The sequence below is a fragment of the Centrocercus urophasianus genome, unplaced genomic scaffold, assembly GCF_019232065.1.
Source record: "Centrocercus urophasianus isolate 14NV4802_14NV808 unplaced genomic scaffold, USGS_Curo_1.0 seq_10, whole genome shotgun sequence".
Classification (NCBI taxonomy): domain Eukaryota; kingdom Metazoa; phylum Chordata; class Aves; order Galliformes; family Phasianidae; genus Centrocercus; species Centrocercus urophasianus.
In genome coordinates, this window is record NW_024884142.1 from 96,922,931 (window position 1) to 96,995,019 (window position 72,089).

Genomic DNA, 72,089 nt, shown 5'->3' on the forward strand with positions numbered 1-72,089 from the left:
CTTAAAACCAGACTACCTGCTTTGAAGTATCTGTATGTAGGCTTAAGTACCTAATTTGGAGTGCCCAGGTTTTGAAAAACATCAGCCTTAAACCCCTTGCCATTTCTCATGCATATCCAAGTAAATTCCACAAAGAACTTAGGCATCACCATCGCATCTACAATGAAATCTTTGTAATTTCTTTCACCTCGGGAGTTCAGTGGCACAGACCCTGCATTTTGCTACTAGCATCATTCTCCACAGACATCTAGTTGCTATTATTTATTCACCGTGGTATTCTCAACTATCCCAATTCCCTAATGAACAATTGAAATGGATTGCAATAAGGATGCGACACACAGGAATAAGAAGCAGAAATGTATTTCCCAGCTTCAACCTCCTAACCTGAGGGAAGGTTATGATGGTTGACATGGCTGGGGTCAACAGCAATTGGTTCTACTAGTTACTGTCACGTAGATACTATGAATACTTCTCATGGCATTTCAGAGCAATCCTAGCAGTTGATAAATCAAATGCAGAAGAACCTTAACTCCAAATGTGTTATAAATAATCTCAAAATGGAAGAAAAAAAAACGCAATAGCAAAACTATATTTCAAAGCAAGAGCGTGAAAAAATAACAACATGCAACTCCAGTCAATACAATCAATCCTGATAACAAGAGCAGTCAATGCAATTACATTTTATAAAATCAATGTATCCTCCTAATACAAAAACCAGGCAAGGAAGGAAATGAACCAACATCCCCCTCTCCATCAGCATGTGACAATTACAGTTTCACCAAACACAGCTGAACAAGGAGCAGAGCAAGTGTAAGATCCTGAAACCTTGGCAAAGAAGCCAGCACCACATAAAATCTTCAGTCTAGAGGACAAGATTTTGCCTAGCTGTTCTTCTGATTCTCTATGCATAAATCCATTTTCATCCACTGATATCACAACCGAATTCATCCAATAACATTATTTTTCTGAATGTAGGCTGCTGGGCTTCATTTTTGTCTTTCCATGTGTTAGAATTACAAATGCAAAGTATGACATTAAGCCAAGCCATATGATTTCTACTGCTCAGGTAGAACAACTTGTGGACTATCATCTCAACTTTCCTCATGAATTTAGAGCACAAAAAGCCTGGATGAAACAAGTTGGCCTGATTTGGCTATTTAAGAACTGTTTTCAGTTGACCAAAAGTGAATTCAAGGGGATCACAAAAACCTATTAATATCTCCATTTATTTGGTATTAAGAAAATTAAAATGTTCAACTTTCTGTCCTGTCCCCTTCCACATAAGGAACCACTACTGCAGTCAGCACAAGCGCTGCCTATGGAAAGCTTGCAGGATGAGGCTCTCTGTACTGCAAATTCCTGGGTGGTAATTTCAGATTTTACATCATTTAAGTTAGGGATGATCTGAGCCCTGAGAGACAGAGAGGCTGAATTAAGAGAGACAGAGCTGTCCCTAATTAAGAAGCAAGTTTCAGGTTTGAGAGCATCTGATGCACTGGAATGCAGCATGGCAAGGATAATGGTCACGGAGGGTGAGGTGAGAGAAGAGCCACACCATCTAACCCTGGGTATTTAACATGGGATTAAGCCCTTCTCCTCTCTCCAGGGAGACATTTTTCTCCAGAAACAATACAAGAAGTTTGACTCCTAGACAGGGCACCTGAGATAGATGCCCACTAGCCCTTCAAGTGGTCGTAGAGACTGAGAGAAAAACTATCAGGTTCTGGGTAGTAATGCCTGCCATCAGGCTCTGTACACACTTACCCCCATCACCTTCTTCCCAGCATCTGTTTGGGCAACTGTCCAAAATGAAGACGTCATTGATGTTATTCATGCAGGACTGCAAATTGGCTCTAGCCACAGCATCCTTATGCAACAGTTGGTTGATCATTGTTGTTTGTAAACGATGAAAAGAGTCTCAGAAAACTAAAACAGAACGTATTACTTTGGTCTGTAATGTCATAACTAAAAATACAGTAAACACACTTCAAGTGAGCCATCTATTTTCCATCTGACTAATACAAAAGAATTGCAGATATAAACAATTATTGCTGTTTCATTATGCACTTGCACGCGTGAGAGCTGGTACATACTTCTGCATTTTTCTTTTTCCTATTATGGCAAACATCCAGTCTTAACACCCTTTCTCTTGGAAGAGAAAGCTGCTGCTATTATTTCCTGATATTTCCAGCTACGTACTCCATCTGCACTTTTTTCATCACCAGTGTTTTACATGTGTATGACCAGCCTCAAGTAGTCACACGATGACAAAAGTATTTGTGACTCCCTGATTTGTTACCTGCATACTTCTCTGTAGCATTTTCTCACCAGTTTTAGGATGTGCTCAGGAAATCCCCATGGGATTCTGTGGATCAGATAACATGAAAGGGTCTGTAACACTGACACATGTTGAATTGTGGACTACTACAAACAAAATAGTAATCTCTAGGCATCTTCTAAACCATCTATAAAGCTGCATGCTTTGTATTGGAGACTGTTATGGCATGATCTAATGTAATACACTGAGAAAGAAACAAAATAATAAAGATTGAAGAGAAGGAAACAAAGTTGAAGAATACTTTGCCACTCTATTACTTAATATTTACCTCAGCTATATTGAGGATCTAGCCTTTACCTAAGGAGGGAGTATAAGAAAGAAGGGAACAGACTTGTTAGCAGAGTCTGCTGTGATAGGACAAGGGGAATTGGGGGGAAAAAAAATGTGGGAAAAATTAGATTGGATATAAGGAAGAAGTTTTTTACAATAAGGGCCGTGAGGCACTGGAAGAGGTTGCCCAGAGAAGTGGTGGTGCCCCATCCCTGGAGACATTCAGGGTCAGGCTGTAGGGGCTCTGAGCACTGTTGGAGCTGTCGGTGTCCCTGTTCAGTGCAGGAGAGTTGAACGAGATGGTCTTTAAGGGTTCCTTTCAACTCAAATGATTCTATGATTCTAATAAATTAGTTCTTGGAGGGGTGACATCTTTACTTTTGACATAGTTTAATGAGTTTAATTCTGAAACTCATTGAACTGGAGCAAAAGAGATTTTCTAAATAAGAATATCCAAGTTCTTCAGCTTTCCTGGTAATGCTTGGGTGGGTGTGCAAGGGAGCTGATGAGAAGCAGTGCAGCACCACATGATCTGTGTAACCCACACCATGTGGTGGGCAAGCAGCAAACACCAACCAGCTCTAGCATCCTACTGCCACAGTGCGTCACCTCTGCTATTGCTCTACTAGGTGAGGCTGACCTCAGGGAGACCTGGAATCAGCATATCCCATCTGATTTCAGTGTGCCCTGTTAAAACCCTCGGCCACCACAGACATCGACTTAAGATTAAATGTTTATTACTTACAAAAGAACCCAGGACCGTTCAGCTGCATCAGAAGAAGCTGAAGGTACTCATCTCCAACCAGGTAATGCGCCGCTGTAAAATATGGGCTGTGGTCTAGGTCACAACCATGGCCTGCCTCTGAGCCAGCACAGCTTTACTAAACCAGGTGATAAACCAAACAGCCACTGGGACATACCCAATAGCCATATCTTCCAGCAGCAATTTGTACAGGCTGAAGTCCCAGCGACTTTTGGCAATTCAAGTCTATCGTGATTGCTACAGCTGGGTTCAGCTTCATGGTCTCAGCAAGACCTTCAAAAACGACGAGGGTTTGAGATTGAGCCAAGCTTCTTGTCAGCGCTTCATACTTCAAGGCATTTGTATTTATAATTCCTGTTACTTAACACAACAGATCCTGGCATGACAAATCCTAGAAACTGTTATGCTGGGATCTTCGTTTTCAGGCTCTGCACCAGAGCTTAACTAAATTAGAAAGTATTTGTATGGCATCTCTGTTTGAGCTGCTGGTTGATGTTTTATGTTTTAATGTTTTAAGTAAAGTTTATTATGACAAGTCAGTGAAAGTGCTTTTAGTAGGTCAATAAATCATGGACCTATCATATCACTGGGTGACAGCTATGCAAAGCATAGAAGGAAATTTGATATTATTCCAACAAAATAGCAACTACGGCTACTTCCAGCTTAGCTGCAAATCCACATCAGTCTGTTGATTGTGAATTGAATAGGTAAATAATTATATTTCGGGGAAGGGAAACAAGGTCTTTGTAGATTTTTATCTGTTTGGCAATTCTAAAACTCCCTTGTGGGGAAAAAAAAAAAAGATTTATTTAATCTAAAATGATCCTCTGGATGCCCACCATGGAGTCTGTTCTATAATTACCTAATGTGGAGGAGTGGGGAAGGGGCTGGAGAGTAACACAAAGCAGATGAAAAAAGAGGATAAAAAGATTTCTGAGAAGTTGAATTCAGTTTTGGCATCTCTCCAACCATATGGAAATTGAAGGGATGTTAAAAAAAATCTAAGGCAGGATGCACAGGACAAGAGTAGGAAGTTTCCCTTGTCATTACTGTCAGGAGGAAAAAAACACAACACCTTCTTATATACAACACAGCAGAACACCTGTCTGATCAATCAGGAAGTGTGACCAATTTTCAGTAGGAAAGCAACAGTGATCCAACCATACTTCAAAATTTTTTTCACCTGATGGATGCACATAAAATGTCTCACTTGGATGAAGCACAATTTGAAGGAAATTTTGCAGGGAGAAACTGCTCTTACTCTCTTCCATCCCACACTGCTTTCAATTGCCCACTACACCTTTTGACAGCAAGTGCAGCTGCCAATTGCCTGGTATGGCCATTGATGTACGTCTAGCCACAGGTCTGGACTCCATGGCTGCAGCATAACAGCTATTACATCACAGGAAAACTCACGGCTGGAAGGCATCAGGAGAGACTCATGTTGAAACCAAGCGTCTAGTTAAAATTAGACTGCAGAATCTACTGTCACGTTGCCTTCAAATGTGAAGGGTAAAACATGTGGGTTTATTCTGGATGCCATTTCTTTTCTGATTATGAATTAAGGGACTTAACAAATACTAAGCTCTCTGCAAGGGGACTGCAGCACTTAAAACTTGCAAAAATTGCCGTGGATTTCCCTGATTCATGGGCTAGCTATTGGGTCTGCTGGGCACCGCATATGTTGCATAAGACCTGTAAAATCAGAGAAAATTTGGGGAATGTGTTTTAGTTGCTTTTTGCCTTATCTCAGGATCCAAGCCACTCAATTACTTGCTACATGTGCTTTCTTCTAAGGAGGGGAAATGCACTCCCAGTTTTAGAAGCGAATCAGAGGAGAAGGTACGATGAGTCTGTGAAGGCAGGTACAAGACAACTGTATCAAATCGACATCTTCAGAGATACCAGTACTTCATCTATTATAGCAACCTTCTTGCTCTGTGAATGAGATCCACCTGAAGTCATAGAAGCTAATGTACAAGCAGGTTCAACTGGTAGAGCAAGACTTTCTAGGAGCAAGCTCAAAATGACATCTACAAAGGTCTGTCACCAGGATTTTGTATGGGATGCTCCAATGCTCTTCCTGTGAAGGCTCAGCAGAAAGGCAACATTGGTCTTGGGGAATATGTGCAAACACACACAGTCTAGGTAAAATTGTGCAAGTTGGCCAGTGGCATTGGCTTATCTTATAGAGTGAAAATGGCAGGCTTGATTGAGAAGAGGATTCGAAAGCTGGCAGCAGGGTTTGCTCTTCCACTGCCCAGTTCAAAAGGCTGAACCACTGAGCTTGTCTGCGCAGACCTACAGCGTAGTGCCACGTCTGCTCAGCCTTGGGCAGATCACTTTCTCCTCTCCTTGCTCCAATGAATACCTTGTCCTTTTTAAAGGGATCATATGGTGCCAATTATCATATGTACTCTATTTTAAAGCTACTGGCTACCTTACATGGAGAGCAAGCCTGTGGTAGCAAGTCCTTGACAACTTTTTGCACTCCAGTTGCATTTTCACGCTTCCCCGGGGAGTCAGAGTCCTACTATTCTAGGCTCTGCATAGTGGGGAAAGGGCATTTTCTAGCCTTAAAAAGACTTTCTTGGTGTCTGAAACACAGATGAAGATAATACGATATCGCACACTTTGCATGTTAGGGCACTGCTCAAATGACTTGCAGACTCAGGCCTGAATGGGAAGGCTCCTAAGCAGCAGTATCTGTAATGCCATGAGGCTTACAGTTAATAACTAAGCAAAAAAAAAACCAAAAAACAACTATGCCTGCAAAACTTCAGAAAATCATAGACAAAATATCTCACATTTTGCTTGACTGAAAGGCAGAAGAAAGAAAGAGGAGTAGACAGTAAAAGATGAATCTGCACTCTTATTCTTAAATAAGCACCTTTTTCAGCACTAGTGTACTTGCAATGTATCACATGATTGGATGAGATTAATTATAATTACAAAATGAACATAATTCTGGATAAAATATGGAGTCCAGCGGTGGATAGTAAATATCAGAGGGTAGAGTTGGTGCTAAACACAATAACAAAGGCCAAAATGAGGAATTAAACAGAGAAAGATCTCAGCAGGGGTTAAGATAAATATGACATTTTTTAAGCACATACGGAAGGAGAGCGCTGTGAAGGAGGCAGAAGGGCCTATTAAAAATGGCAAGGGTAATTTATTGACACAAGTAGTAAGGGCATTGTTTAAGAAAAAAGAATGAAACGAATTCTTTGCCTGTGTGCGCAGAGAGGATAGGGGACAGATGCCAGAAAGAGACATAAGTTTCCCACAGGAGAAAGAAAAATGTTTAAGGAAATCAACATCATGCCAGTGGCAGTGATCAAGAATGTTGGGAAACTGAACCCCCCCACAAAAAAAAAAAAAAAAACAGCAGGAACAAACGTGATGTATCCCAAAATCTGAGGAAGAGGGGAAGAAATACTGTGGAGATGCTGAGAACCTGGAAAGCACTTGGCGGGAAGCTGTATGCGCCGGCAGAAACCTGACACTGCGCTACCATATGGTTAAAGCTAAATTCAGGTTATGGATGCCACCCAGCAAGCTGGTATTTTTGCTTCAAAGACCTTTTGGCAGCAAAGGAAATTTTACTAGCAATAAAAAGGCCAGTCGTCTTTGCTTCCTTCTTGCTTGCCCAGTTTCCCTTCCACCACCTGCTTTGTGCAAAGTTATGACAAAAAAAAAAAGGGTGCCTGATGGAGAATATTCCCAAGAAGCTGTGTGGCCACTCTGCTTCCCACCAGCATCTCTCAGATCCCCCATGGTGGCTACAGGACTTTGTAGCACTCCTGATGTGCTTTTCTGCCTTTAAGTTGTGGTCTTTAACAATTCTAGAAAACAGAAGACATACCAAAGATGCAGAGAATTTACATCAAATTGCAAAAATCTGTGAACTTGGTCCATGAAAGCTACGGACCCTAAAGGACTTGGCTTGAAGTACATAGAATCCAACAGAATTTCCCACAAACAAACATTTGAGTACATATGCTACTGACAAAATGAAGATGCAGCAATTAAATTGGGCCTACAGCATGTGTACCATATAGATGGGAACAGCAAACAGAGCAGTAAAAGTACTAGCATTTGAGGGAGATGGTGTCAAAGACGTGCACTTAAGCAAAGACAGAGTCAGGCCTTAAAAGAATTTCTGGGGAATTTTGTCATACTAAGAATAGACAGTACTTGGAGCAGCCATGGGGCAGCTGCTATTCGTAGAACTTTAGAATGGCTGTTCTAAACTTAGTGTGCAAGTAGTCAAAGGTGGTAAATACTGAAGGATATGCACAGATGCTACCAGGAAAAAAAAAAAAAGCTGACTGAAGAGCACGGCCAGTCGAGGTGCTGAGTGCCAGTTCCTCAAAGGAGCTATGCTGATCTACACTGGCTGAAATGCAGCCCCTCTGTGCTTCCCTTCCTAGCAGTGAGAGTCAGCAGCTCTGCATCACGCAGGAGCATTTGTCATGGTGCAGGGTTAGATGCACAGGGGCTAATCCTACTAGCAGCCAGGGCAGACTTTTAAACAAGCCCAAGGGTTGGGACTGGACTTCAGATGAGGGTTTCTAGTCCAGTTAACCAGCATTACTCCTCTGAGGAAAGCTTTAATAGCACTCCCAATCAGCACAAACCGAAGCTGTAAAAGTAAAATGGGTTGTTGCCAAGCGCAATCGGATGCATTGGACATACGTAGTGCAGGTGTGGGGAGGACAATGGGGAGAATTCAGAGAGCCAGTGTGAAACCTCAGTGATCAGTGGCTAGGGGCTCTGCTCTTTGGGTGAAACTCTGCCCAGCAATCACTCAGCAACCTTTGCAGACGATAATGACATGCCTAAAATAAATAGAAGCGCAGCTGAGAAATTTAGGACAAGACAGAAATAAGAGCAGAAGCTGTAACTCTTTGGAAGATTTATAATTTATGATCGCTCCATGGCATGAGTTCAACTGTGACCTCTCAGCTGGCAGCTGTCTTTATGCTGCTTTCTCCTTCCACCTGCCTAGTGAGAAAACAGCCACCGTCTCTGTGAGCATGGATAAATCTGTCATCCTGACTTACACAATGAACTCTCTGGAGGGAGACTGAAGTAGTCCAGAGAATAAATCTAGCCCTGAGAAACAGTAGCAAGGTTGTCTAAGTTTACAGCATCTCCTTTTAACCTCTTTGGTGTGGACCTTATTGGCTATAATTATAGCTGGCACTGTCTGACATGCTGAAGCCGGGAATCTTCGGCAACATGATGGATGTTGTGCTCGAGACAAGTCAGAGCCGGACACAAAAAGCATCCGGGATAGGCCAGTGATGCAACACACAGCTCTCATTTGACATGGCAGCCCTGGGCTTTAAAGCCTTTCCCAAGGACATCCAGGTGGGAAAAGTGATTTTACAAGAGAAAAACATTTTTGTTGAAGGGCTCATTTCACACGGATAAAGTACTGAGATACATTATCAGATTTTAAGGCCAAAAAGGCATCTTTAGTTTAGATGGATTAACAGGCTCCTTCCACTCCTACCAACCTTCTGATGGAAAGGTGGTAAACATCAACTCAGTTTTGAACCTAACCCAGGCCATAACCACATCATTCTCTGATAAAATCCCTCGAAGGCAAAGCATCCTGGCATGCTACAGCAAAGTATGTCGGACATACCGAATGGTTGGCTGTAAATGGAACTTTGTTGATAAAAAAATAAAAATAAAAAAATGATGTTGTTTGTTTTTTTAAACTTCATTTTAAAATAACTTTCACCCATGGTTCCTATTAAGAAACCGTATCTGAATAGCTTAGAGGAGCTTAGGACTGTAATTCAACTGTGTTGTGATAGACTGTAACAGATAGCGAATTGCACACCAACGTGGCCACTTATCTTGAACACACCTCCTCTTCAAGGCAGCTGTGCTCAGCTGCCTTGAGGACACCTTTCAGACATATTTACAACATGTCTATATCATCTGTTGAGCTGCATAAAAATGGGACCTTAATACAGAGGCAAGGAAACTGCAGTATCATACAGTGTTACTGCTAGGACTGATGCCAACACCACAAAACCTCCACTGGGAAAGCCCTTTATTCTCACTAGGCTTTAGATTTATTCATGCAATTTCCTTCTCTTGTAACTCTAGTTTGCACCCAAGCTTGACATAGTCTCATGAGTGAAGAATGTCATCACATGACACCTGCAAAGACATGTTCAACTCCACCACATTGTGGCTCTGCTATGGAGGCAGCAACAAATGGTAGAATGAGTGGGGAAGGAAAGGCTCCTAGATCTCTATCAGCACTAACAAACACCTCTCCATCACCTCTTATCCACACTCTTGCTCTGTATACAAAATCTGGAAAGAACAGGGAGGCCTTAGATGAGATGCAAGAGCCCCGACCTAAAAAGGGGCTCACTTTTCTGAGAGGGTTTCATAATAAAATTTAATGCAACAAACAGGTGCTTGGAAGGAGTCATCTTCCAACTATTTTGATAAGCATTTTTGCCATTGATGTAGTCTACATGAAAGAAACTGTGAACTTTCAGTGTGCTTTTCTAAGGATCAAAAGCAAGCTGTCGCTTCTGTACAAATGTCCCCATCACTGGCATCAAGTACTCTCAACTTCCCATTACCTGAACAGGCGCAGGAGGTACGTGGACACATCCAGCATCACGCAGAACAGGGCAGTGAGTAAAACCACACTAACTCATCAGCTTTGCATACAGTTTGCTTTTTAAACATGCATTTCCATATTGCTTAATAATCTGATTTTGAAAGCATTTCGCTAGAAGCTGTGCAAAGCACATTCCAGTAATGGAGATGTACTGTGGTTTCCAAGATTTATTTCATAAAAGCATTGTGGTAAACTTAATATCCCAGAGACCGTTGACAGCATGGCAGTGCAATGTAGTGTAACTGCCTGGTGTTTAAGGTAATGACTAGGTGGCATGTGACAGAGGAAAAGAAGGGAGAGTGAGACAGAACTAGTGGCCAGTGGAGGTAAATTGCCACACCTCGTTGTTCTCCTGGCAGAGCTTTCATCCTCAGGCTTTTCACTCCACACACTTGCACATTTCAGATGCTATTCTTCTCTTTCCTTGCCTCCCCTCTCACGACAGGACTTGTATCCTCACTTTTCAGCCAAGGGTTTATTCCACGGCCCAGGATTACATCAGTCCAAACTGATAAACTACACATAACACGGGATGGGAGGAAAGCAGGTGAGATGATGACTTTCCCAATATTTTCATCAGAACAGCAGCAGCAACTGTCAAGGCAGGTCAGAGCCCATTAAGTCCCTCAGGACCACATCCACGCTGACTCCTTCAAAATAACTCCTCCAAGAAACTACCCTTAAAGATTAATTTGTTTATTTAAATGCACGCAGTTTTTAGAGGTTAAATTCTAACCTGAACCACAACATATTATATTCACTGTGATATCTACTATGGATCTTCATACATTTGATGGCATTACACAACATGCTGGCATTACCAGCAAGGCTCCCTTCAGTACACTGCTCACTGCCCACTCAGAGTGCCAGTGCCTGGAGTGATAGATGGAGAGGGCACAGAGGCACAGACTGTGGTGTTACAATTGCAGCAAGCCATTTTTGTCTTCCTTGTCATTTATGTCCGAAAATGGGATATTATTGCTGGGCCTGGATACAGAAACTAGAAAGAAGTCTGGGGAATAGCAATAAGGAATGTTGTTTGCTCAGCAAGATTCAGGAAGAAAGGAAATGATCTATTTTGTGAATTGAAATTATCCCCTTAATGAATTTGGCTCACTATTTCTAGTATAAAAAAAGAATTTACCCATGCTTTATTTTTGTAAAAAATGTCAGCTGTCCAAAAATACTGAACAGCTGTCCTGAAATAGCAGATTTTCCTGTATGTTTTCTTTATGATTCAGTCCATTCCATAATTTTGCAATGAGAACTGCAGACAGTTCTATTTTGCTTGCAAGAAATATGCACAATATGGCATGTGCCTCATAATCTTCTGTGATTAATGTATAAAAACACAGTCAGAACATATTTATATGAAGGCTTGTAGAATTATAGAGATTGATCTTGGTTTCACTCACGGCCAATGGCTAAGGAGTACTTTAATCTGCTACAGGTGAAAAGGTAATGCAAACACTCTTGTGTTTACTTAGGACAGCGATTGGGAATATTTCATGCCATATTTCAAATACAAACACTCTTTGGCTGTCTCTGAGTCAAGGAAATATAAAGTCATTAGTGTATGGTTTTCTACAATCTATTGTAAATATTAAAATTACACAGGTCATTTGACCCAAATTGAGATTTCTGCCTAGTTTCTTCACAACCTTGTCTTCCAGGGGACTGTGAGAGGAAGCAGTCTCCGCCATGGCATCACAGTGCCCTAAAGCCCACTCCATTAATGAAGTGGGAATGGTGTTTCAGGATATTACTGGCAGAGGCTTCAAGCCACCTAAAGACTGAGAGCAAGAGCCTGATGCAATTTGAGCCAATGAACAAGTCCCCCTTGACTTCTAAGATCAGTCTTGAACATCCTGAATCTGTCATATTTGACACACAGTTTAAGATCAACAACTGTCACCTGGATTACTGGATTGACGTTCACATGAGATGCTTTCCCAAGCAGTCTCCAAGGAAAAACCTGCACATGCCAGCCATGATTGGTGTTCAGCATCTTATTTGAAAGCATTCTTTCATGTAGGCTTGGACTTATTTTCAGAGCAACAAAGGAAACCTCCTAGAAGGACATAAGACATGTGGAGGTCATGCAAATCTGCTCCTTGCGAAGAGCTCTTCTTCAGGAAGATCACAATTTATTTCATGTGTTTCCTCACAGGAGGCTTGAGGTTCTGCTGCAATCTGAGCTTCCAAGCCTACAGCTACGCTGTGTACTGCTTGTGCTGAGCATGCTAAAGAATGACTCTCCCTCCTAATCCACTCAGATGAAAATTATGTCAGTTTTATTCATAAGAAACAAATGATGGGGGAAAACCCCAGCAGCATCAATGTCCCCATGCATCAAGAAGCATTCAGATCCCTAACAGACACTTTCTCCTTCTTCTTTTTCCCCCCATCCAAACTTCACCATCCTTCCAAAATCCCCATATCTGCTTAATCTCTTTTTTTCCTGAGCGCCTGGGAGGCCTCAGATTTAGCAGTTTTTTACAGCTCTGCTCTGTAAAACCACAGAGAGAGACTGGAAAAAAATGGAAACAAAATGAAATGAAACAGATCAAAACAATCACAAACACGTTCTGGGTCAAACTGACATTTGATACAAGGGCTGTATCTTCACTGTCAGGTTTTCACAACCTAGGCTCCTCAAGGTAAATCTGGCTCACAACAAGGTCTGAATTAAGATTATTATCTGAAGCCTAGAGTATTTTATCTCAGTCTTGCAGTGATGAGTAAACTTTGTACAACTTATACTTCTTGTTCACTTTAAAAACCCAAGTGACTCAAGTAGTCAGTCAGTCATGAAGAGCTACGTATGAAACTTCAGGCATTTTTTAGTCCAGCGGACTGAAAATGTAGGACAAAGTTTCCATCCAGTAGCAGAAGGTTACTCTGAAACTGGAACTCCAGCAATTCATACAGGTAACTACTCACTTCAACCTAGGGTAAGTTGGATGAGAGTGGCCGGATACTAACGTACTGTAACTCAGGAGATCTGTGTGAGGTACCTGGCTTTAACAAGGAATCAAATTGACCATCTGATTAACTCGAGGTACCTAAGTTAGGAGCTGAGATCAACTCATGCTCAACGAGACAGGCAGGACTCCTGAGGGAGTCACAGAATCACAGAATTGTAGGGGTTGGAAGGGACACTGGAGATCAGTCCAACCCTGTCTGCTAAAGCACGTTCACTACAGGAGGTTACACAGCCAAGACGATCCTTCAGCAAAAAGCCACTTCTCTCTTTGTTCATAATGCTGAAGGAGAAGCGTAATCCAACTATGGCACAGATTTCTCTTGTCCACCTTGCAACTCTTCGGAACACAGAAAGATACGAGCGTTTGTTTGTATCATCTGACAGGGGACGTGAATTTTCATGTGAACACTGACATACGTCATTACACTGCATGCTGATTTAAGTAGAAAAAAAAACTTAGCAAAATGTGGGTTCAGCAAATAATAAATGTGGCACAGGTTTGCATGGTCACTTTACTCAGTCCAGCCTACATCGTCAGTGATTTAAAAACTTTTATAACTGCTGTTTGCTGGGAAATCTTAATCTCCTCCAAGCAGCTAAAAATAATGCCAGGCAGAGCTAACTGGAACGGCCTCACTTCATGCAACACAGGGCACTCTTTGCAGAGGGGCAAAGATGGGGATATCCTTAAGACTCTTCTCACTCACTGAAACATGAAACATACCCCTATTCCAAGAATTTACGGAGGACTGGAAAGGCGGCACATGGCAGCTGAGAGAAGGAGTCACCACCTCCGAAAATAATCTCCAAACCCTTAAGCCTTTAAAAAAATAAATGAATAAATAAATATATAATATGCATACAAAATAAATGCCTTTTTAATACTGTTTCACACGAGTGTCGTCACACAGGCTTCCATAGCACTACCCCACTTGGCCCTGGAATTGCACACTTGTAGGCATTCAGACACGGCGTTACTATGCAGGGAGGTTAGAGAACAAAGTCAGATCAAAATATCATTTCATCCCTTGGGTCCACGAGCTATTGGCTGTGAACGTAAAGGAATTATCACACGTGAGCTTACTTCTACAGGCAGCCTGGCAGGAAAGCATTTCAATTCAGTTAAAGATCCTTCACAGGGAGCAATAGAAATGTTCTTTTCTTCCAATATCTTCCCATTCCTTTTCAAGCATTTATACAAGTATTCAGGGGCTTAACCAGAAATGAAAGAAATTCATTTTAGGTTATGTGTATTAAGAGGCTCTGGGACTCCTCTACCTGTCTGACTGTGCTAAAGATTTTGTTAGCTAAGTTTTAGGTTTTTTTTAAACCTCTGGTAACTATCAGTAAATCCCAGGGCTGAACCATTCTGCTCACCTGATAGAAACTCTCTTTTCACACTGAGAAGCATTCAAAGCATTTTGAGATGTATGGAATTCAATTCCACATATTTACTCAAGACTTTAGTCGTAAGCGCTCATAAACATCAGTTGCATCTCAGCTCAGTAAGTGTAAATAATAGAAATACAATGGCATCAGCGTGTTGGATGTCATCTCTTGGAAAGGAAAAATTGAGTTACATTTCTCTTACCCAGCACTTGATAGCTTAAAAAAAAAAAAAAAAAAAAAGTACAACGTAGTGCTTGGGGAAGTGGAGTTGATTAATGGGCTGGTCTGTTAAACCATCTGCTCCTGAGGACCCAGTAGGAATCCCAGTGCCCCTAGCTGGGTCAGCACTTTTTCTGGTGCTGAGAAGTGACATTAACTCCGCTGGCCTTCGCTTTTAGGAAGGAAGAAATAGCCCATGGAATTTCATTTGCCTTGGAAAAACAGAAACGCCTTCCCCGATTATGAGCACCAATGTCAGCAAAGTTCAATAAAAGGAAGTACTGGATCAGCACTGCCTAGAAAAAAAAGAGATAATGCTACAACTCAAGAGGATTGAGTTCAAAATATCTTTCTATGAGAGGAGAATAACCCCATCGTCCTCAGAGTGGAGTATCATAAAATTAAAAGGAGAAAAAAAGGGACCTGGGGCTTCTCTGTGGCACACCGAATAAATGTACTTCCTGACGTTGTCTTTGATAGTTCGTATCAGCTTGTCACTTGGGCAAAAGGTAATGCTGGCTTAGCAATAAATGCTGTAATAATGTTCAAACCCTTTGAACTAGATATCACAAAAGCTGGGGGCAGTCAAAATGCCAAATAAAGTTAACTAAGCACTAGAGTGGAGGCTAGAGACAGATGCTGCGAGCTGAATGTCAGATCAAGGGATGAGATCAACAAGGTGCTTTAAGGAGGCATTTCCTGGTGAACTCAAGAATCCCCAGCAACCTTTGTAGTCTTTCATCCAAGCCATATTAAAAGAACAGAGCATGGGTTTTATGAGGGACACAGCGATGCAAATGCACGTCCATTTGAACTCATCATATTTAACTGAAATTGGTTTGGCTAGCTGCTCGCTCCAGTTCCATATTTCAGTTAAAGTTATCATCAATAGGACACTGTGAAATCAGAGGGTTCAGCTTTGAAAAATTGACTTAACATTTAGTTTCTTGTCTTCAGTGTCAAGTGTTTTACTACATAAACATTATTAACAACCACCTTTTTGCTCCCTACAGAACTTACTAACAATCTTTTCATCAGGAGGAACAATTAATTGGTAGTTTACTGCTATTTTGCATATGAAAAGTGCAGGGAGAATGAATGACAATCATACAAAATAGGGTTCACTGCCATCTAGAAATCAACTTCACAGTTAAATACGGTCTGCATGATAACAGTGGCAAATCCAAGCTACAACAACGAAAATGCAGCAGCTCTAGGCAGCAGAGGAACAACAGCTGTCCAGGGTGCACAGCATCTTAAGCACTGGCACGGGACATGAAAGACTTGAGGAAGCCATGGAGGTGAGATTGCTTGCCCCTAAATCCTCAGCTCAGCAAGGAATCTCCTGTGGCTTCCACTGCCAACATACTACTGTAAACACCTGAGTACAGTCACCAGTGACATCCTACCATTATCCAGTACAGTTCTTTGGCTGGCTTCCCAGTATTTTGCAAAGGGGTACAAAATAAAATAAAATTAAATTAAATTAAAAAAAAAAAAAAAGGTCATAACTTTTGTGTAAAGCATTATTCTGAAATTCCAGGAGGTCAGAATTCAGATGAGGGCCTTCCTGTCACCTTTTCAGGCTCAGTGTTTCTGGGCTGCGCTAAGTCCATTACTGCAGCTCCATCACAACTGCTTCAGTGTGCAGGCTGCAGAGGGAGCCAGGATCTGGCAAGCTGGAAGATCAAGCAATCTGAATGCTTTTTTCTTTTCAGAGGCATAAATATTACGTGTTTGTATGTAAACACACTGATTTTTCATACTTGCTATTGTCACGCTGCCATGCTGTACAATAGAGACAGCAGAATAATGTAGATATTTCATTATATGTAGGCAGATATATGTACATGTTTGTGTTAACATGGTACATATGTCAGACAAATCTTATGAAACAGGCAGCATTCTCCCAGATGGGAAACACCAGAAGTGGCAGCTTTTTTTCCAACTTGAATGCAGTCATCATAGTCTTGCCGTGCCTTTCACAACACTGACAGCATCGGGATGCAGTGTTTTCAGATTGGAATGATTAGCCATATGTGTTTCACCAAACACACTGAGCCAGATACCACCTCCAGTGCCCACTGAAATCCATACTGCATCAGAACGAAAGAAGAGAAGACTCTGCCTCTGTTTACTGAGATAGATGCTGCCGTGTTCTTAAAGTGATGGTTTGTGCTGTTGGGAGTACAACATCTAAATCTCTTTTATGGCACATCTCCCCCTCGTAATTCCTCTACTCTTGAAAACAGCATGAGACGTAAGAAGAGAGAAGCAACAAAACCGTGCTGTTCTCACCTCTCCTCTTTCATGTGCCTACACATGCTGTTGCTGCCTCTTGCATGCACTGGTCCCTGTTCCTGCAGTTTTAAGTGAGTTATAAGGAAAATCTCAGCCCCATTGTGCTGGGTTCTGTAGAAATGGCACTTAAAGAAACAGTCCCAAGTAACGAGTGATTCTAACAGTTGACATAAAAAATAGTGGAAAGGAGAAAGAAGAAGTACAGATGGGGCCAAGTAATAAATGCCAGAATTAGAGGAAAGGAGCCCAATTCATCCCACACAGTGCATTAATCTGAGGGCACTGTGCATGCCTCCATTTATCTTTTGAAACCAGGGCAGAAGATAAGCTTGAGCAGCATTTTTTTTCACTTTGAATGGACAGGAAAGGTTAGAAACAAGCATTAATGTGTGGCATCTGACTGAAGTAGTCTTGATATACTGAACAACGTAGAACATTAAAGTAACGTCAATATTTATTATACAGATGTGTATTGATTGTGCAGTAAAATGATCCAAAGTAATATATGCTATAATAATAATTGAACTCCATTCAGAAAAAGAGCACTGACATGCAGAGAAGGAAAAAGAAATTGCAAAAGGGTATATCAGTGTATTAAATTGGTTCACGTGGGCATCTGATTACTGAACAAATAGATGTAACTATACTGCACTAGAAATCATGCATGAGCAGAACAGAAAGAAACTGGGCCAAGTTTTTAAAATGCTCTATTGCAGCTCATTGGGTTTTACCAGTTTAGAGCAGCTGAGAAATTGGCTGTGGCACTCAACAGTTCAAGCTCTGTAAGGATCCCCATATCCATTTGCACCCATTTACCTTTCTTTATGAATGACTAACAAATTTAGTTGTTCCACGCAACATATCAATGTAAAGACAGTGCTGTGGGATAAGGCCAAGCAGCTTGCTTTGGGATTTTCATTGTCTCTGGTGAAACTGGATCCATTTAACTAAACTGGATGTATGTTGAAGTCTCTAAGCTCACAATTTATCTGCACAGTCTTCCCAGGCATCATTTCGCCTTGCTGCTGGTAACAGTTCCATCCATAGGACTGCTTAGATAGCATATTTCCCACTGCTTTAGCAGATGACTGATTCTTTCTTTCTCTTTACTTTTCACAGAGGAATGATAATGTTCCGTATTGAATTAGCAATGAACTCCCAATTAAAGACTGTGAAACCGTTTGCACTTGCAAACATTTTTATGAGTACTTGGGTACGTGGTGTTGGACAAAGCCAACCAGCAGCAAAGAACTAAATTCAGCCTCTTACAGACCTGTCTGCAAATCTGACTCTGTCGGTTCTTGTAATCCTTTGCTATGCTAGTAACCATTTTCTGCCTCACAGGAAAAGCTATGCTAGTAACCATTTTCTGCCTCACAGGAAAAGCAGCAGCGATGTGCCATAGGAAGGGCCCCAGTGCTGAGCCAGTTGGAGCCAGGAAGCAGCCGTCTTGTCCTGATAAATGTTTACAGGCTGACTGTAAACTAAAAAAACATCTTTTTGTAAGCTCCAAAAAAGAATTTAGCACTTTGCAGAGCTTCCCACCACTATTCTGTAGGCACGAGTTCTGTAACACCCACACCTCCAGCCATGTCCTCCAGGCATGTCCGACCTGCAGAAAGAGCAGCCATGCAGCAGTGCCTGACAGCAGCAGCCCCATACAGACAGCTGCATGCTGAGCAGACAATCAGCAGCTGAAACGAAGGGTCAAAAGGCATAGAATCAACCTTGGTGGCGTGGCTCTGAAACCGGCAAGCATACAACCCAATTCAACTAATCTTTAACTTTGCCTATATCCAGAGACTATACTTCTATAGCGACAGTACTGAAGGGCACAGTTTGAAGGGCCTGTGCTCAGAGCTGGCTAGGACATATCAGATGCTGCACAGAGGAACATTTAAACACCTTGCTTCTCCACACAGAGTGCCTCTTGTCACCCATCATGATGCACAGGTACAAAACAAATCTGACCTGGGCCATTTGCATATATTCTATATTTCTTGAATTAACAAGAATTCCAACACGTCTGCCCAAGTTGCTTCTACCAGTTAACAAAAAGCACATTCCCAAAGCAGGTAAAAATTTATCAGGAGTAAGATCGTAGTCCATTTGCCTTTGCATGAAGTTGAAGGCAAGAGTCAGCATCAAACAGAAGTAGCTCCCCCAGCTTCATTGTCCTTCTTTGTCTTTGTCTGATTTTCATGTCTTATCCTTCAGGCAGAGAAGGAATTAGGCTCTGAGACAGCAGCAATAATAATAGCCCCAACACAGCCCTCCTGTCTCCAAAAAGGACAACTTATCATTGGTATCTCTCCACCAGGGGAAAATGTTGGACTCCAAGGCTAAAAGGAAGGGGATGAAAGGTTATTAAAATAAAAAAAAACGAACATCTGGTTTTGTAAAGGCTTAGCTATTGTCATAGAATCATAGAACTGTAGAATGACCTGGGTTGAAAAGGACCACAATGATCATCTAGTTTCAACTCCCCTGCCATGTGAAGGGTCTTTAACCACCAGACCAGGCTGCCCAGAGCCACATCCAGCCCAGAAAGCTTGTCCCATTATTTTTGTTGCATTTTCTCATATGACAAAACGATAGACAGCTAATGATTATTTTTTTTTTCCCAAAATCTAAAATAGATGATGGTCTTCATGTTCAAAATGCTTGCTTTCATTCTACTTTTTATTACCCACTGGTAGCTCCAAGCTGGATTTAAACTTCAGACCCCAGAATATTTTTCCCAGCAAGAGTAAGACAGCAATCTCCACAAACATCACTAGCAAGAGTCTGCTGGTGAAGCTGACCTAACACAGAAGTTCCTCTTTGCTTTATGCATTTGAGGGAAATGCCATTTTCAGGGAATTTTTTCCTTTAAGTAACCGCTCCAGCAATCATTCCTAGAAACATTTGTGCCCAAGGTCTGCTTGCTTAGGTGCCTTCACAGTGAGGGCAAGCCATGAGGTGCAGGAAGGAAGGAACAGTGCTCACCCAGCAGCCATACACCTTGTGCCCATCCAAACAGCACCAATGGATGGAGAAGCCTCATATGGCCCTGCGAGGAAGAGATGCTCCATGGCACTTCCTGGCGGCTCCGCTGCATTTCACAAGTGTCCCAGTAGGATGCTCTAGCCCCTACCATACTTTGAGCTGGAGCTTAAACACAACTTGGTATTTTAAGATGTCGCCAAATGTAACAAAAGGAAAAGAAGAAAAGAGAGGGCGGGAGAAAAGCAGGATCTAGACAGAGGAAGGGTGCACGGTCTGTTTTGGCTTTCTTTTGAAAGGTTGTTGGGTTTTTTTCCTCCCCTGAGCCGATACTACTGGCATTAGCTTGCAGCCCTGTTTGTATGGTGCAGATACACTAATGATTAATGATGTGCCAAGTGGTTCAGAGAAATTCATTTCAGGTCCACAGATACTTGTCAGTCCCTAAGGAATGAGAGCATTTTTGAAAACTGACCCACTAATTACCCATGAAAAGATTCAGGTAGTAGAGCACACTTGACCCTCATCTCAATGGCAGCAGCAGGTCTGATTTCAGGGAGTTTCTTATACTTCTTTGATTTTCCTGGATCAGAACTTGAAAGGCCACAGTCTAAGATCAGCTTCTGCTCCTCAGTAGTTTCCTAAATTTTCCAGATGATATTTTGCACAATGACGTGTCATTTCATGTTGTATCAATCACATTACAGTATGTCACTTAATATAGCATAAGGCAATATGATTGACACAATCTGAGATGACTTGTCACAACACAACACATCAACTGGGACATTTGTATGTTTGGGGTTTATGTACATATACGCACTACCATCAGAGATGGGGGGGTGGAGGGTAGGCAGTCTCCCTTCTTTAAAAGTTTTCACAACACTTTCGTTGCAGGGATAATACACATCTGCTACATACACCGAAGTTTATTCAGTTCTCTCTCTATGCTACCACTAATAATAAACTGCCAGAGCTTGAGTTCATTCCAGCCCCTACTCATACTACACACCTTCTCCTGACACAAAGTGCCCTGTTCCCAAGAACAGCCTTATTGTTAGGGAGTGGTGTAACACAAAGGCTCGTTACAATTAACCACTTGTCCCTCGGTGGCATCTGACGCTAATTCAGCTCCCAAACAATTAATTTAAAGTAACCTCACAAAGCAATCCCTAAGCAACAGTAATTGGCTAATTCCCCTCTACTTATGGTTATGCTCATTATATTACAGACAACTTTAAATCAGGCTGTCATCGCTAGCCCTGGCTGTCACTGAGGCAATTCAGAGGGATGAATTACTACACCCAGGATCACTTGTAATCCGTCTGCATAAGGACGCTCCATCCAGGAGCACTGGGAAGGTGGGAAATCCCAGGCTACATCCTGCAGAAGTTTGACGCAGGACTGCAATTCCTAACAGAGAATCTTTTCTCAACGCAACATTTAGGAAGCATGTTTGCCCTAAGATCTCTGGGCAGCAGGAATTGGAATGGTCTGCCAGAGAAGCCCTTAGCTGGCCACTGTGATTTGAGCCATGTTTCTGTGTTTTCTGTGCTCTTAAAACGTGGCTATACAGCATGGCACAGACAGCTGCCAGCTATCCAGACCATGAACAAAGTTCAGTCGTGTCTGCACCTACCTCCACATATTGTGCTGTTGCCCCATGCCTCAAGTCTCCATTTAGCACTGTACTTCATAGGGGTGTTTTGAAGATAAAACACACAAATGGCCAGAAGATGCACTGAGGTTGTTGAAAAGCAGAGTACAGCAGGATTTCACGAGGTTGTTAAAGTAAATAGGATCCTTCTTGGACTGCTGCCACTTTTTGCATCTGGGGAAATAACTTAAGAGTGGCAACTGTGCAGCCAGATGTTACAGAACTAGTATTTTAAGTTCTTTTCTGTGGCACATTGTGGTGCTGCATAGAGATATCAGAACGTTTGCTAAACATGCCTGCTCACGTACCTGCAATGTCTGTTCTGATCAAGAGAATTCTGTCTTCAGTCAAAAGATGTAGCAAAAGCTCTGTGATTGGCTTAACATCTCCTGCACAGAGATGAGATGACTCTACCCTGGCATATGGTGTACCCTGACCTGACAAGCAGCTGTAGGGCAATCAGAAGTGCAGGTATCTGCAGATATGCCATCTCAGATCACATCTGAACTGTGTTGCCTGGCCAGAAATGCGATATCCTGCACTTGTTCTGAGACTGCAGAACTACATGGAGTGAAGAAGGAAACAGTGGCATAAAAAAGGGGGGAAAACTCTGTATAGCTGAGACTGAGTGGACCTCACAGCTTTCTGTAGTATTCCTAACCTGAGGAATCACAGACCTCAGAAACACAGACCATAAAATGGGAGAAGAGATCACATCCTTGGATTGTATGTGTTGTCACAACTCTCGTAACATACAGCTCAGCATACTTAGCATATCATAGACACCAAATACAAAAAACATATGGAGCAGTAAGACAAGCTTTCTTTTTCCTAGCTGAAGAATAATCAAAAGTTCAAAGGCAGAGATATCAACACTAAGAACTTCCTGACTTCTCCCCCAAAGAACTCATCATCAGTCCTTTCTGTGGGGCAATGCTCACTGCTCTCACTCTCTCTCTACCCCACTCTGCCAAGCCCTTGGCTCAAGTAAGCTCTGTGCCACCCAGACAGAGAAATGGAATGGGACGTCAAGACAGCTGCTGCTTTCACGAGGAAATACTCATCATCTTCCACAGCTCCTCATTTTATGCAGTCCCTGCGTGTTGCTTTGCATATTAGGGAGAGGAAAATAATCTTTGGCTGAATTGCAGAAACACAAGGGAAAGAAACAAGAGGAAAAGGGATTCTGTGTACTCTGTGAACAACAAGTTAACAGCTTTATAAAGGCCACGGCACCAACAACTAAAGCCACACTGCTCTCCCTCCACACCTCCAACCCTACTGCAGGTATATCGAGTCCTTTCTCCCATAACCTGGAGACTCACAACAAGTTCTCCTGCTTATAAAGTGAGGTGTAAAGGAATTGTGGGTTCCTCTCCTGCCTGCCCAGCTGCATCAGTTTCCTGAGCCAGTTCAGAAAGAAGCACTGGCTGAGGGTAGACATGAGCAGCATTGAGCAGAGACAATCCAGCATCTTTGGGAACACATCTACATCTCTCAACATGCAATCACAGATTTCCCTGGGCTAGGTGCACGTTACATCCCTTTTGGTGCAGGGACTGGACATTCAGTGAGCTCTAGCAGCAGCCTTGGTCTGAGATAACAGATTCCTTCACGGCTCTTACAGAGCTGGCCAAGGAATTTAGCATGTTAAAAATAAAGATGCGAACAGAAACAACAGTAACTCCCCACCCCTAGCACTTGTGTTAAATATAATCTAAACTGTTATTGCTACCAGGAAAACACTGTAGATCGTCACTGTCAGGGACAGCCAAAATCTCTGGGAACTGCCAGCCAGGTGTGACCTGAAGGTTTCATCATGACAGGCACTAAGAAGCATCACTTTCCCCTCCTGTCATGTGAATTGAGTCCACACAGAGTGCAGCTACAGAAAGAAACACCACCAACTCTCACTGCTACAAATAACCTGCATCCAAATACATGCAAATATATATGGCACACAAAAGAACCCAATGCTGTGTTGTCCGTGACGCAGTTCCCATTTATCTCAAAGGAGAACGTGGCCAAGTTTGGTCTTTTCAAATGCAATCCCAGCCACTGTGCAGCTAGCACCAAGCACAAAGCCAAGTTTCTGCAGAAGCCCCCAAAATCAGCTTATACAACACATTAAACCAGTGCTGGAACAAATTTGCTCAGTAGGTTGTTCCAAGCCAAGTGGTTTCCCACCCACAGGTTCACCTCACTGGGCTGAGCAGCCACTTACTCCTCCAGGGACATGAAAGTTCTGGATATGAAAAATCTCAGAGCCAGAAAGTACACGGCAGAGCCAAACTCCAGACCCAACACAACAAACATGTGAAACTTGATTTGAACTTGGTGTGAAGGCTTCCTTCCATCCACATGGATTTCCAACCCTTGAGTTTCTATTTTGCAGTTCTCATCAGAACAAGCCCCAGCTCTCCAAGCAATCTTTGGTCAGAATAGTCAAGTTTCACACCAGTTTCTCATTAAACTGTCACACAGAATTCCTAATTTGGGGTGACTGTAATGCTTGCAGTTACTTGAAATCGATCTCATGCACATCAAAAGTGGGTCAAAGCTCCTTCGGCAGAAGAGTATTTAGGAAAGCAGCAGTAATGCCACAGCTTTTGCTTAAGCATTGGTTCATTTTTGAGTTGTTAATAAGAATCTTTGCAAGTGCTCCCAGGTTTGACTGCCAGCATCCTGCAGGGTTTTAGCTGAACTTAAGCGTGGCTCATTATTATATCCATAAGTGTAGCACATGGTCACAGGCTCTGCAGTGACCTCAGTAAAATTACAAATCAAGATTCAGCCTTCCATGAATTTTTCTACTTGTCCGTATTAAAATGCTAGCATCACTTCAAGGTCCTTCATATAGTTTAATTATACACCTTCAGCCTGGCATAGATAATGAGTAAACGTATTGCTATTGATGAGCGAGAATTATCACTAATATTTCATTTATACAATTTGATGGGATAATGGAACAATAAATTCTTCTCTCAGTAAACGCAATAAGGGACAGCTCTTGATGTTGCTCTCAAGAAAGGAAAAGACTGTTCTGCCAGCAGGAGCAGAATCTGCTCCACAGACAGCTTGCTGGCATGAAAAACTGACTTGAATTAAAACAGTTAACTGGAGTGATCAAAGTCACTCAAAGGGGAGCTGGCTGGAACGATTTTTAGCAAAATATTTTTTTGATCAAAATATGCTGTTTTTGTCAAAGCGGGAACATTTCACAGAGATATCTGCTTCAGCAAAGGTTTCAAAAGGAAGATCTCTGAGGTCTGGGCTACACTGCTCCATCACTGGGAAGGAAAGAAATCATAAATGCTATCTCTTTCATAAAATTCTCTCCTGTGAAATGCTCAGCAGCCCTCACCTCTGTTCTAATGTTGGAGAAAAACATTTTAAAACCTCCAAAGCTGTTGCAAATGCTGTCGCTCTCTGGCTGGCCCCACACTGAAAGCACTTGCTGACTCTGTCTGCTAGCACCGAGTATTGCAAAACTTGCGGTCTGTAAGGCAAGACCACCCAATGATGTGAAATCTGTATCTGCAACACAAGCTTCAGTGAGAGCATTAACATCACGTCGTGCACAAAGGGAGAGCAAAGGATAACATTTTCTTACTTATAATGTAAAATATTGTTGCTCATTTCCTTTTTGATAGCAGCCCAACACAAGCAAATCTAGCAGGTGTGGTACGAAGCTTAGCAGGGGAAAAGCCACAGACAGCGGCCCTACTGGTACAGTGAGACCAGCTACAGCAAGGTAAAGAAAAAAAAGCCACCAAAATTCAACACACAGCACATCTTTTAGTTTGGTCTTTTAAGCACCTTTTTTTGAAGCGTAACAGAGTTGACACAAAGGACCTGGAAGGTTTAACGTAGGAAGCAATGTTTGCACAATCAGAAAAATGATTTTGTGCGCTAAGAGTTGCAGTGAACTTTCTCTTAACGAGGTCCTCAAGGGAACGTCCAGGGGAGTCCTGGAGATAGCACCCATTTCTGCTCTGCTCCCTGTCTTCCTGCTCTATTTCCCTACCATACCTCCTTCGGCCTCTCCCACCGCACCGAGGAGCTCTTCAATCCTCCGGCACTCTCCAGTGACCTTTCAAGCATCGCCCAGCTGTCTCTGGAGCTCAGTTCTCAGGCTTCACTGCTCCAGGTTTCCCAAGCTACAGCATGAGCAGTCACAGGGCGCGATCTCATCTGCCATGTTTCATCACAAAACAACAAGCATTAACACTTGCATGAGCTTTTAGGCATTATGCTTTCAACAAAAACATACACCGCAACAAGAACACGGCAAAAAGCAGCAAACACAGGATTTGATGGCACACGCCACCAAGGAATAAAGCTCTCAGATACATCTGGGAAAAAAAGAAGAAAAAAAGACACTATAGAAATTTCAAAATGTTAACTGAAGCCGTTAACTCATAATGCATTCACTAAACCTGGACTTGTTCAGGCTGGCGGAGACGCACATTGCAGAGGCACACAAAGCCATGCTGTTAGCTGCAGGGAGAGTAATCACAGGGACCCAACAGATCATAACTCCCATGATAGGGCATGAAGTGGGGGTGGGAGGGAGAAGCAATTTTCTCAGCTAACCTTGTCCCAGGCCTTTAAGGGCTTAATAAGATCATAACCAACACCTTGAATTATATCCTGAAATAAACAGGTAGCCAGAACAGAGCACAAAGCTCGAGATTTATGGGCTAATAGTGGGTGACCTTCAAGAGAAAGGTTGCCATGGGCTGTGCTCGCTGAAGTCCTTTGCAAGAGCAGCCCCGAGCACGGAGCGCTAACCCCGAGGTGATGAAGGCGTGGAGCACATGCATCACTGGGAAGCCATCTCTGCTTCCCCAACAACCATAAATGAAAGAAATAGTACCGTGAGGATTGGAACTAATGAAGTCTGGTTTCTTTCTTATTTGGTTCTTGCGGTTGATTGACTTCTGTGTCTGAGATTGCACAAATGTCTGACTGAAGGTTTTCTGGCAGCAGGAGTATTATGAGATTCCTTCCTGTGTGGATTCTCCAGTGTTAAATAACACGTGAACTCACACTGAAACCATGCTTTCAATAAAGGCTCTGATAGCATGTCTCTTCCCTATCCAGCCTCTTACTTTCTCCAACGTTGTGGGAACTTGGTTACCTTTGAGCTTAAAACTTTTCTTAAGTCTCAGCCTAAGAATGAACAACACTAGAGTTCTACATAAAATGAGATATAGGGGCACACTGATGCAGATCATCTTCATCTTCCTTCAATGCTACACTAAGATAACTGGATATATGGGAAACATTTCTTCTCAGCAGACAACGATGATGTTATCTGAACAGAGGAACAGGTTCGTCTTTCAACCTCTCATGAGTGACCAAGGGACACCAGACCCAAAGGCAGCTAGATGCCTGTCTGTGAAAAGATCATGAACTAAAGGCAACAGACACAAATTTGCTACAAAGACCAAACAGGAATTTCAGTTGTTCATACAGAACTAAAATACTTGTGTCCATCTCCACAACGCAAACAAAGAAATGCTAATGCTGCATTATTTTATTATTTCATTACCCATTTTAGCAGTTAAACTCAGACAAGGTCCAGAAATGAGCTTCCCCTCAGGCAGTGTCCAAAACTCCTTCATGTTAGGAGGGAGGATAAGAAATGGCAGAGCAAAATGATATACTGGTGGTTTTCAGGAGCTCTGCTTTCCTGAGCTGAATCACAAACAGCCTGGATTGGTTATGACTATGGATCTTTGCAGAGGTAGGAGATAACTCTGCTCAATCCCAATCCCACTCTCCTTTTACCTCAAGTCATCTGCAGACGTATCGGTCCCAAAGGCCATTACATGAAACCTCCATTAACTTTTCTGAAAAAGAAAACAGCTCAGTATCCAGCACCATCTTTTAAAATACTATGAGGAACACCAAGGAAGCAGTGAGAGAAGTAACAGACACATGTTAGGCAGGTGGCTGAGTTTTACTTAATCTTAAACCTGTGCCATAAGGAAAGATGAAACGCAGCCCATTCTGTGTTGCAATTAATCCCAAAGGTTAATTTTGTTGCAGGCACACTGTAAACAAAGGAGATATTTATTTCAGAGTCCAAGTACATCGCGGCAGAGGGAACGCAAAGGGAAGGGCAGTTTCCATTGAGGATTAAGAGAAGGCTGCAAGACCTGGCGAAGCCAGTGCTGACAGATTCGCTTATTAAAAAGTGTAGCCTTGTGGAAGGGCTGCCATTGATGGCTCTGACGTGGCCAAACTTCAGAAAACCAGGCACAATTGGAAGACTGTGCTGTGGCAAAGACAGTGGGGCGAGGGGGCACTTCTAATTTGTCAAAGTTGTATCTAATTCCACAGAACAAAGTTAGCAAAGAGAGATGAGCAGAATCCACAAATTATTGCTCATTCACCAAGCCTTGATGGAAAGATAGGCCAGCACACAGATTGGGCTTTGTAGAGTAACTTGATCTGCTCCAATCAACTTTGGATAATTCTGCCTTGTGGGCATAACAGTTTTCCTTGTTTCTTCTTTAATAGGATTATTCCTCACAATATTAAAAAGATAACATCAGTGTCTTTCAATGTGCCCATAAACTATTTCTAGGTATATGAATGGATGCTTCAGGTGGTTTTGTTACTACTCCTGACATATACTTATGAGAAGATCTAAGAGAAGACTATGATTCAAGCCTGACATTAATTTTGTAAATAAACTAAAATCTCAGACTTCCTTTTAAAAGACAGAGATAGTTAAAACTGATACAGTAAGAGCAAAAAGGAGGAAAAATTATCACACTGAATATGACTGTGAGCCACTTCCTGGACTCACTCTACTTGTCTAATACAATCAAAGAGCAGCTTAGCTGTGTTTACTGGAGACTTTCCATTTACACCTAGGGATGCTGGATCAGGCCTTCGAACAGCCAGCTCTCTGACAAGAACAGTAATTAATGCAGATAAAAAAAATCATTGCCCAACAGTAAGACAGAAGACTTTCTGTCACAGGCTAATGGCGTTTTCAGAAGATAAAAAGACAGAAGGCAAACAACTTCTCCGTTCCCTCCATTCTAAGGAAAGAGAATTTGCTATAAAAAAAGCATCACAATACAGTATTACATCGTCACCCAGGAATGAGCTCCTTTCTGCCCTAATTTCAGTGCTGCACTCCACTGACACCATCTGAATGCAGCACTAAACAGGCTGCTGGTACCTTAATGCAACAAACCAGGCAACCAGAGCCAGCACCCATTTCAAGTCTATCAGAAAAAGAACGGCATGCAGCTACCTGTTGCTTCCATGAAATTAAGTGCTAGAGAGTTTAAAAACTTGGCCTAAAAGATTCTCTCTGGAGTGTTTTCCATTTATAAGGTACGCTATTGGGATGAGCTAATGCATTATTCTTCACCTCGCTTAAAGTCCAGCAATAGCGAGGCGACTGTTTAGCTTTGAATTTGTCTACACCTGGATCTCATACAGATTGATCTAACACAAATCTGGTGGGAGAAAATTACTACTTACTGGGAGGCAGAACAAGTTTTGCCTGGAAATATGTTTCAGATCCCAGTGCTATTTACAGGTTTTCAGCAGCCTCTGAGGGCCCTGTATTCTCCCTACATCAAACAGACCACAGACCGGATTCCTGGGATGCTATCCCCATGAGGATGACATAACAGCCTCTGCTTGATGCTGTGATTTTGCTCAAAGGTGGTGTCCACATTTTTAAGTGTAACTAGTAATTTCAGGTGCCTGTTTACACACCCTTCAGCTCGGGATATTTTCAAGATAGATGAATTCCGCTGTGTGTCATGCAACCAGTCTCACTTAAGAAGCACCAACTAAACAACCTACAGTTTGAAGGGACTAACAATCACAAATGAATACACATACATAAACATGCACACTTTTGAAAAATAAAAATTAAAGTTGATAATGCCAGGAAGCCTCTGGTAAAATAACACATGACAGTCCACCTCTAAAATTAATCAGCCCCCCCACCCCCCTCCAAAACAGCCGTTAATAACTGATTAAATTAAGTATGCTTCTAGGAGGAAGTCCACCTCCAGCCAAGCCTTTATGCATGCACACAAACTCCCACTGTCTGAGAGATGAGGGCAGCCCTGCTCCCTCCCTATGCCAACATAGAATATACATATGATGGCGCAGTCTTCTCTTGGCTAAAGTACTAGGGTAAATTAGGCTGTAAATCTGTTTGGGTTTTGTTTATTTTTAATAAATACATGAATTTTAAGGCCAGACAGGACCATTTATCATCTAGCTAATCATTTGACCTTCCCTCTAACGTAGACGAAAGAATCCACCTCAGGGACTTCTCTCATTCAGAAAGTCTTCATTTGAATATTCAATCTATCACATCTCTTGGGAATTTTCTTCCACTGATGATTTAGCTTCAGTGCTAAAAATGCGCATTTTTCTTTACCCTAAATTTATGTTATACAGCCAGCTATTTGGACCTTCCCATACTGCTTCCAGATAAATCAGTAACCTTGGGGTAGGACACAACACGATGCGCAATGCGTCCACTTACAGGCTTCCTGCTACATATGTATGCATAAATTCCTAAACTCTCCATTGAAGTCTATAATTTCTTTACTCGCCCTTCCCTTTGCTGCATGTTCTACAGGTTTAATTAATATATATATATATATAGGGGGGGGGGGGGGGGGGGGGTCTCAATTGTAAATCTAACCTTGTGTTTCACCATTTGGCACTTCACTGTTTGCGCTCTTGCTCCCAAGAGATGGAATCCTGCAAACATCAGGCAAAATTCTCTTCTGTAATTTTGGGATTCAGCATGCCTGTGACAGAGATGACTGATGATTACAGCAGCTGAGGAGCCTCTGTACTTCTGAGCACTTTTCCTACATGGCAAGAGTACGATTTGTACAAGCTGGCACAAACAACCAACACCAGACTTTCCAGAATGTAAGTACGAGGCGGTCTGACAAAATGGCGTCAGACATGGAAGCCTATGAAGCAAACGTGTGCCACTGAATTCCTCCATGCAGAAACAATGGCATCCGTTGACATCCATCGACACTTGCTGAACATTTCTGGAGACCAAACAGTGGATGTGAGCAGAACGAGGTGGTGAGCGGTGAGTTTCAGCAACGTAAGAGATAAGCCATGCCCAGGCCTGGCACCTTCAAACAAAAGCCAAGTATTCTGAAAGAAGGGTTCAATCCCACATGCACACAACATCTGTAGGTGCAGGAAGCTGCTGACTGCAACACGGTTTTTGGTATTGTCCTCATCCCCATTAAGCAGTACAATAAAGAAAGCAGTCACATTCCCTTTGCACTTAAGCACATTTTTTGGTAAATTCATTTTCAGATTTTCATTATGTTTTTTTCTGTAGTACAAATTTATCATCTGATATTGCTTTATCATCTGATACTGCTTGCTAATTGCTCACAATGAAAACTTATCATTAACTATTATATTTGCAGTTTATTTAAAAAAAAAAAAAAAATCATGTTTTCATTACAGCAGTTGGGAAACCTGGCTATTCTTCCAATTTTATGTGAGTGAGCTCCATAGACTGCCTGGAAAAGTAACCCTGATCTGTGAAAAATCCTATTTTCCATGTCAGCAAACGTTTCTGAGCATAATCAGAAGCCCTTTAATACTGCTTAAGGAATTTTGCTGTTTTGTTACAACACATCTACAAAGAACGGTCATGGCACAGTGATATCTCAGACACCCATATCCCATGGGGCTTAAGTATGAGAAATGAAACCTTCAACCTGATTCTGAATTCAATGAAGCACAAAAAGAGAGCACAGGGGCAAGAGATGAATTCTTAATACAAAATACACTGCCTTGTGTTATTCTAGATTGGGTGGGTTTTTTGTTTGGGTTTGTTAGTTGGTTTTTTTTGCTTTATTTTTGTAAGCACATAACTGTTCCTTGTCTTTCCTCCATCTTATTTTTGCAAGGGTGACAAAATTGAAAATACCTTCTGTATTTTCATTTGAAAATGACACCTTGATACCAAAGGAAACTATCTGCTAGCTCAGGAGTCTGAGCTGCTTTCCATTACCCAGTGTAGACATGTCCAGTGGGAAAAAGCAGAACTCTTCAAGGTGAAGAAGATGCTTTCTACACACTCTGAAAAGTGCCAGGTGCTTCCTTGGGTTCTGTGAAACTAATCAAGTATAAAAATGAATCAATTGTACGAAAGGTGTTGAAAACATTCCACTAGAAGACAAATCTCTGCTCTCTTTACACTCCGAAAGCCTCTGAGATGGTTCTGTGTTGTAGCTCAAACGCAGAGGTGTCATTTTTCTTTTAAGTGCCATCCACTTTAGAAAGGAGAATGAGGGATTCTGACATTCGCTGAAGACTCAGCAGCACGAGACAAAAGGGATGGTGATACAGAGATACATTTAGGGAAGTCACCAGTACAACCATAATTTCATCGGCCAGCTTGAAAAGCCCTTTTTGGGCAGACTTAAAGGGTCCACTGAGCCCTGTCAAAGGTTTTTACACAAAGAAATTCATCAGTTTACTAGCACTGGAATTAAATTAGATGCCGTATTGCCTCTGCTGAAATCTCTCTACAAACAGTAGCAGTCCATTTATTTATTGGTCTTTTGGAATTGACTTGGGAAATGCAGACCCTCAGGAGAGCTCACAGTGTGGTAGAAGCATAGCACGGTAAGCACAGTAGTTTAAACATGATAAGCAATATTTTCTTGATTTGAAGAGGTTGTATGAGGGCTAGCCTTGTTTTTCCTCATACTGAGTAAAGTCATTTCAATGGGGAAATTTCTTTTTTATGCTTCTCTACTACTTAATATGCATTAGATAGCTGTACTCTATGGTTTGTAATGAAAGGGGAGTCAGACATCATCTTCACCAGCCAATATTGCTGCCACTGGAACAGAGCTCAGTGCTCTCACCTCCATTCTTCTATAGCAGCCCTGCTTCAAGCATCAGGCATTACAAAGAAGAGGCAGAAGTAAAGTCCTCCAGGTCACCAGGATTACTCAGCAGAATGAGGATTACTTGAGGAAGTGCTTCACTGTGCAAACAGCAATTCTTAACTAACGATGGAGTCTGTTAGCAGCAGAACAGGCTGTAAAAGATACTTAATCCATGCACAATGCTGGATTCACCACCTGCAAGCTGGTAATGTTTCACATTGAAGATGAGCATCACGTACTGGGATGGCTCAGTGAGCAGGTGTGTTTTTGCCCAGGAGACTAGAGGGCAGAGCCTAAAAATCTCAGCTTCTACTTCAGAGAAAATAAAGCTTCTTGGCCCCTGCAAAGACAAACTCATAGCCTGAGAATATGCACAAGTAACTTCACAAACAGAATGGGCCCAGAGGACAGATAAGTACTCTGGGGACTTTGAGAATTCATCCTGCTGCATATTACCTCTGAAGCCTAATTATGTCTGTTTACATGCCATCACGGTCAGCTCTCACTGCTGATCAAGTCCCACAAGAAGGAAAGATGTAAGGCCACTCAGATTTGCACAACCTGCCAGACGCTGATCGTTTATGTACTGAGGCAAAGCAAGACTTGGCAGAACGCAGCCGCTGTCCTGGCTGTCACCATCACAGGTTCCCAGCTTCATACACAGGCAGGTTAGCATTCACACGGAGTTAGTATGTACATGGAAATACAAAATTAACACCCCTAACAAAAACAACTCCAAGGCTTCCATTCAAAAATATGTAAGCTGACCCACCCCACCAGCTCACAGCTACTCCGGGAAGTAACCCAGGAGCAAAGCAATTTCTTATTCCTTACAGTTACCCAAGTTCTTGCAATGCAAAGGTCACACTATGTCCTCACCCCACTGCTTTTTTGGGGGTACTTCTCCCAGAGACTGCTCGCTGATCTACAGGTCATGTTCACTGCATTGGTTTCCATTCTAAGTTCTTTGCTCCTTTACAAGTTCCATCCTTCTTTAGCACTGGAGGGATGGTGACTATCTGCAGTAATGGGATTAACATCCAGGTCAGTGGCTATCCAGGTAGGTTCAACCCCAGAAGTGAGCTTAGGCTCCTCCTGTATTCTTTGTCAAAGCACTCTCTTCTCCCACACCTGAGCAGCCATCAGATTTCTGGGCCCAGCTCTCAGTTACAGTCCCTAGATATTTGTAAATACAAATGAAAGCAGTAAAAGCAATTTGTGGTACCCTACACATTTTGTTGTGTTACTGTTGTTTTTTAAAAACACGCAACATGAATATGATGGATGAAGCTTGTGTTATATAGGATAAACACACACATGAATATACCATTTCATCACACATTTCTACTGTAACTATTAAACACAGCTGCTGTGAACATTTCCTATTGCCTTGCAGTATTTTGCAGTAAATCAAAGTAATCTGCGTTACAGTACAAGGTTTCACTGCAATCTCAAGGAATTTTTCAATTGCCTCTCTTGCATTTCAACTGAGATCATTTAGCTGAAATTATGAAACGCGCATTAGCGATTAATGCTTCCAAGATTCCACATTACTGTCAAATCACTAATACATTACCTTTCATAATCTAATTTGTTCACACACTAAAATACACAGAACATGCAGAGCTTAGCAAATGGCCTGCTAAAATGTCACTTTTTTTTTGTGTTGAATTATTCCTTAAAGGGAAAAGAAACACCCCTGCAAGCATCTAGAAAATCGTGTCAGCGCCCTCTGCTTTGGGCAATCTTCTTTCTGCCTTTTGTGCATTGGCTTTGGGGTTGGAAAAGAGTCAGAGTCGCTCACATCTTGCCACTGGGAACCTTTGCTAGACAAAATCCACTTGCTGTGCCAGAAGCATCCCCCCATCTCGAACCATAAAGAAATCCTAATGAACAGAACTAATCCACCAATCCAGACGTAGAAAAGATCGATCAAAACTGCCATACACCCCAATCACTCCCAAAGTGAGTGTTTAGGAACCATTATGATATTGTTCCATCTTTTAGAGCAAAGAAGTACGTGTCATAAACTGATGTCCCCGTTCATTGCCGGGAAGTTGGACTAGATGACCTTTACGGGTCCCTTCCAACGCAAATGATTCTATAATTCTATGGTCTGATGTAATAAAATGCTGGCAAAAAGAGGTTACAGAAGATGAAATGAAGGATGGAGCCTGGGAATCAAAGGTTAAGAGGGTCTCATGACTAACACAGAGAAAACAGCACAGACATAGCATTTCCTCTCATTCAGCAGAGCTTTGAGCAGCACACTCTCTGCTTCCCTAGACAAGAGAAAATCTACAGTCATACTCCTCAGCATCAAAAAAAAAATTATAAAGGCACATTTGTGTAAAAGCTCCAACATCATCTGCTGAAAGCTCAAACCTTCTGCTTGAAATGCTTGAAGGTCTCTCAAAACCTCAGAGCCCTCCAGATCTACTCTCTTTATTCTCCCTCAGCCACCTTCTCTCTACAGATGAGGTATGTGTGGTCCTTGCTCTTTCCCCAATCCTACCCATTGCTAATACACAGGGATAATATTCCAGCTCTTGCTCAGGTGATACAAGTGACATTAACTCATGGCATGCCAGCAGCCCAAGCTGTATCACCCTTGGGAGATCTGGAAGAGTGCAGCTGGACATGTGCAGCTGACCGGGACGCAAGGCTACCATACCCCAATTCAGAACTCTGTGCATGAGTAGGAGTGACCTGGATCCTTTACGAAATGGAAGGAAAGCCCATGCCACCACAGCCCACCTGCTTTTAGAGCTCCCTTGCACACCTCTGGTGACCAGAAAAACACAATTCTGAGATGTGCCAAGGTACGCAGTGCTTCCTGCACGTGGCACTCAGCACACAGTCTGGTGCAGGAAGTTAATCTTGAGCACAAAATGTTGTAAGAGATCTAAAAACAAACAAAACATTGGCAATACTCCTACCTCTGCCACAAGCTGCTCTGACCCCAGCTCTCACCACCCACACAAACCAAGCTTTGGCACTGCTCTGAGTATACAACCATCACTGCTGGGGTTGCATTTTCACACTACACCGCTGCGATGTAGTGGGATGGGATTTTTTCCTTTTTTTTTTTTTTTTTTTTTTTTTTTTTTACCAATGAGGAAAGCTGGATATTCATATGCCTTGTCTCACTGGGCTGTCATCATTTCTGTTAACAGGGCACATCGATCCAGGCCACGACTGCACTCACAGCCCTGGCACGCTGCAGCATCCTTTCCCCACACACCACCCAGAGTCCTCTCGCTAAGTCACTTTGGTTGGTTAAAATAACAAACATGGGATGGAGGCCCCAACGCCCCTTGTTTTTGTGCCTGTTTGCCCTCATTCTGTAAACAAACAGCAGGACATGAAAATGAGTCCTTCAGCCCAGAGGATGGACAACTTACAGCATGCAAGGAGACTGGGCCGGGCTGTCAGCTGGCGTGGATCGCCACACCAAGGAAGGACTGGGTGCAGGATTGGGACCTCAGTCCTTCCCTTCATGGCAGTGCTGAGGACAAACAAAAGCTGCACTAAAGACAGTGAAATACTGCACTGAACTGACATCGCTGCGGGACGGAGAAGTAAATGACAGCAAGGGATAACACAAGACAGCCTGTAGGAAATAAGCAACTGTCAGCACTCGTATGAGTGATAAAGACATATATTTTTAAGTGTGTATTTACACAATCTCAGATATCAGAAGTTGGAGCTAGACACCACGCCGGCTTCACAGTTGCTGCGAGGGGAAAAAAAGCAAAATGCTCTTTCCTACGGTGAGAAGGCAGGAGTATAAAAAGACTCACAGCATTTTATTAGCTGCATCAGCCTCGCTATAGCTGGTCATCCCCTGACCCAGGGATATTTGTACCTAATGTTTTCAGGGAGATAATTTTCACAGCATACCTCAGCTTCTTAGAATGCTCTCGGAGAGCAAAGTCAATCCTAGGTCACTATTCCAGTGTAGTTTCCTTTGTACTAAATCCTACTTTCAAGAAAATTCTCGCCATGGTTCAGTGGTATTTAACCTATCATATAATATCCAGGTTTACTGTGTTAGAAGAAGCAGAACAGTATTAAGCTTTTCCCACAAGCCTGTGATTGCATTTGACCCAGTAACCTGTATTAGATTAACATTTATTCTACAACTCCACAGCAAGCCTTGGACCTGGCTGAGCAGCACTTTATAGAGGACACTAACCATTTTTACAAGTGGAGCAGGAAAAGGGAATTGAATCTGAGGGAGTAATTCCAAGCAAGTATGTTGCTGCAGCGGTTAAATTGTTTATACGAGGAGTTGTGGAATTACATCTGACTGACCTCTCTTTTTATCTGCTTAAAAGACAAAGTGCAGGTCTCCACGGCAAGTGCTAACTCCTGGGGAATGCGGTATAAAAATGCATCATGGCAATAGAGCCTCAATACCCACCAAGGAGAGAGACCTTCAAAGGAATGCGAGCAAGTTAAATTCACCGGGATTAGAAAGGTTTTCACGTTAGCCAGTCTACAAACAGGTTCACAAGCATTCCTCCTAGACTTGCCAGACGAGTTGGGAGTGCAAGGGGGGGCAAAGGGGGGAGCGCGTTGCTTTTTATTTATTTATTTAGCTTTGCATTAACCTTAACCTCATGCTAGTTTAGGCAGAATGGGATTGTTATCGTCAGCATTTACAACAGAGAGGGCCAAATCCTCCACTCCATTGACTGCCTAAATCCTCCGAGGACTTAGGTTCGCGCAGTTGAAATAGCTTCTAAACGCTATTGAAAACAGGTACTGTCTTTAAAACGAGGCATTAAAATCTGGCAGGAAAAGCACTGTAGAGGGTTAGGCTGCAGCAGGAAACACACACAGGTCTCTTCCATTTATGAACTTAGAGGGTCAGAAGAATTAGTACAACCAAACTCCATCTCTTATCAAGTTTTCAATATAATTACACTCATTCTGCTTGCCATAATCATCTCATTTGCCTCCTATCCCACCACTACTGTACAGCTAGTAGACGTGTTAACAAAAAATGCCACATTAGGAAAGGAATTACATGAACTCCAATCAAAACACATTCACCTGACTGCAAAATAAAGTTTGCTCCCTGAAAACTACGAAGTATCAAGAAATGCAAATTCAGTCTAGGAGACAGGTGGGAAGGAAAAGGAAACCATCAGCATCAGAATTTGTATTCGTTCATTGAATCTACAAGTCACTCCTGAAGGCAACAAGAGGAATATATTAACCAAAGCACACTGTTCTGAAGTGCTAGCAAGCTAGAAAAGCAGACTGCTTAAAGAAACTTTTGTTCCATGTCCCTCTGCCACCCAAAGACTTCAGTTTGGGCAGGTTGGTTCGACTCCAGTTGTGCTGCTGCTTTGCAGCAAGGAGAAACGTAACAGGAGAGTCACTGTGGGAAGCTTGCCTGGGGCCAGGCTCTCTAGGGTTTCACCTACCTGCTTGGTGTCCTTTTGTATGCTCTGCCCAGGACACAGACAGGCACTCTTTGAAGTGCTTAATCATAAGTCAAAACAAATACCACTTCCAGTCAGGGAAAGGCACACGTGCTGGAACTGTGCATAAAGCCTTGCATCACTTTTCTGTTCCTCTAAGCCAGAGCACAACATTTCCAGAAAGGCCGTAAGTCCCAGATCCCGTGGAATTCAAAAAGGATACAAATTGTGACCTGTTTATGAGATACTTAGCTCCACTCAGCACGGCTGTTTAGACTCAGCAGCACAGCTCACTCTGACTGTATTCCATTTAGGAATGGGCCCAATTAGAGGCTGATGGAGCCCTCTCTTACATCACAATCAATAGGTGCAATTTGGCAGCCATCAGCGCTGTGCAACAACTCGGCAGGCACCGGAGAGACCGTCCCTCCTGCAAGGCTTCGTGCCTGTATGACATCAAGGGCAGGTACAATTGGAGGCTTAAGCCTGAGTGGCTGATGCTCCTTGCCCAAAAGATGCAGAGCCCGGGCTTTTCAAACCATTCCATTCAAAACAACAGAAGGAAAAAAAGCAGGGCCGCGAGGGGATGGAGAAGAAAAGCAATGCCTAAGTGCACCTGGGAGATGTTTTTAAAGACTGAAATGGAATAGGCCTGGGTCTTGGATAAGAGTGGAATCTGCCCTCCGGATGCCACCTACAAACAGGCTTGAGCACATTGATGAAACTGTTCAGCTGAAGTGATTCCTGTCAATACAATGAGCACTGGCTGGAAAGAACAGTGTGTACAAATGCCCTACTTTAAACCCTCTGTGCGAGGAAGACAAAACAAAGTATTTTTAAAAACAAAACCACAGTCTCCCCTATGCAGTCCTCATCCTTCCCTCAAAGTAATCTCCTTTTGCTCTTCCTCTTCCCATGCCTGGCACTCAGTGCAGGTCAGCGTCCAGAAGCAGATAAGAGGGGAAGGAGTGAGGTTTTTGCATCCTTTCCCTCTGCCTAGGTAGAGGATGGCTCTCAGGCCTCCTCCGCCTTCAGCTGCTTTTCATTTTATACTGTACTGCCCACAGAGCTGGCAGCATTTGCCTGGACCTTGTAGAAAAGTGACTCGGTCCAGAAAAGAAATTAGAAGTTAAAAGGGGAAGATGGCAATAGAGAATAATCTCACAGAGAGGGAGCTGCCTTCTCTGCACAGTCCTTCCTGCTGTGGAGATGCAGCCTAAATGGCAAAAAGTCATCATTCTTCTGCTACACGCATTCAAGGTCTGATCCTGCCCCCTGCAAAGCTGATGCCAAACTTGCCATTGCACCACTGGGCCCTGAGTGATGGATGTATTGTGGTGGTGATGGATGCAAATCACCATCCTGGAAACGAGTGGAAGAAATTGGTTCCGATTTCGCCTGTTCAGCATTAGTGGGAGTCGTAAAGCATCAGGAGAGTGCTCCTGTATACAGTGTGGGGGATTTAAAGTTCCTGTTAGAGAAAATGTGCTCAGGTAGAGCCATTTAGCAGTAGTCAGTAGCATTAATTACCTGTGTAAGACCCAATATGGCATCTATGCAGCCTTTGGATTCTGTACCCCTCATTAACTGTTTCCCCATTAACCTTGACTGGAATCACATTCTACATCTAAGCAGTAAGATTTTTCTTTTTATTTGCGAGCATCCCCATTTCATCCTTGAAGCTTCTCAAATTCTTATTCATTGTAAATGGTCCTGCTTGTAATAAAGTGCTAGTGGAAGTATTTACTGTTTGCTGCTTAATTTTGTCCTCGTGGAAGTCGACGGATGCCAGCTCCAACAGTAGTTAATATACCTTTGAGCACATGCTGTGACCTTTCTCCAACTCATGCCTGACTTCATTCTCAGATCTCATTAAACAGGAGAAATTATCCTCTGAAAGAGCAAAACCTGAAATGTGCAGATTTGCCGCAGAGCTACAGAGGACAGCTTGATTTAAAATGCACCATGGTAAAGGGGAGGGAAGGCAGTGGGGGGAAAGCAAGATATGTGAATATGTGTCTCATATTCACACTAACAGTCATATAAAAATAAAGCTGCATTAAAAAGGAGCAGCTCAGAGAGCTGCTGTGTTTGAGTTCTTTTCACCTTATTTCTTGGATGGATTTGGTGTTTTCTCTCATTAATGCAAGAGCTCTGAATGGAGGAGCCTAGCCACTGGGATGCCAGGAATATTCTACTTGTGCTCTGGCTCAAACATTGCACTGTCTGGAGATGCCTCTTGCATGTTTAGCACCTGAGGGCTTAATGTCACATGTGGGCACAACACACTACTCATATAACTCCCCACTTCTCCTGTTGCAGAGCTTTATTCTCCATTGTCTGTTGTGGAAGCAAAAACCCAAGCAATCCTGCTTTCTACAACTCAACCAGGCAGCTCTCCAAGATTTTCCCCTTTCAGTGAGTACACAGGGGTAGCAAGACACTATTTATGCACTGTCTCCCTGAAGCCTTCTAAACCAAAATTACAGTTTAGTTGCTGAAAGTCGAGTGTGCCTTGGCAGAGATGCGACTCTGAGCATTCCAGCAAAAGAAAAAACAGATTCACAGTACCCTGGTCTGAGAGAGTCCACAGGAGGACTGTGAGAGCCTTCAGAGAGCCAGAAAGCAGGGTCCTGGGCAGTGGTGGGGAGATGCGAATTGTAGGGGCAGGCAGGGACTGCCTTGTGATAAATCAAAGGCTGCTGCAGATAAGAAAACAATAAAGTCTTTTGTGTGTCCTCTGAGGATAAGGCAAGAAGCTAAGGGGTTAAGCTACAGCAAGGGAGATCCAGGTACGTCCTTAGGACAGGTTTTCCAGCAGCAAGAAGAGTCTCTGCTTTGGCAAGGATTGCCTGAGGAAGGGTGTCCAATTTCTGTTACAGGAGGTTTTTAAGAACAGGTTTGCTGCATATCTGTCAAGGAGGGTTAGATCTACTTGATCCTGCCTTGGGGAAGGAGACAAGGCTAAATAACTTATTGTCCTTTGTAGCCTCATTTGCTAGGGTTCAGTGACACATCTTGCCAGACTCATACCAGTAAGCTAGGTAGAATTTTAAAGAGCACATATTTCTACTAGGGCAGACTTAAACTCCTTGCATCTAGAAAAAAGTTCAGCATCACACCAAGGAGAAACATATTCTACAGATCCTGACCTGGCAGACCATAGGAGCCTCGATGCTACAGCAGGTGAGAGATGAGCGGGCTGTGAACACCAGGCTGCCTACTTCTGTGCAGAGCTGGCTGCTGACACTCCTCCCCAGCTTCCAATTTTGGGCCCCAGTAGCAAGACTGTTAGAGAAAAGGTGCTGCCTTTGAAGATTTCCTATGCAAAGAGGGATATTCTTCACTATCTGTATGTTCAAGGGTAGCTGTAACAAAACAGGACACATCAGAACAAATGCTAAAAGCTAAAAAACTTCAGTCTTCTTGGTACCACACTGAGCTGAAGGAAAAATTCTGATCAAGCCCACAAATCAGCATAAGTTCCTCAGAGCACTGCTAAATTGGAATTACCACATTTAATATACTACTTGTATCCACTGCAAGAGTCAGTTATTCCTGACTACTTCCTGAAGTTTCTTTTTTGCACATGTTTTTGTTTTTAAATCACTTTTACACCCTGCCAAATAAAGTGGAAAGCTGTGATGCATTGGCAAACCACATGTGTAGGTAAGTATTCACCTCTAAACACCTGTGGTGTCCCACATTTGGAAAGCTACGGGCCAAGTTTCAAACAACGAAGCCAAAGGAATCATTTGGTAATTTTTGCTGGTTCAGACATACCTTAATTTTGTATTTTTGCATACAGAAGATAAACTTCTTATTGTGCCCTTTACATACCACTAGCTTTTACCTATTATTTTCAAATTGTCTTTTTGGGGGTGTGTGGGTTTTTCCTCCCATTTCTGATTCAACCTCTGCTTCCAGCCCCGCTAGATCCACAAAATACCTACAAAACAGATAGACTCTCTCACATTTCCACTGAAATACAGTGCTCATCTTCAACACTGGAGAACAGCTGAGTATGAACAGCTCGATAAGAGCTCCAGCACCTTACCTAGCTCAACATATTTGTCACAAAAAGGGCCAAGTATATTTTCATTTCCATACCATTAGGGCACCGCCTGCAATTGATGAATTTGTTCATCTGTAACACTGGGACTTTACAGTTAGACAGTTTGGACCACTTCTGTTTTTACCTAAGAGGTGGGCACAGTTATGATTTCAAGTCATCTCAAAAGAGCCAGAAAGGTGCCTCCTTGGCTGTATTTCTGTGAAGCAATAGCTACATCCAGTGGTCACTGGAGCTAATTGACACTGGGCCCTAGCTGGTATCTGCGGAGACATGGGGTCATGGGGGTGGGAGCTGTTCAGGCTTTTAATGCAAAAGGCAGCAGTCACTGCCTCTGTCCTCAGGGCCTCTCCTGTCCCTGTGCTGTTCTGGTTTAACTACAGAAGACAGCTCTAACTGCTATAAACTGCAGTACTAATGTATTCTGCTTCTAATCACTCTCTCACGTAGGAGAAAAAAAAAAAATCAATTGTGATTTTAACAGCCTTGCAGCACATACCTGAAGAGAAGGTATTTGTGAGTATTACACATGCCAGCTCAGGGAAACCCAGTGGTTGCTTATTGATCGTGCAGCATCTCCCAAAGACGTCACTTTCCCACCCAGGCAGGAGGCCAGCAGCCTGTTCCCAGGTTGGGCAGAGCTACCCAGCAGAGTGCCCAAGAAACCCAGCGGTTACAGCCACTTTCCCACAGCTGGGTTTGTATATTTAGTTTGCAAAGTTTGGGAAGGTATGTAAAGTTACGAATTTGCACTGCTTCCCAGCATGACAAACATAGAAGCTTCCTCAATTTGGCCTGTAGCATTCATCCAAAGAGCTCGACAGTGTGTTTCAGAGCAGGGGTGAACACTGCAAAAGTGGTTCAGAAGAAAGAACTTTCTTGTCATTGTTAATCATACTCATTCTTTCCAGAGGATTCCGCAAGAGAGTTTAAAAAATTAAGAGAATATTCTCCATCCGTTCACTAGATCCCTCCCAATTTGAGTCAAATGGAGGTTTCATTCCCCCTGTGCACCACAAAGCACATCTTAAGGATCAGAGCAAGTCTCATGGCTGTGCATGAAACACTTCCCACCAGCCTTCCAGGGGAAGCAAAAGAAAAGCTGCATTCCATCACATTTCTCATCCACAGCTTTGTCTCCTATGTGCTCTGATGCACCAGAAAAAAGCAAATGGGCCTCAAGGCTGCAAGAGAGTTAATTAACTCTTTGAGCAACGACAACAGCAAACCTGTCTGCACAGTTTTGCTGAGATGATGAGGATTTCAGAGGTGGTAGGAGAACAGGGAAAAGATGTGGGAGAAGAGGGAAGAAAAAGTGTACCAAGGGAGGATGGACATGCACCGAACACTGGTCAAGTGCAGCACACTGCTGATCAAAACCTGCTATATCAGCTGGTGTCAAAATCCTTCAGCCATCCTCCCAGCAGGGCAAACACTCAGGTTTTAGAGGCCAACTGCAGTCGTTTAGTCCCTTTTCACATACTCCTGCACAGAAGTGGTGTTGGTCAGACCTGTGGATTAGCCCAACACTGCATTGGAGTAAATGGTGGGGTAGGAGGGAAAGCATATAAAGATGTGGTAGGCAGAAAGTCCTGCCTCAGACTGCAACCCAAGGCAACAGCATTGCTTTGTACTGACTTCTTCCACAGAAGCTCAGGCAGTTTGTGCTGCTCACTGCATTAACAGAAAAGCATTGAAAGATTTTTAGGAGCTAAACACAGACTCTTGAAATAGATCAGAAGTATTTGTGGCTACTTCTGCTCAGTCACTCCATGGAAGATCAATTTTATAACATTAGGTAAAAAACCCTCCCTATCACTGAAAACTGTTACCCCTTCTCAGCTCACATAGCAGCATGTTTTCCCAACATGGATGCACAGTCACATCATTTTGCCAAGGAGTGCTTCCTGCTCATGCTCCTCCCTCACAGCAGACCCCTTTACAAGACCCCTTTACAGCATTCCTTTACAAGACTACTTTTTCCACTTTCCCCAAAGGAGCCAAACAAAAAGAAAAAAAAAAAAATGCAATGGTGAGGCAGCAGAAGACAGACTGGTGTTTTGGTATACAAAGCTGAGCAGCACACAGCACAGGGACAGAGGAAAAGCACTTGAGTACCTGAGGGCAAAAGGCGGGCTGAGCCCTAGGAGCCAGCTTGCATGCTTATACCTGAACTCCCTGGAATCCCCACTTATGCACAGGCTCCAAATTTCACAGCTGCACAACCTCTGCCACTGGTGTGAGCTGCACCAGGGGGGCGCACAGTGCACCATCTTTCCTCCATCATCTCCTGAGAGAGGGGAAAAACGTGGTCCCCATCTACCAGTTTCTGTCATTATTTCTTCCTGATTTGCCCACTTGGGGATGCTTACAAGTCTGAAGAACAAAGCAAAGATGGCACTCTATTGCTAGTCTGAATGTTTCTACGTCTGCCTGCCTGGTGCTGTTAGGAATTGAAAAGGCTTCAAAAGTTTCAAAATACCCATGATACCATCAAGCCAAAACATTTAAGGAATCTAAATAAACCTCTAAGGTTCCCGAAATCAGCTTTGTAGTTGTGCCAGCCACAGGCTGCCAGCAAAGCCAGTCTTCATCAAAATCAGAAGAGCTGGAATCAACATTTGCTGTGAGAGGGGGAAGAAAAATCAAACCCAGTGTTAACTGTTAATGTATCTGCCTTCAATAAATAATGTCAAAAGGATGCAGCTGAGTAGTTCTAGGAAAATGGAAAGTCGTTGTTTTGCCTCTAAGAGAGTGCTCAAAACTAAACACAAAGACATTTTTGTGCAAGCAAAAATATTTCACTCAATCTGAAAAATGCAAGGGCCTGAGAGCCAAGGCGGTGTTAATTGGAGATAGATGCACTCAAGTAGCTTGAGAATTTGCCTCAAAGCCACCTCTGCAAGGCACCTGGGGACGAGGAATAGAAATAAATCTCAGAACTATACTGAAGGAATCCCTTTATCCTTAAAAATACAATAAGAGTGAGGGAGAGTATTGGTCTAGAAGACATCAGCTGCTGCTGGTGCATGCTGGTGCAGTAATGGTCACTCTTGTAGTGAGCAAGCAGTCAAGGCTGCTAAAATTGGGCTATAGCCAAATTAACGCAACAACACATGAGGCAGCAGCTCTGCCAGTCCGAAATGCTCACGTCTGCCCTGCCTGACAGAAGACAAATGCCCCTGATGTTAGCTTTATCTGGATGTATTTATTTGAGAAAATAAGCGCGCTGTGGTTAGTTTGTTTTTTTAATATCTGATTTAATCAAGACATGTGGCTACAAAGAAAGCGCAGGACTTTAAAAGCCTGAACGTTTCTGCATTTATTTGGCGTCAGACAGACTACAAAGAAGGTCAATCAGCTGTCACGATTTTACCATTCCTGACTTCTGAAGGCACTCTCCCCAGGAATATAACAGTTTTCATGCAAATGAAGACAACGTAAGATCATCACCCGAAACGAAAAATGGGGACAATGCTGAGCAACAGACTCTGGCAGGTAGAAACTTCTCTGGACAGGACTGGGGAGGAATATGAGATGTAGATTTGCAGATTCGCCAACTGATAGAATCCCTCACCAAGAAGGAAGCCTACAATATTTGGCAATTTTCCTTAAGCTTTGAATGACCGAAATGAAGCTGTTACAACTTACGTTATTTTAGAAGACATGTTTCCAGTTGCCAGCCCCAAAAGGAAAAGGCTGAACACAAGGAAGCAGATGTTTTGTGGAAGCACAATGCAGTGTATAATCAAGGTTGGAAAAGACCTCTAAGACCATCCATGGCTGATGCTCAGCTAGCTGTAAACTAACACCTCCAGATCCTTTACTTCCATGCAGCTTTCCAGCCACGCTCCCCCAAGCTTGTAGCACTGTATAAGGTTGTTGTGACTAAAATGCAGGATCTGGCTCTTGGTCTTGTTGAAGCTCACACAATTGGCCTCAACCCATCCATCCCATCCTATCCAGATCCCTCTATAGGGCCTTTATTGCCAGTTCATCTTACAGCACATGGGGATGGCCTGTTCCTGCACTTTCAACATTTCATTCTTGAGGAATGTCCAGACTCTACTTTTCAGGTCTCCCAAGGGAGTCTTTCAAACAATGTCCTAAACGGTCCAAAGTCTTCCCTGTGGATATCCAAGGTAGCAGATACCCACAGAGACCCCTCTCCTGTCTTCACCAAAAATTGAGAACTCTAACATTTTGTGGTCTCTATGTCCAAGATGGCTTCCAGTCCCCACATCTCCCACAAGTCCTTCTCTGTTCATCAACATCATGTTTAGTGGGGCCACCTCCCCCAGTAGGCTCTTTAACAGCTGCTTCAGGAATTTATCTTCCACGCACTCTAGGAACCTCCTAGACTGCTTTCTTTCCGCACTATTGTATTTCCACCAAATGTCAGGTAAGTTGAAGTCCCCCACGAGAACAAGCGTTAGCAATTGCGTGACTTCTACCAGCTGCTCACAGAATGCTTCATCTGCCACTTCATCCTGGCTGGGCCGTCTAAAACAGACTCCCAACAGGATGTCAGCCTTGTTGGTCTTCCCCTTGATTCTTACCCATAAGGACTCAACTTCATCATTCCCAGCACTGAGCTCTACACCATCAAAACACACCCTAGTACACAGACCCCACCCCACCACTTCTTCTTCCTTGCCTTCCCCTTCTGAAATACTTATAGCCATCCATTGCAGCATCCCAGACATGAGTGATCCCACCTTGATGACATCAAGTGTGGCTCCAGGACTTCAGTACTGTGAGTTCCTGCTCAGTTCACAGGTGTGGTACAGGCCAGCTCTGAGTTTTGGCTGTATGAAACTGGGGAATATCAGCTACATTTTTTACACAGGCCGCTTTTCTCCCTTTCAGTTAAAACGGAATTGAGCTCCAAAGGTTTTAGATACAGAAAAGGTATTTCCTCACCAGAGCTTAACCACTCAGTGCAGAGCTGTGCTGCCCACTGACATGTTGGTGTTACATATCCCCTTACACCAGTGCACTGCAGCCAGAAGGAGCCTTACCAGAAGGCAGGCTGCTGATTCCCTCATTCCCTTCCCAGTCTTAACAGCATCCTTTTACCCAGAGCAACAGCTTTCAAACTGTACGGTTACTGAGCCCAAGAATAGGGCTGTGGAGGAGAGAGCCTAGGGCACCAAGTTCTGGAAGGTCTGATGTCCATCTATGGGTTGGAACTGAGGCCTTCAGAAAATTCAGCAACAACAAGAGAAGCAAACTGAAAATGAGCAAATTTAGCACTAAGCAGTTATTTCTCTCCTTAACATTAGGGTCAGTCACATCATCTCATCAGAGTTAAGTGGTTCATTTAGATTCAAGTTCCTGATTATTTTGGAGTCCTTAACTGAAGAACAAAGGTTAGAGCTCACAGTTCTACCAGGACAAAAAAGCATGGCATTTTTTTTCTTTTCTTGCTACTGCAGTGGCCAAGATTTTTTTTTCAGTATGGCCTGTGACAAGAGGAAAGTAAACACACAACCAGTTTCTACCCCTAGAGTTTACTTCATTGCTTTTGTATGTGTAAAACAGGTATTACTGTATGTGCAAAGAAATTCCACGTATACCATTTACAAATGAAGCTGGGCTACCAGACCTTGGTGCAAAACCCCTCAGCAACTGAGTAAGCAATATTCATGGCCATTACAGAAAACATGCCAAGCCTATTGAAATCATCATCCCTCAGGTCATGGCATCATTTCTTCATCTTCTCCTAATTCATTTTCCTCCTTCCACTTTTATCTTAGTCTCATTTTTTCCACTCTGAAAGACCAGTCTTTGCTCAGAGCTGCACAACGCCTCATTATTAAGCCATGTGTTCATTTGGCTAATCTTCTAATTACCAGCTTTAACATCTTGTTTAAACTTCAGTAGTTGAGTAATAGAACTTATTCTAAAGTTCTGCTTCTGCTCAAGAAAGGAAGAAAAAAAAAACAACCACCATCACCTTCTTTTATCAAACGGGATTCATAAACCCACGATTAGCCTTTCCACCAGCTTGAAAGGGAAGTTTACACATACTAAAGTACAGATCTATCCAAACATATACACAGCCGTCGGCATAGAAGATAACACAAGAGACAAGAAACACAGCTTGCACCGAGGTCATCTCGTGGCTATTTTAAAAGTGGGATGTTCTCTCTTATAATTTTCTTACCAAAAACAAATCAAGACCAATTTTAATTCTGAGGATGATCAGAGTTGTTTCCCTAAGGAATGAAGGGTAGCTTCTTGGCTTTACCTGATGTTTCTTTGAAACACTTTATCAGCTGTATTACCAGGTCTCTACTTCTCCATTTTTAAACCATCAAATTTATTCTACCCCTACCATACTTGAGGCAAATTCAGGCCTTACACATAGAAGTCCCACTAGTGTCTGCAGCACAAACAGCAGCAGGGATACAAGCCCCCCTTGGAGCTTTTCTTTCCTTCCTTGGACCAAGCTGCAGATGTCCAGAGCAGATGTGCATAAGGCATTGCTGCTTGCATGAACTCTCAGACAGATCCTGGAACAAATGCATTCTTTGTGACATTAATACAAAGGTGGGACGTGTAATACACACTTACCACTGATTTACATGCATCCTGCAACCTAAAGCAGCTCCTTGGTTATGTTCGCAAAGGCTTGTTTTACTGGCTGAGCTATCAGGTGCAATCAGACACCAGCCTGCACCACCAGTCCCGTGATTTGGATTCCCCACGCTTAGTCAAGCCTCTGAACCCAAGCAACATTCAAGCACTGTCAGCTTGACCTCCCTGGCACAGATGCTCATTGTTTAGTATCCTTATTTTGAAATGCTGGACCTACTGGAAGGTAGAAGTGTGGTGTCAAATCCCCAGGTACCCCTGTAACACAGACAAGTGCTCCAGAGAGCAACGTTCTCATCAAATACCTTGGTTTGTTGTTAACTCTTCAGTGCCCTGCTGAAAAGCATCATCTGAGCAACGCATTTTGCTCAGAAATACAGCACTAGATTCATGGACCTGGGCAAGAAACAACAGGCACTGATCTGTGTCCATAATGCATACAGTCTTTTTGGCTGTATACAATGTTCTTTGAGCACCCTTTTTATTTTTTAGAGTCACAGAACCATTAAGGTTGGAAAAGACCTCTAAGATCTAGCCCAACAGACAAGCCTCTGGCCAAGGAGTTTGGCCTGCTGTCCCAAGGAGTTTGGCCTGCAGACAGCTTCCCGAGCAAAACACCTCGCATACAGTCAAAATAGCTATGGCAAAGTACATCAGAGCTGGCAGACTGATGTAGGCAGCACAGATGCATATTAATTTATCACAGGTTGTGACATAAAACAGTAAAAACCCAGAACGTCATGATGCGGCCTACGTGCCTCCCCTTTGTGCATATAAGTCTCGTTAAAGTTAATGGGAGCTGTGTGCCTATTGCATGGGGAGCATAAACTGAATGACAAAACGCACCATATGTTTCCCAACATTTACCAAACAATTGATACTAGCTCCCATCCTTCTTGAAAACCATCCCTGACAGGGCACAGGGCCTGAGCTCCTACTTACACAGTGAGAACTCTTCTTTGTACAGTGACTGACAGGAGCAAGCAAGGTGCAGATGGCTTACGTTTCCTGAAAAGTCTCCAGGAGTTTGCTGTAACTTGGAAAGAGACAGGAATACAAGTGATGTTTAACTTCCTTTCCCCCCTCTATTTTTATTTCATCCTGCCCCTGTGAACAGAAACCCAAATCCTAGAGGCTTTGCATCAAAACCCATAAAGCAGTATATTCCCCAAAGCCATTTCTACTCCATAAGATAAAAATAAATGTGACACGACATGCAAAGTGAAAGATATGCAGTTCCACCTGCTACTGACATTTTTCTGCTGGTAAAAGGAAGAGCTCATCTTTCAGAGCCAGCATAGCATTTACTCCTAGGTGCTCATAAAGGCAGGGAGGTTGGAAAAGACTGTAATGAATCACTTTCAAGCAACTTGGGGTGGGGGGAGTTAAGCCCATTTTATCAGCAGCATTCCAGAACCAAGGATGCTGACTGAACGTTAGCCACACAACTTAATGCTCAGATTACAGAGAAAAAGTTTGCTGGGAAAGCCTCTGCTGCTTTCTTCCAGAATTCAAGATGCAAGCTACTAGATAAGCCTTTGGCTTCCCAAAAAAGTCAGCAGGTATTTGCAGCATGCAGGAGCTCTGCCTGCTCCTTCCTTGTTCTACTGATTCTTTACAGCAAACAAAGTGCTCCCATTGTGCTACAGCTTCTCAGAGAGTGTTTTCTACAGACGTCACTATGAATATGGTCAAGTATTCATGTATTCACGTTAAATAAGTGTGAGGGGAGCTGGAAAGATGCCAGGCACAGTGGAGAACTCCTCGCTGGTTTGCGGAGTTTGGGGAATAATTCTGTCAATTGCTACTCAGCAGAACACCAGGTATTTGTGCAGCACTTTGTTATTATTTTCATGTTTGTTAGTCATACCACTCAGCACTCCGCTGACTTGTTGTCAATGAGCGAAAAAAAGGTAAGTGGACAATCAACAACCTCAAATAAGTATTAAGCCTTCCCTCCTTTCAGGATAATAAAGAAATAGTTTGATCGGGCTTCAGGTCTGCTTCCAACACTGAGAAATAGCTTTCTCATTCTCAGCCTGTCAAGCAGACTTATTGATTGTGAACCAATCTAGTAGGACAATTCACTGAGAACACCATTCGGAGCATGTAAAATATGCTGCCTCTTGCATAGAGCACTGACAAGAAACCAGCAATTTTGATCTCAGAGTACGTATACTGCAGGAGGATGAAATTTGGAGTTTATGCCACAGGAAATATGGGAAAGCCCATGTTTCTGTGCTGCATACATGACATACCGGGTTTTCTGTACAACATCTGGGTTTGGTAGAGGCCTTGTTAAGCAAGGTATTGGCAGTCAGTACAAGCCACATTCCCCCATTAGCAGTAAGTAGTGGCACAGAAGAAGTCTGCAAAATTGCATCCTCTCCTCCATTTCCGCCTCCTCATAAGCAACCCTGCATACATCCACACAAACCAGCATCAGAAACTGCAGAAGTCAAAGGAAGATGAGCTGTTCATTACCTTACCCTTTAATTTACTGAAACAACTACTTGTTATGAATTGTCCTCCCTTACCTGACTTACAGTGAGCAAAGTCAGGAGGGAGCACGATAACTGCTAGATCAGATCTTCAATACCTGGTTAGAGCAGCCAGCCAGCATGCACGCCTTCTCTGCCCTGAGCAGGACCCTCTCAGATGTACCCAAGGTATCAAGAGAGGTTGCAATACCTCCTCCCTGGCAGGGATACAGCACAACATAGAGCAGGTTAAGAGCAAGATTCTGGAGCCTTAATGCTTGTCAGGGTCCTTTAACCAGATGGAACCTATTTCAATACTGCCTCCAGGAGTTCCCAGAGCCGATGGGAAGCCAGTGCCATTATAAGCACACAGGTCAAACCCACAAACCAAGCTGGTGATTTTTCATTTCATCTCACCTTTCCTGCACTTGGATTTATTACGATCTATTTTTTCCCTCTTCTGGTGGAGCTAGAAGTGGTCACCTACACCACAGGGATCACCCACCCACGGACACTGTCCCTAGGGAAAAGAACTGAGACAAGCCCACTTAAGTTTGGGGAAAAACAGTTTCGTAAATTTAAAACAACACACACAAGGTAGAAGTGTGACCACGCTTTTTCCATATAAATAATGTCATACTTGTGAGGAGGGGGCCCTCGGCGATATTTCCTGAATGGGCTCATTATGTTGCACCTGACCTAGAGACATTTCAATGGCATTTTCATTTATTTTTTTTCTTATTTATTTTTGCCTGATGAGTTGCGTATAATCAAACGCTTTACGATGCTAAATCTCATTAAGACGCTTCACTCTGCAGGAGTGTAACATCAGTAAGTTTAATCACTCTATAGGTCTTTGAGCAGGAAGATCCCACTGTGATATTTAAGCATCAAGCAACGCTCAGAGCAAGGGAGAAGGGAGCAATCCACACGTCTTCTCAGAGCCTCACAAGCTCAGAGTCTTCAGAATAATTTAGGCTTTGCTTTTATCATCATCATCATCCTTTTACAAATAGAAAAGTAAGAATTGCATTACCAGGAATGGGCCAGGCTCCAGATAGAGGCCCTGTGGAAGAATTTGCACAGAGTCTAGGTTAGCTCAGATTCGTATCAGCCTCCAAGAAAAACATTCAGGAGAAACATTAAATCCTCTGAGGGGAAATATTAACAGATAGTCATGAATGGAAACTGATTATTAATTATTTTTTTTCCCCTCTCTCTTTCTCCATTTTATATTTTTAGTTTAAAATGTCATGTAAAGTCTGACATTGATAAAAACGGCAGGAAATGTTCCTTGCTCAATTAAATTACCACATAGACTGGCTTAACATCTGCTTGGCAAACCCTTCATAAATGCACAGCATTAATATTTAATAAAAATATCTATAGCTTTGGTTGGTACTGGAGACATTTCACACTTTGCTCACACATGGTGTTTCATATAATTATTCTCTCCAGGCTGTCGCTTTAGTCCTTTAAGCAAAATAAAAGTTCCAAGGATGATTAAGTGTATGAAGTGCATCTCCTAGGACACCTTCTTCCCCCAGAGACCTTTCCCATTGACTCTGGCATTATATGGGAGAAGCACAAAAAGGAGAAAGTGGAGCCAAACTGGAGGAAAAGAAAAGAAAGATCTCAATGCTTTGGCCAATCTGATTTCCTCCATCACTCCACCACAGCTTTTCCAAAGCACTGCTCCAGGAAGCTCATCGCTTCACACAAGCAGCCACAGATGACGGGTGAAGGCAACGTCAGTATTGCATTTAAAGCTGTATGTATTTGACGTTCATAAAAGTTCTGGAGAAGAAAAAATGAAACGAAACACAAAGCTTCCCTCCACCATCTCAGATACCTTGAGCATTAGCTAAATATGCCTCGCTCAGTAGAGCTGTGCTGTCTTATACAGATTCTCCGGCATTGAAAATAAAAACAAGCATCTATATTTAAAACAACAACAAAGACATACAGAAAGCCCCATCTCACAGGGCTTCCTTCAACATCAAGGAGATCTGTATTCATTCATGGCTGGAAAAAAAATAAAAATTAAAAAATGACAGCACCCAATCTCTCCTCCTGGCAAAATCAGAAGCATTTCTGTGCTTGGCTAAGACATGGCCATGGTAAGTTAGATTGAAATGCCTGTGAGAGAAAACAAGCAGCCTCTAGCAGAGTGGTCTTTGGCCCCGTGACAGGGCAATCCATCCCAGATGCTGAAGAAGGGGTACAACTGAAATCCCATTCACCTCATCCAGACTCTTGAGTGCATTTGGCAGCATGCTCTCAAAAAAAAATCACTGACTAATGAAGTTAGGCTGGTGTTGATGGGCTTCTGTTGCAGAATTGATAAAGATATAAATTAACCCTGTAAAAGAAGATTGTGAAGATCTATTATGGTTACCTTCCTGGCTGTGCTCATTACTATTCTGTACCTACCTAATGCTACAGTAGAATCTACTACTTGTAACAATCAATAGACAGATTACTGAGAATGCTTGCTTGAAGCATCTATAGCTATTGACACTTCTCATCTCTTGCCAGAAAGAGGAGGGCAAGAAAGCAATTTCCTTACACATTTGGGAAAGGAGAAGCCTCATCTTAAGTCAAGCCCTGCATTCTGCCTCCTAAAGAAGAAAGGGTTTTTGTTTTTTTTTTTTCTGTGAATGCAAAAGATTTTCTGTCAGCTGGCTCAAGGAAGTATAACTAACCAGAAGTGATGGGATGAAACTGAGCATGAGGACAGGGGAATGGGGAAGATGGATATCTGGAAACATTTAGCAAAAGTAGGTATATTAGGTTGTGGAATAATCTCCCATGGGAAATGGCAGAGCCCTATTGATTGAGTCTTTCTGAAACTACGTAGACAAGGAATGCAAAAAGAGAATTACTGCATGGTCAACTCCCACATCTCCCGAGACCAGAAAAGATGGACTTCAGTAAGCCTCTTCTACCTTTCATTTCCACAGCCCCCTGTTTTGCTGAAATCTCCATTGATGGAAATGAGTTCTCCTTGGCACTCTGTGCCAAGAGAAGGGGCAGCACCAGAACCCCATGAGACCCAAAAAGAAACAATCCAGCAGCCTGAAAGACCTGCACCTCTCTGTCAGGTTGCCCAGGCAGAGGCACAGACCACAAGGCAGCAGATGCATTTCACTGAGCAACAACTCCCTGACTCTTTCCTCAAAACAAAGATTGAGACAGAATTCAAAGAATAATATGAAAGAATAAAGTATTCTAAAGCGTTAGTGCCCCCTTTGAATGTCTCAATCATTTATTACTAAGTATGGACTTTACTGCCCCATAAGAAAGGCTACAGGGGAATACAGAACTCAAAACCCATTAAAAAGGCTTATCGGATAGCAGCTTGCCCTGAGGATCTTTGCAATTATGAAAACACTGCCATAAAACCATCTGAAGAGTAATAGAAAAAGTAGATAAGTTGTAATGGCATAAAAGTTACAGACTACATCTTTGACCTAAACAGATCAATGTAGCTTTCTCCAGTCAGTGGAACCACTAGGATTTGTATCACTGAAAAAAATATCAGACCCTGGCTCTGGAGCCAATCCTGTCTGCGTAGCAGCCTTTGTGATCTGAACATAAAGCTATCCTCAACATACTTCTTGCTATCTCTCTTAATAAAAACATAAATGTATATATAAGCATATATATATGCATATACAATAGATACTAACTGCTGGAAATGAAGCTGTTAATTCTGCTGCTTGCTTTACTTTTTGTGAGATGTGCAGTTCAGTATTTCTGCCCAATTCTTACATTTGCCCACAGTAATCTGTTAAGGCCTGACAGTATGCACAATTACACAAACCTTTGGGCCTCATTCAGTACAATCATTTTTGTTATGCTCACCTTCTCGCACCAGTCTAATCTTTGGTTTGTATCCCATGCAGATTGGCAACAAGGAAAAGACTGGTAAATATCATCCAAAGTAATGAAGATATACCTTAAATCCATCTTCCTTCCTAAAAAACCAGTTTGTTACGTTAAAGGCCAAAAACTTCCTGTTTTAATCAGAATTAGTTATAATCACTGAGTTATAGCAAAGGTCTTGCATAACGTCGCTCACCACTTTTCCAGAGCCCCTTCAACAGGGAGACAACCTACAATAGCTACTGCTGATTAAAATGGCATTTTATAAAACTAAGCATCTTGCTCAGGCTTATGACTATTTTTCACTAACACTTTCTGCTTCCCCAGCTGCATTTCCAATGTTTTGCATATGGCCACATCAAAGCTCACCATGATTAAAAGTTAACATTCAAAAGAGCTATTACATCCTACAACAGCACGCTTGTAAAGTGGATGTAAATAAAAACTGACCTTCTATTTAAAGTTTATGGTTTCAACTCTGCAGCTCACAGATAAATAGAAAAAAATACATATTCTCAGCCAAGCTGCATTAAAACAAAAGCCAGTAGGAAAATGTACATAAGCAGGGCTGCAGCACAGGCAGGACTGCAGCATAGTCTCAGACGTGCAGGAGAGAACAAAGTACTGGGAACTGCACAGACCCATGGAGGCAGGGGGCTGGGGTAGATTTTCTCTTTTTTCCTTCACTCTGCTGACCAAATCAAAATCTTCTACTTCCTTTCTGGTGAGGAGCAGGGCTGGCCCATAGCTTGCCAGCAGCCCTAACAAAATTTGGCTTAGATCCACAGGTGTTACTGCAAGTCCTGCCATGCCTCCTACGCTCATACAGTTTGTTACAGTGCTTTGAACTGTCATTTTCTGCTTGGAAGTTGCCTCAAATTTGTTGTGTTTCACAGGGATGATGGCGCTACTTTTCCAAACATGGAGCCAGTATGAGCAAAGCAAATTGCGACATATCCCTTAATTCTGCACTCTGCAACTCAAATCACGTTCATCTGTCCACACCGGTCATTCAAACTTTGGCCTAATCTGCTCCAAACTCATCTAAATCACTCCAGATTATACTTCAGATGTACCTGGCACCAACTGAAAAACATCACTAGGGATGGGCTGCCAGCCCATATAGCCCAGCAGCCCTCCCACCCCACCATGCCCACATCCCTCAGTGCCACATCTACTGTTTTCCTTAAAAACTCCAGGGACGGTGACTCCACCACTTCTGCAGGCAGCCCGTTCCAAAATGCTGTCCAAACAGTGTGCACCACTGGCAGCTCCAACTGCGTTCTGTTTGCAGACATTCTGTAGAGCCTAAGAAAATGATATGAAATATAGCGTGCTCTACTGGGCACCCCCCCACACACAGATGTTTCTCTTGTCTTCTTCCCCTCGAGTTTTCTGTCCTCCTCAAAATGGACAAGTTCTCCTTGTGCTATTGCTTCCTCACCATTCCCCTCTGGCAGATTTTCAGCATCTGAAACATGCTGTTTTTCAAGACATACTTTGAGAAGTAGTACACCATATACTTGTTCTAATCAAAGTATTAAGGTATCAGCAATGACATCTTTTGTAGGACATTTCCCAGCAAGGTACTTAATGTTCACATTTTCAGTAAAATGATCAGACAGTAAGTCCAATATCAGCAGCATCTCCTCCTCAAGACTGCTGGTTGATTCCCCAGGATAATGTTAATGTAATTCTTTTGCTAATTAGAAGCCACAGCACATCAAGAAATGGCCTAATGCGTTCCTGGCTCATAAAACATACAACAAATTCCTAATGCACTGTGATGTAAAAAGGCAAGTCACAGAAAGCTGACAAGGATGGAAGGGAGAAGAGACACAAGCTGGTTTTCAGTCAAGAATTATCCTCAGAGAAGGCAAAACTGAACTTTATCACACAGAGCACAATAGCTAAGTCAGAGAGAAAGAGCTAAAATTTGCACCATCCTGCCAATAAAGAGCAGCACAGCCACCTGGCAGATGGGACACGAGGTCCCTGTGGTCCTGCTCCCCATGACATTGCTTCTGTCCACTCCCACCTATGGGACACGCTGTCACTGGCTCTGGCAGTCTGACAGAGGCAGCAGAGAGGGGCTGCCAATGGCTATAGAGCTGCTAGGTGGCTCAATCATCCTGGAAGACATCATCTACAGCAAAGGCTCTTTTGTCGCTTCTGTTTTACAGCCCTGGAGATGTGTCTTTCTGAGCAGGCCTCGTGCCAACCCCATCTATACAGACTGTAAGGATCAGACGTGAATACTGCCCATAACATCAGCCCCAACATGACATGTCAAACCCACATCTGCTTGCAATGTCCTGTAATGCCAACACAAAGATGCACAATGACGTGCAGGATAGAGACTACAGGACCAGTCCCAGGAGGGCTCAGTTTTAAGTTTAGCACCACACATTGATTTAGTTGTACAACGAGCATTTTGGAAATAAAAGAGGGACACAGCTGCAAGGCCTCTGGATAAACAGCACTTTTTCTAATGAAAAAAGCTCACCTGTGGATGTTCAAAATTTAGGTGATTGCCTGAGGAACTGTACTTTGCATAGTCCTAGCTGTTGATAGGACCAACATTTTGGAAATAAGCCTGGATGCCTTGCTTTTTTGTCTTGCCCTTATTTGCAGAAAAACCAGAGGCAGCACACGCTTGCCAACAAGGTGCAGTAAAACTGCATCAGAGCCAGCAACGCTACTGCCTGCTTTCCCACAGCCCTCACTGCAGAATTTGACACAAAGAACACAATGTGTGAGGTCCCGGGGTCACAGAGACCTGTGCACTAGGGAGAGGTGCTGTATAAAATCTGCTAACGTGTAATAGCAGAGCATATTGAAATGATAAAGCCAGAACTGTCTGGGGCATCATGCTACTGTTTTCTAATGGTTATGGATTCCATGCAAATGCTAATGTTTGCACTAAAAGCCCTCTCAGCAATATTTTGCAGCCTGAATAAGTCTTTATTTTGAATTGTTTAATTACTTAATGAGGTCGGGGAGAAGTCCATCTTAGGGATCATTAGTTAAGACTTTAAAACACTGAGATTGAAGACAATTAGCGTCTGAGGGAACAGCAAAACTTTGCCACTTGTCGGCCAAATGCAAAATTACACCAAGTGCAAGAGCTGCACCAGCACTGCTGGAATCAATGTCCAGTCCCAGGTCAAGCAGGGTGCAAGGTCTAGTTATCTCAGAGCTGGGTCTCCCTTGATAAAATCTTTCCATTACGAAAGTGCAGCCATCCAAAAGTGAGGCGTACCTAAATAAGTGGTTACTCAGTGCTCAGAGATCTCTGCTGAGCCCCTGCTGCAGGCCAGGCTGTTTATACCTGTAGCACTTCTTAATTATTAACATTTTACAAACTATTTACAAGCAGGGCTTTAATATAAAGTACAAATCTAAACTCCACGACAGGAAGAAATGTAGAGTTCCAGGAGAACAGTTACTTTAAGAGTATAATATAATATGAATCTGCAGTTTTTCTAAAGCAGCTACTTTTAATGAAGTCTGTACTTAGGCAAACACACACCGCTGGTTTGCTTTTGCTACCATCAGATACAACCACTCAATAGCATGTACTGAATCACAACAGACTCACACTCACTTACAGGTGGGTCTCTTGAGAGGTTGTATGCAGAGGCCACAAACTGTATGGTGGACAAAGCACAAAGCAGGAGTTAATGAAACTATGCTACTGTAAGGGCTGGGTAAGCATGAGTGGTTCTCAGCCAAAAACTCCAGTGAAAACACAATGAAACTCAGCTGGAAACAGACCCAAGAAAAAGAAGAAAGTGACCGGGGAAGAAAAATACTCACTGAGCAGCTTGAAAAGAGCATTGCTAACATCAGGGTTCTTGAACAGCAAAACTGTAATAAGACTCAACACTGGGATTTAATTCAATCTCTTGTTTTCCCAGAACAGACCTGATGGCAGAATTAGGTTTTTGTCTAAGCCAGAATACAGAAATATTGCAATGAAAATCAAAGAAAAATCTTGACACCTCTGTTTTGCACAAGTAAACTTGCAGAACAGGCTCAAAAGGTAGCATGTTGAAATTCAGATAAAAGCCTCACCCTTCCTTTTTTTTTTCTTTTTTTTTTTTTTTTTTTGCAAGCTAACTGAGCTTAACATCTCACCAGGAGTTTCTCTTCAAAGATCTGGCCCCAGTTTACTATTCACCCACTGCAACTAAGATACCTGCCACACAGCATCAAGACAGAGTTTTAAACTTTCAGGGGAAAGATCTTTCTTGAAATAACATTCGTGTTAAGCTGCTTTTTGCCTCCTTCTTTCCCAGCTTTCCACATAGCCCAGACAGACTGTAGCTTCTCCCAGCTTTATTATCTCCATACCTCCAGCTGAGGTCCCCGGTGTCTCTACTCCAATATCTGAACTTCCTCTCTGACACATGATGTCATTTCTTACGCTACCAGTTCTTCCCAGAAAGCTGCCTCCTTAATAAAGTGACTAAAAGGAACATCTTTATTGTGCTGAAACAAAACAGTAAATTCAGTTTCTCAACATTTTGGCTGTTTCCCATCCCCTCCTCCAGGTCTGAGCAAAATCTCTCCTTGCAGACAGTAGAGGAAACCAAATAAAGCAGTAAAATGCCAGGTCATTCTACTTGAGGACATGAGAAGATGTAGCAACAGCTATATTGCATCCAACCACTGCAATGCTTTTCTTAGGAGCTATATTAAAAGTCTACAGAAACAAAGTTTTCAGCACTACCAGAAAAAACCCTCTGTGGTATTTACACTAAAGGCTGGGGGTGCTGAAGCCAAAACCAAGTTTACTTGGAGGTGAGACCAACTAGCATTGCTCACACTGAAGTATATTTCGGTTACAGTCCTACTGAAATAATCAGGCTACTCGCAAAGGGAATTAAAACTGGAATTCAGTCCTTAATGTAATTTTCATGTATGTTTATTTGTGTAGTTGTGTCACGCTCTCATTTCATTCCATGGATCAAAATACGATCATCAGGAAGATCAGTTACTCTAAACAGGGCTTCCACTCCGGTTTTAGAGCATTAGCCAAACTTACCTTAAAACAGAAAGCAGCTTTTCTTCCTGCACTTTGACTGCCAGACCTAGTTCTTCTAACAAGTTGTAACTACAACAGGGTTTTTTTCCCACTATTAACCATGGTTTCAAATAAACAAACAAAAAAAAATGAATCCATACCCGCAGCTTAGCTGTGACATGTAGAACACACTAGGATTTGCTATTACAGCAAACTGCACTACTTCAGATACTACACAGCAGAAATTGAATGACCTATTTAGATTAGAAGTTTGGGGTAATCTATATTATATATAATATAATCTATATAAAGAATCCTGTTTACATTTTAATAACATAATTATACTTTCAATAGCATTTCAGTCTGGGTATTTAGATCAGCGCAGTTAGCTAAGCAGGGAATAGGAATAGCTACACCTATAGACAAAATGTCAGGATTTAGGATAAAACCTATTAAAGTCATTGCAATCCTTCCAGAGTTTTCATTCAATTCTGGATGAAGTATTTTGTCTTACACAGAGCAAACCACGGATCTTTTACAAATCACACTTTTGCATTTTTCAGAAGACTTTTTCTCCAACAAGCTGTCAGGTGCTGCTGAGTGAATCGTTTATTTTCTATTTAGCAATTGAATGAAAAGTAAAGCAAAAGAAAAAAAAAAAAAACCTTCAGCTCAGGCTGAATGAAATTTGATGGATTTTAGTTTTATCTCATTGAGCCAACAAAATCAGACTTCCAAAAAACCAACGTCATTTCACTCAGACAGACATTTCCACTGGAGAAATGAAAACAAGGTATAAAGACAGCCCAGACTTACAGTGACGATCCTTTTCCTTTTGCTGCCCAGTACAAGTGGAGGGGAGTCACCAGGCTGGAGGGCACAGTCCCACTTTCATCCTTGCAGACTTCAGATGATCTCCTGCTTCTCCTCCTGCATCATAACAAAACACATGCAGGTGGTAAATATTGAGCTCACTGTCCTCAAATGACATCATTAATTACAATGGTACAACATCAAAATTTAAATAGTCCTGAGAGCAGGGCCTAAAAACAGGCTCTTCTACATGCCCACACTCTGCGATATCCTTCACTCTTTAGAGAATCAATCATAAAAGCATAGAACAGCTTAGTTTGGAAGGGACCTTAAAGCCCATCTAGGTCCAGCCGCTGCCATGGGCTGGCTGCCCTGGGCCCATCCAGCCTGGCCTTGGGCACCTCCAGAGATGGGGCACCCACAGCTCTGGACAGCAGTGCCAGGGTCTCACCAACCTCTGAGTAAAACATTTCCTCCCAACATCTAACCTGAATCTCTTCTCTTTCATTTTAATGCCATTCCCCCTCATCCTATCATGATCAGAACATGTAAAAAGTCAATCCCCTCCTGCTAATAAGCTCCCTTCAAGTATTGGAGGGCTGCAATGATGTCTCCCTGGAGCCTTCCCTTCTCCAAGCTAAACAAGCCCAATTCTCTCAACTAGGGCTGGCCCTCACAAGGGCAGAGTAGAGGGGGACAATCCTCTCCCTCTTCCTCTTGCAACCCAAGATACAGTTGGCCTTCTGGGCTGCAAGCACTCACTGCTGCCTCATGTCCAGCTTTTCGCCTACCAGGACCCCAAGTTTCTCCCACACTATACATACGTATCTGGGATTGCCCTGCCCTAAGTACAACATATTGCACTTGGCCTTGTTGAACCTCATGAGGGCACACTTCTCAAGCCTGACCATGTCCCTCTGAATGGCAGCCCCTCCTTCTGTCCATCGATTTATCAACTGCACCACTCAGCTTGGTGTTATGTGCAAACTTGCTGAGGGTGCACTCAATCCCATTGTCTATGTCATTGATAAAGATGTTGAAAAGCACCAGAAGCTGAAGCTCTTTTTTTCTTTTTCTTTTTAAATGAAGATGGAACTCCCCCAAGAAGAGACTCAGGTCAAAGAAAACTGTCATCACAGCATCAGCCTCCTAAGGGCACTAATGGGCGTGAAGTGCCCTGATATGGGCTTTATCCATGACTCAGAGCCCTTAGAACCTCCTGCTTTCAGCAGATGGATTAATGGACTGACTGTCTCTCTCATCCTAGCCCTGCCTCATTTTTGTGCCCCATGTTACCCCATAAGCCCTTGTTGCTACCTTATGGCCCAACTTGGGAAATTCACCCTGCAGAGGTGGCCACTGCCTCCAGCCCACATTTATGGAGCAGCCTTTGTCTGCCATCCCAACCCCAGGACTTTCCCTCAGCCCAGCACTATGTAAGGTGACCCCACAGCCCCTGGAACATGCCCAGCAGCTCCAAGTAACTCAATAAACTCTACAGGAGAGCATGGCCTAGGAAGGAGGCGAGAAGAGGGGCTGACACTATCATGGAAAATTAAGTTATGCTGTCTTATGCCAAAAACTGAAAACAAAGAAAAAAAGTAGTTATTATAAGTCTTCCACTCTACAGAGATTATATCCAGCAAGTTGCCACTCTACAATTTGATTAGAAAAGTTTAGAAGGTCACAATAGACACAACATTTGCAAACTGGAAATGAGTCAGTTTAGAGCAAGGGCTACAAATGCTTTGTTGAAGCAGCCAGTCTTTTTTGCACCTAAGACATGAGAAACTATGGGTGGACACATGGAGTTTTATGCCTGTAAAGTGTTTTCTGAGCTAGCATAATTATATTTGAAGTTGTAGCATGATATAAACTGCTTTTAAGCCCCATAAAAAGCTTGTGGTGGTCTGCACAACAAATCTCTCTAGTGCTATAAGCCAGGTATTAGTAAAGAAAAAATGTTTTGTTTTAACCTTTCCCATCAAATACTCCAAAAGTTAATCAAAATCACCCACTTTTTTCCACATGCATTTTTAATGTCGAGGACACGTCGCATGTCATGGGAAAAAAATCTGCTGTCACAAATTTCAACTCGTTCTGGTTAAGAGCTATTTCTCTAGGAAGAAGGGCCCCAACAGTGCTGAAAAAATACCTAAATATAGCCACGTGCAATAGTGAAGTTTGCTCCTATTACTTCAGACTCCTGGGATCAAGACATCAGGTTAGTCATAAACGTTCTGTGACGTTACATTTTCCAAAGACACCACAGTAAAATATGAATTTATGAAGATCAGAAAACCCCAGCAGACAGAACTGAATCTTTAGGTTAGCAGAGGTAATTTCTGTGATATCATTTTATTAGCCTCTTACTATTTTATAGCTCAGTAAGCAATGAAGATCCAAACAGAAGGAGTAACTCCACAGCAGAAAGGATTTTGTAAAGAACTGTGTGAGCAATAGAGAAAAGGAACACCAATTACACAAAGCTAAGTATGATAAACTCAGCCGTCCCCATCTCTTTTTTGCAATCATACATCTTCCCATAAAGCTTCTGACTCAAAGAAAGACAAAAGAAAACCTGCAAAGCATCGTGTCATGACCTGGTGATCTTTTCAGCTTAAGGAGGAGATGAAAGGCAGAGGCAAAATACACAAAACAAGTACAACCACAAGGGCAGTAAAAAGTGTTATAAAGCTGGAACGTGCTCTTGTGGATGGGACAAAGATGCACTCCCTTGCCACAGGTGGGAGAACCTCCCCAGGGCACACTCTGGTGGGAGCTCACCACCGATGGACAGCAATGCAGCAGAGGGGCTGCACAACAGCTCCTGGGAAGGGTCATTTTGCTGCAGGTAATCTGCCCAAGGTCCCATTCTGCTCCTGCCACTGCAGCCCCGCAGGCAGCCACCCAGGATGGGCTCCTCGTCTTTGAAAGACAGTCACCAAATAAAGATGCTATCTGACCAGCAGTTAACAACCAGCTTGTTAGTTAATAGCCTGAGGGAATCTGAGGGCGTTCTATGCTCTAATACTCTCTTCATTAACTGTAGTAACAACCAATTTCAAGGTGATTATTGCTATTATAAGCTATGATCAATTTTTTAAACATGATTCCATTTTTTTCCCAGCCTAAAGCTGGAGCGTTAGAGCAAGGGGAGCAGCTGTGTTGAGAATTAGACTTTTCCCCAGATTAATATCTGATTTTCCATCAAAGAGAATACAGGACACATTCTGTTAGGTTTCTAATTGTTTCTACCATAAACCTCCACCACACTGAAATATGATCTCTAATAATTTTTAGTTTGAACTTCCTATCCATAATCCATCTGACTAGATGGTCCTCAGCAAAAGCCGTTAAAGCAATTTGTTTCACTTACGTAGAAGAATAAATCAGTGCTTAATTATCTGTGGTTTATTATTAACAGCGCTGGTAAGCTGACCATATGCCATGACTTCATCTTTTCACACAGAAAAATGAGAATATACTGATTGTTTTTATTATGTCTTTCAACACTCAGTCAGCGGTCCAATGAAATTAAGACAGAGAGTTTTGCAGTGTTGTTCAATGACAGATAGTATTATGCTACGTATCTTTGCCCTTGCTTTTAGGATTAACCTTTATATGCATGTTCCAGGGAATACTTGTTAACATCTTTCACTGCGGAAGACGTAATTATATAAATTACGTTGTTTCCAGAAGATGTATGGGATGTATCATAGAGCGTTGTTGGTTATTTTTTGGCCTTCAGAACATGGCATACATTCAGCTCCAGAGTACTTGAGATACGGTATGCATTTATTGTAAAGACCAGAAAGACACACCTTCCTGATTTTTCAGACTTAATTGAGTCCACGCTACAAAGCCTTCTGAATTCAGAACAGTACCAAATAACACGGGTTTTGATCCGCTGCCAGGGCAACTTCCACTCCTTAGTAGACGTGGCAGCAGTATAAAACTTTCTTGAAAGCATTACAGATTGATGAACTGCTTTGGAATGAGTCCAACTGCCCAGACTTTCTCCACTCCAGATAGACCCAACATGAACCAGCGGTTCTGTGAGATGCAGGCCCTGAGCCACAGTGGCAGGCAGAGGCACAAACTCAATTGAGCGAATAGCAGGTGTTTTACATTTGTAGAAACAGGAGCAGAGATCCTTCAAACTCAAAGCCAGCTATGAAGCTGTTCCCTCTTGGGAACAGGAAAAGACTACCTTGTACCCAACATGCTTTTAGGGAAAGCTGGGGAATGGAGGTTTAAACAGAAACATCAGACACGCTGAGGAGATGCAATGTGCCCATTAGCCAACAAGGCCAAGAGTATCAGCAGGTTCACGTGAAAAATCCACACAGGAGCCTGTTCCTTTGCCATCTGCGGTTCAGAACCATCCTGCTGAGAGTCTCCCTCCCTGCTCCAGGGCTCAGTGGGCTTTGGTGGACAGTCTCCCACACGGAAGCCAAAACATCATCCTTACCCCTTTATGTCCATCTGTTGTACGTCAGGCAGCTAAGAGCCCTGGGCTGGGTGGGATTCCCCTGACAGCCAACTCCTTTTTGGGTAGGAATGGTATTTCTGGACCTTACAGAGACCCTAATCACAAGCAGGCAGGCAAGATCACTCTCCTTACAACCTATTTAGAATACTACTTGCTTAGGTCAAACTATAGATTAGGAAGTCAAAACAAAAGCTCTGCAAATCCACCAGTTTTCCTGAGTTGATGGAAAGAGATGGGAGTTCATTTCAGCATGGAAAATGGAAGCTTTCTATCTGAACTTTCTCAAAACCTTAGAACTAATTTGGTGCTACATCCCCAAACATGGGAAGGAGGTGTGATGAAATCCTATAGCTCTGGGAAAACCATTCCCTTTCACACATTTTCTGGCTGTCTGCTCCCTACACCTTCCAAACAAATCCCACCAGCTTACCGCATCTCCAATGCGAGAGCCAACATCAAGAGGAACAGGAACCACATCTTTCTCCTCTAAAACCTTCAGGCTCCCTTGTCCCATGGTTGTGTAGGCAAAAAATATAGTGCTGCTTCCAACTCATTCACTCCCATGTCACCAAACAGAGATCCTTCATCTCCCTCCTTGATGTGTGTTTCATGGTGCGACCTCCCACTCAGGTGGAACCATACTGACACCACCTGCTCCCTTCTCACAGTTGGAGTGCAATGACTGGTTCAGCCTGAACCAGCACCCAAAGGAATTGCTCTCCTTGTTAATACAAGTTTGGTCAAAGGGACATCAAGGCAATCATCAGGACTGTTTGTACAGCTAAGGTTCTTGCTTCTCCAGAGAAAGGCTGATTTCCTCCTTCTTCCTCCTCCTCACAACACCAGGCAGTTGTTCGCTCACTCTGAGCTCTCTGACCCCAAAGGGGTCACCACTGAACTTGGTTGTTTCCAGATCTGAAGCAATAACATTCCCTCCCCACGTAGGATTCTGTGAATGAAACATCTTTGACAGGGCAGGAGTGAATGCAGCTAACTTCTTTTTGCTTTCTCAGGACTGCTGAGCTCTCCACATCCAGTACTATCTGTCTACCTGTGGCCAGTTTTATACACAGAGGGCTGCAGAGACATGTGCCAAACCACTGCTTTTGCAACAGGAAAGGGGCAGGAGCTGGACAGAACATTTACACTCTCCTTGCTATTTTTTGCCCACCCTACATTACCACATTCAGGTCAGGGACACGATTGTTCTTCTCATCCTCAGGACAGTAATATTCCAATCAGCCCATGCAGCCACAAAGCTTTGAACCAGACCCCTTAAATCAGCATTCTAATCAGGATGTAGATGAACAGCCATGTGCATTGACATCTAAAATCTCTGTACATCCAGCCTGTTTGCTGTCACAAGTCATTCATTTGAGGCTTCTGCAGAGACTTAAAGAACCATTTGCAACTTATTTTGTTGCTCTTTTTTTTTTCACCCTTCTTAATTGGCTCTGGATAAACTCTCACTGCCTGGGCAACTCCAGCCTTGTGACAAGGGGAGGAATAAGTTAGCTCTGTCTCTGGGCACGGCTTTACTTTTGGACAGGAAGGCAAGATGCAACACAAACTTGCTGCCCGAGTAGCAACAGGTTTGAATTTGCAGGAGAGTGGTAAACCATCAACCCTTTTCAACTTGTTGAAAAGATCTCACTTAAAGGAAAGAACACAATTCAACACCAGTAAAAAATAACTTCAACGGTGCAGCCAGATCATCCATGGATCTCAAATGGCAAAGTGAATGGGGATGAAATACAGCACGCTAAGACATGAGATCCTGAAGGAGGTCCTTTACAGGACACGGCTAGTCTGAACAATAAACTAAGACCAGACCATCACACGGCTTACCTCAAGACACTGCAGCTCCACGAGAACCAGTGTATGTTGGGCCTAGCAGAGCATTTAAATATTTCCACTCCAAACCAGCATTACAAACAAGATCTAGAGGTAGGATCTGCTCAGGAAAGGGGAAAGGGATTTATGTGTGACACAAAGAGGTATTATCCCCCACGTCAGGTGTGTGTAGACTGTTTTGTTCCTTCCAAAAAACTGTCCTCTACCCATTATCGTCAAATACTTCACAGATCTTTTAATCATCACATTCATCAGCTGTTGGATTTCACCTCATTTTCCGTGGCTCTGGGCACCCCTGGGTAGTACTACCCACTAATGGCAGCAGCATGTTGTTCTCAAGCTGCCAAGCGCTGCTGGCCAGCACCCTAAACTTTTGGGGTACCTTCCCTCTGGCAAAAAGCACAGTTTCCAGTGTAATCAGGTCATTCATGAACAAGGGAAAAAGAGAAACAGAAGCTGTTAACACATAGATGTATAGGAGTGATATATCAGCAAAGAAAGGCGCTTAGGCCAGTTCTCAGCTGGTGCAAATCACTGGATCATCAGTGCAGACCACAAGGCTACCTGATTCATGGCAGCCTGAGACCTGGTCTTAATTTTCCTCAACCCAGCTTCTATGATTTACACTTGTGCTGAGCAAATGACACAGGGTGTCAAACGCTATCAAGCTGATTGATACTGTAAACCAGGAATAAACGTGCACAAAATACAAAGGCAGTGAAGAATCAGGCCCTGTGTATTCATGAACAGCCGTGCTTTGCTTGGGACAGAGCTGATTCTCTGCTCCACACTTCCAAGTGCAGGAAACTGCTCGGTGTCATCTCTGCTCCTACTGATCACCCCCAAAGGAGTCTGAGTTTGTTTCTCCTTTTTTCTTTCTCCCCACAAACTGCCTTCTTACACTCTTGTCCACAGAAAGATATTTTACAAAAGAACCTTCTCTCACATGCAATGGGCCAAATCCTGCTAAGAGCAGAGCCTTTGCCAGCCCTGTGTAATCAGATTTGGCCTTCCTTCCCGCACAGAGAGCATACAAAAGCGAAGGTGGTTTCTAGCATATCCTTGCAAAGCGTGCCCTTTGGTTTGGGAGAGCATCCGCCAGCCAAAAAGAAAATCACCTCTGGCATGAGGCTGAAAATCCCTTATCTGGTAAAATTCCACATGACAACACTTCAGTCAGTGTAGATGGAGCCATTTACTCCAGGTGAGTATCTGGCCCACTATGTACAGACTCAGCTCCTCGCAGCCACAGATCCACTAACTCCTCTCCCACTTCCTAGCTATCCTCTGATCAGCTTCCTTGGGGCTCTTTTTCCTCCTATAGCAAAGCTTGCTGAAAGTGCCTCAGTTCCAGGGCACTCTCTTTGAAATATGTCTTAGCTTCCAAGGGTAATGAACTCTTTTATAATAAACGCCTAGCTATAATATGAACAATACTTGGCTTCCAGGAACTGCCTTATAATTACACGGCTTGGTATTGCATGTCAGAGGTTTGCTCCATCTTTAATATTTTATGAAGAAATTCAGATTCTGACAGTAAAAGTATTTAACCCAGAGGACCTAGAACCCTGGCTATTATTTTGTAAAGTAGCCATCCTGCTGCACTTTTGTGCACCACCATTATCCCTGGTGCATACTCACACTCTTTGATACTCTCTAAGTAGACACAACCACATGCTGTCCAGATGGAAACCTGGCTGCATCATTACATTATACTGAAATAACCCAATACCACCTGTTTCTGCTGGGGTTTCTGCCAACGTTTTCCCATAAAACATTTATTTTGCTAATATTTTAGTTGGTCACCACAGAAGGACACTTGAAGCTAAAGATTTACCATGTGTGCAGCCACAAGAAAAACCCTTTGAAAAAAAAAAAAGGCAATGAAGCTCAAGAATAGCTAGTGCCTATTGTTTAAAACGTGGATGTTCACCTAGGCACTACGTAAGAACGCTCTATAGAGACCACAAACCAAACACAGGTTTTGGCAGCATTCATCAAGCGAATTATCATAACTGTGTTGATACTCACCTCTCATATAACTAAAAAAAACCAACAACCTCTCGTGTGGAGTGGAACTAATATACAATAACACTAATGAAAACCTGTGGCTTTTTTCTTTTTTCAGATTAGCCTGTGATGTTATAGAGCTACCACTCTCATCTGCCTCCTCTCACTAGATAAAACTGGTTATTTCTCAGTAATTTTGTAGAAAGCAGAACCATTACAATTTCCAGCCTACTGGGGATGCTTAAAGTATATATTAAGTACCCTATAAAAAACAAGAGGATTGGATTTCTGATCTGGATATTACATTTTTAGAGATATTTTACTTAAAAAAAAAAAAAAAAAGCAAAAGCCACTTCATTTTCAAAAACCTTTTATAAAAATCTCTCTGGCGCGTGGTCACTCTGACACGTACCTTTGATTTTTCAACGTTGATCTCCATACAAATGGCCAAGATGTAGCCGTGCATCACACAAATAGCTCTATCTCATATGCAAAGCTTTTTGTGGAAAAAATAAGAATTAAGAATTCATAATTGCCAATCTATTCACAGGGCATCGCTTATTACTATCTCATTTTAAAAGCGTCTGTGTTACAAAGGGAGAAGTAAAAATGCCAAGTAACTAGGGTGACCAACAGAGTGCCACAAATAATGAGCAGCAAACCAGCAATGGAAAGGCAGTCCTAACATACAGAAGGTCAAACAGACATGAATTATTTGGCAAATAGTGGGCACATCGATGGAAATAAGGATATGATCCAAAAAACCAAAATCTGCAAACAAGGAGGAAGTGCATACTGATGTGGTAATTCACATCGACAAACGAGAATGTCTTCAGCTGGATGAAAGCTGTCTTACAAGGGGAATAAAGAACAAGTTGGAAAACACAGAAAGGTAACAGTTTTGCTGGAAACATTAATTGAGATATCAGACTGGAAATGTAATGGATGAAAGTCCATGGTGGAAAAAACTAACAGAGGGAAGTGGCTAAAAGCAGCTTCAAGTTCCCTTGCTTGGATCAGCTCTGAATTTAACCCCAGCCATCCTTATTACATCTGAGAAACAGAATATTTTTCCAGGTTGTAAAAGAACAGTACAAGAATTGAAAGACAAAGGGATCAGGCATGAGTTTGGCCCCGTTTTGTTTGTTCCTTTTTCCTTTTTGTCTTTGTTCCACATTCTGCTCCCAATAAAACAGCCATTTATAACCAAATCCCTGGCTGATGGCACACAAGTAATTTAAATTTTTGCCTATTTTTAAAAGCCAACTTATAGCCTGCAATCATTACAGTAATTGATTAAATATCACAAGCAAAGCAAAGTACCTATTTGACAGCTTCTATTCATGGTCACATACCTTCCCTGAAGACAGATAGTTATATAATTAAGCGATCCATTTCTCTGCATATGTGCTATATACAAAAGAAACTGACACACAATGAATCCTGCTAAGCTTTTGTTCAACACATGAAATAGTGGATAATCACCTTTTTTATGAAAGCACTTGACCTTTAAATTGATATCCCCCCCCAAAAGATGGTAATCACTGCTCAAAGAGATATTGAATGCACTGCTGCTAATCCAAAAGATCATTGCCCATTAGTCATTATTAGATTTTTTTGAATCTGAAGGTGAACATTTGATTATAACAAAGAGAAAAAGCAAACACTATTTAGGTTGCTGTGAATGCCTATGTTTTTCCCTTTGTAAATCACAGTGACAATCAGAGTTATATGACTGACTGTAACATGAATATCATTTACGAATTTGATCCCTACTCAGAGAGCAGCTTTAAAAGCCTTGAATGACATACAGCAAGATTATCAGTGACAGAGCTTTTAAATATTGTACATGTTGCCTGTATCACAGGTATCTTTCTTTGGACGCTGATAAGTGTTTTCCTTTGTATAATACTTTGGTAATGTTTATTTTCTTATGTTTGGAAAAACCATACAAAATACGTTTAAATGCAACAGATAGACTGCACAGCCTCCTGGAAAAGAAAGATGTAAAAAACTGGTTTTTTTTCCCTTCTATTGCATTTTAACAGTTTCCCTGATTGCTTTACACAGCATCACTAGTCATATGCTGCAGCCCCCAGGCACAGGCAGCAGTGTGCCTGGGCAGCGTGAGTGTGAGCACAGGACAAGGGACAGTGATGTGCATCCCTCTTTGCTTAGCACTTTGTAGGCTGCATCCTGATACTGCTTCAGTTCTTCCCTCAATAGGATTCCTATTGGAAGAGACATCACTAAACGGGAGCAAATTCAGCAGGGCTGAGATGGTCAGGGCTTGAGATCCTTGTCCTGCAGAGACAGGCTGCAGGGCTTGGGCTTGCTCAGCTCCAAGGGACCTAACAGCCACCCCTGCCACTAATGGGCTGCCATCGAGATGATGATTCCAGGTTTTGGCAGCTCTTTAGCTAGAGACTGAGTTGGGAAATCAGGAGAAAATAAAAATAAAAAATCAGACCATGCTCCTTAGCCACAGTGAGTTGATCATGCCAACCCCTGCTTCCAAAATGGGCTAGATGATGTTTAAAGGCTCATTCCAACTGTAAGAATTCTATCATTCTATGATTTCTTAAAACAACTGCTAGGTATGACCATCTCAAAGATACAGGTAGTGTGCATGTTGTTTTAAGATCCTAAATGCAACCACCCAATCCCAGATTTATCCTATGTCGTTACCTACAGTGCGAGTTTAATTGTCCAGGGCTTCATCTATCTCCTACAGCCCCCTCACAGGTGCAAGCAGTTTCAGAGTGATCCAGTGCACATAAGAGAGGAATCACCTTCTAAGAGCAGATTTCTCCCCAGCTGCTGTGTGAGAAACAGGGACTAACAGCTCTTCCTGGCTCTTCTCAGGCAAGAAGCTTTTATCAACAAGGATGAATCCAGACCTCG